The 60,948-nt window shown below is 37.5% G+C and overlaps 1 protein-coding gene across 9 annotated transcripts; it reads right to left on the bottom strand.

Annotated features, from left to right (window-relative positions):
- Positions 1 to 5,675: 5,675 nt before the first annotated feature.
- Positions 5,676 to 49,674, bottom strand: RBBP8 (RB binding protein 8, endonuclease). Of its 9 annotated transcripts, none has more exons than XM_068932336.1 (20): positions 49,500 to 49,674; positions 42,387 to 42,522; positions 40,971 to 41,200; positions 35,632 to 35,674; positions 30,866 to 30,961; positions 28,957 to 29,069; positions 27,497 to 27,572; positions 24,176 to 24,345; positions 22,552 to 22,653; positions 21,360 to 21,457; positions 20,582 to 20,709; positions 18,709 to 19,594; positions 18,493 to 18,619; positions 17,231 to 17,331; positions 16,294 to 16,408; positions 15,178 to 15,348; positions 14,502 to 14,571; positions 13,438 to 13,534; positions 8,850 to 8,991; positions 5,676 to 6,279 (listed from the first exon to the last, which is right to left on the bottom strand). In XM_068932336.1, exons 3-20 carry the CDS (start codon positions 41,080 to 41,082, stop codon positions 6,182 to 6,184), a joined length of 2,745 nt encoding a protein of 914 aa, XP_068788437.1. In that variant the 5' UTR covers positions 41,083 to 41,200; positions 42,387 to 42,522; positions 49,500 to 49,674; the 3' UTR covers positions 5,676 to 6,181. The 9 variants fall into 9 exon arrangements, with proteins under 9 accessions (XP_068788437.1, XP_068788441.1, XP_068788443.1 ...); XM_068932340.1 differs by having other exon boundaries at positions 42,387 to 42,506; XM_068932342.1 differs by lacking the exon at positions 49,500 to 49,674 and adding an exon at positions 44,001 to 44,302 and having other exon boundaries at positions 5,676 to 6,300.
- Positions 49,675 to 60,948: the final 11,274 nt, after the last annotated feature.

Here is a 60,948-nt window from a genome sequence, read left to right as displayed (position 1 = left end):
CTGTGATGCTGCTGTGATGATGTTTGTGCCTAAAGCAGGTGCTCTGGATGCCAAATATCTAGCCATAAGTGTATGCTAGAGGTATTCTAAAGAGGAGAGGCAGACCTCTTCTCTATTAAATTACCTCTTAAATAGACCTCTCCTCTCTGTTAAAAAGGGTGAGAGAAGGAAGACATAGTTGCAACCTGGGAAAAAATCTTATATTTATATGACCATCAAGGGGAGAAGAGATTTCTCTCTCTTTGCAGCAGCTGTAATTTCAAACTTCACAGTCAAAAAGCCTTGTGTACTTTTATATTACATCCTTGTTCTAAGACGCTGTACTCATACAACCGTGAAGTTCAACCCAAGCTGTGCTGACGCACCACTTTGTAATCTGTAAAACAATTCACAGAAGACAACACTGTTTATACTGTCTACAGCACATCATTTTTCCATGTGCTGGAAACACAGAGGAAGACAAATTGTCCTCCAAGACTGCACGCAAAGTGCAGACTAGAGGAATTCTGGTGCTTTGCATTTCTTTTTATCCCATGAAACTATTATAAATGTGATCAAGCAGACCCAGTCCATCTTCCCTTGAGTTGAACTCTGGGCTTATTTCTGCGCTGTCTTGTTGCCTGCCTCCCTTGGGTAGTCAGCTGTTCATATGTGTACACAGAGACTGCTTTTGTTAATTTTATACTCATTCTGTGCAGGAGGAAGGCAAAGAGTGAATCTGTTCAGACTGAGCAGTCAGTCTGTACTAGTACCTGCAAGAGAAAGGCATCATGGTTCCTTCTTCCAAACTTCCCATAATTGATTTGTTTGAATACAATAAACCCTTTCTTTGAGGGCTGGGGCTGAGGAGGCCGGGCTGATTTTATTGCTGATTATTTCTAAGAAGAAGAGTTCACTGGTACCCCATGATGTATCAACAACTAGCACCTCATCACCACCTCCCTTTCCCTCCTCTTCTCTCTCTGCTCTTCTCATTTTCCAAAAAAAAAAATGATTTAGTACCCCGGTTTTTGACAGGAGTTTCCATTAATCAGCAGACAGACATTCTCCTGCTTCATCCATGCATCCTTCCTGCTTGAGAAAGGCAAAGCTCAACAGTACAACTAATGAAAAGCAACTAATAATCAAGATGGTCTTGCGGGCACTAAAGGAAAGGTGGCCTTCCTGTGGAGATTCTAACATCAATCTGTCTGACTTGTACTCCAAGCAGCCGAAGAAACACAGCTTATGATCAAGGGCTTGCTTTTGGGGCTGAGACCTGTTCATGGATAGGACAGATAGTGCCATGCACGTGCTTAAGTCATCATTGCCATCTTCATGTTCTTGGGAACTACCAACATCCGAGTTGTACCATCTTCGGGCCCATGCTAGGACCTTAACATCAAAAACTTGAATATTTGCTAAGAATCACTAATAACACATGGACAACACTCTCTGTACTCCCGTGTTACAGAAGAAGCTTTGGTGAAACTGCAGAGTGTTACTTTGGACCCAAGTTAAGAAAAAAATGACTTCCAGAAACGTCTTCAACCCATTCCAATGGGTGTAGTTTTTCATGACGTCAAACAGATCGGTTTTTAGATATTACTGTCTCTGTGGGGATCGTTACTATGACAGATTCTTGTAAACAGAGGTGGGATGAGGCTACTCTGTGAAGGTCAAGTCTTTACATCCCAGTCATCGCTAATGTGGTAGCATTATATACCTATATATTCATTTAATTGGGTTCAAAAAAGATGTGCAAATCCTAGCATTAATTACCCAAAGTTTTTCCTTAATTCATAAAGGCAACAGGCAAACACATCTGAATCCCAATTCATTGTCATAGGCAGTAACAGGCAACTAAAGGATAGTTGCAGCTGTGTCCTGGTTGGAGACCCAGAAAGACAAACATGTGGCAGGTATGACCCAACAGGCACTGCTATTCAAAGACTGCCATTCGGATGCTTCTGCCATCCTACAACACTTGAAGAAATTTTCCCTCCTCTCTCAACTTATGAGTACTGGCTTCATGGAAGAGAGTATTTAAACAGTCATCTCATAAACATTGTTTTCAGTCAGCTGTCCCAATCTGCTCCAAACATAGGCTAACCCACGTTAGCTTGCAGTTTATACCTGCAGTTCCCTTTTTTGTTCACTACTTACAGCTTGCCATGAGGAACGTAGTCCACTCCTCCAACTTTGGAGCTAGTGGGATGACAAAGCTCTGCCACGGAATAAAGAGTGCCAGGATGGCCAGTACTACTTCTGAGCGTAATAGTCTTTAAGTTACTCTTTAGTGGACTTTCTTTGCTTGGGTTTGTTTGGCTCTCTTTTTTCTTCCGTTTCCTCTGGGCAAAAAATAGATTTTATTGCAAGGATATGATAAAAATATAGGCGAGTTGTAATTAGAATTATTGTGATTAGAAATTTGTGAATGAATTTCTAAAATTAATTAATTTCAATCTTCTTTGGGTATATAAAAAGTTTCTCAGACTTCCAATATTTCTTTAGGCACTTCTCTTTGAAAGGGAAATCATAGCCTTTCTCATCTATTCTAACCTTTTCTGTTCTTGTTTTTGTATGATTTTTTAAATTATCTGATCTTTTACTTGTAAAGATGAAGTCTGGTGAAATATTTTTTGTGGTAGTAGAAAAAGATCTTAGAAAAAGATCTAAATTTTTAAAGGTCACTGAAGTCTTAAAAAATTGGCTAGCTTAAGTGGAAATGGTACTGACGCTGTATTGTAAAATCAGTTACTTACTGCCCTCTAATGGAGTAGTACTATCCCCACTCATGCTGACTGCCTTTCAAAAATATGCATATTGATAAAATATTCAATTGATGATAGGTTGTTCACTTTTATGTACTGAGAACCTCTGCAAATTCTCTTTTGCATTTTTCATTTGAAACAGCAGCGAACTGGGAGGTAAGTAGAAGTTACTATCAAACGGCAGAGCCTAGATAACGGTACATTTCAACATCTGGTGTTACAGCAATAGATCTGGGGGGACTGGGTATTTGCTGCACACTTCGGGACAGAACTCTTGACCTATTTGTAGGTTGACAGATGCAGACCAAAAGCTGGGGTATATCACATGTCGAAAGGGAAATGGTATCTCAAATAGCAAGAGTCTCCAGCAAATGTATTGTGGAATTTTGGCAATATCAAGAACGTAACGAAGCTAAGTATGGCCACACTGAGAGAGGCGTACTGAAACATGGACACTTCCTCCATGATACTCTCCCGGCTTCCTGTAAACTAAACTTTAGGCTCCTGATTCAGAGGTAGTATTCTTAACATATGCTTGATGACTTCTTTCTGCCATATATTTATACATTTTTTAATCTGCCTAAACTTTTGGTATCCATAATATCCTGCAGCATCATATACCATGGCTGGATTATGCAGGAAAAAGCTCTGTTTCGCTTCTAACCAAATCTGCTACCTGAGGTCCCTTAGTGAGCAATCCTTCCATTCACTGTTTCCACACTTCATGAGTATCATCTATCATCCTTCTCTCCTGTGTCTCCTTTTCAGACTGATTCTTACTTTCTGCTTTGCAAAACCTCCCCTCTGGTCCTCTTTTCTATATTCCAGTTCTACTGATGTCTCTTTTACAGTGAATAACTTAGCCAACTTTCCTACTTCGCCCTCCAAACCTTCTAAAAACATTTATAAATAGGCTGAATACAACAGCTCCTAGCAGCACTCCACTATAATTTCTTCCCACTGATTTGACTGTACCTATTCCCCCGCAAAGCATCAGATAAACCACCCTTTGACACCTTTAAAGACTCCAAAAGACTGGAGGGATGACTTGCCTTCAAAAAGTCACGTTGACTCTTCCCCTTGTATTTATCCGTATGTCTGCTAATCTTGTTTAATATACTCTTTATCAGCTAGCTCACTGTTTCCAGTGCTCCATAAAACTAATCAGGCTGCAGCCCCACCAAGCTGCTTGGAGTTCTTTTTGAAAGCTGATGGAAGAATTGCTACTTTCTACTCCTCAAACATCAAAGCTGTTTTCTGACTTTCAAATCCTGGGGAATACCTTCCAGTCTTGGCAGCTTTGCTGATGCTCATCTCATTGACCTTTTCTGCCCCTTCAGTTTGCAACAGCTCCCTTGACCCTCCCTGCAAAGAAAGGTTTTTAAACTGATGTTCATTACAGAAGTGCTTAAAAATTCCGACTCTTCTTGTCACCCTGTCTTTAAATGTCCCATTACATTGTGATCATTTTAATCTTCCAGCTCAATGTAAGGTTTGTTCTGATACTTTTTTTTAAAAAGACAATTTATAATTAATTCTAATTCTTTAAGAAAATTTTCCTCTCCCATGTGTATGTATACATATAAAACCTATTTTATAATGAATTCTACATAAACATTTGGTGTCAGCATGCCTCAGTATACACAGAAGCAACTGAGTATTTCCACTGTTATTTGGAATGCCTTTGCTGTTCCCCAGGGTACTCCCGTGAAATGCTAAAGGAAATCAATTGACTAAGCAGAGAGGATGGTGACAGTGACTACTGATATATCTTCTTCTGTTTTTCTGCAAGGCCTATGATCCTATAAGAGGATTCTGTATTACTCAGTGGTACACTCAAACCAATCTAATTTTTTTTTTTTTTTTTAAAGTATATGCAATAATCTCTCCTCTAGCACAGCCTACTGTCATTCCTATGTAACTGCACCTGGAATCCTATCCCCCAAGTGCTGAAGTATACATATATTTTTAATATGTCTGTATATGTGCACAATTATGAAAATATATGTATAATTTATATTATTTTGGCTCAAGTCATGTAAATAGTTGCCTGTTTTATGATCTTTGTTTAAACAGACTTCTCACTGGTTGAGACTATCCCTGGCTATACACTGCTTGAACATATTATTCTATTCCTACATACGAGGATAGAGTTTCATTATGCTAATACTTTGGAGGATACAGCATCGTAAAATGTATGCTTTTGCACCAGGATCAGAATGCCAGAATTAAACTGGGGGACTAAAGAAAAATCATGTCCCCAGGCACATTGGCAGAAAGAGAGGTGGAAAAAAAACGGGGGGAAAAATGATACTGACATGGAAAAGTTTCCTCCAAACACTACATATTAAAAAGGCATATTTTATTATTACAAAATAACTCTGTGAGGGTATAATGCAAGTTCCTGAAAATGGTCTCGCTTTTCATTGCCTTTTCACATTGCCAAAAAGCATAGAGTGGACTTGCTGTGAAGGAGAATAGTTTGAACTGTCAAGAAAGTTTGGCCTTACCCAGAATTACTTCTTTCAAGCATCTTCTAACAATCCTTGGCCTGCCTGTGTAAAAGCATTACCGTGCCCGGTCGTGCTGTATGCTCTTACTATCCAAATGTCAGTAGGAAACTACCTATACTCCTTGCTACCAAGAACTCATTAAAAAGGCCTCTAGAGAATACCTTGTAATCTAGTGGACAGCAGTGGTCATCACCTAGTAAAACACCAAGCATAGCTGTCATCCAAATTTAAAATTAACAATGTGTCTCCATATCAATAAATCGCACATAGTAACTGAATAAAGTAGAAAATAATGGATATTCCGATTTAAATATATAGCACATTTTCGTCAATTTAACACTGAAAGTTTAAGAAAGGCGCTTAGACTGAATGATTTTTATACCTCCAAACTATTAACAGTCAATACCTCTCACATTTAATACATTTTTATTACAAGTAGGTATAACAATTATTGCCAAAAGAAGAAGGCTACATATATAAAATCCAGTGCAAAATGGAAGCACCTTACAAAATCTGCATTTCTGTTCCCATTGACACGCAACATTTGGACCTTGCATGAGCAACTGTGATCTCGGGGACTTCAAAGCAGTTACTCACTGACACAGAGTTTAGATAGGAATGGCTAGAATTTTAGCTGTTGACGTCAAAGAAAGAAAAACGGGAGACTCGCTGTCTGACAGGTGCCAAAATTAATACAAAATGTATTAACACAATATGAACCAAACATACATTAAATAGTTTTGCTTCCTGGTACATACTTCAGATTTGCAAAAGAATTTTATAAAATTTACATACTTAATGAAATGATTTATCGTTGTAGAAACTGCAGTTCTTGAATTCAAGTTTATATTAACTATAAATATCTAAGGACAGGAAAGATATCCCTCAGGTTGGCGTGCTGTATTTCTCCACCATTTATGTCTTCTGTTCTTTGCCTTTTGGAGAAAACATTACAGCATAAGGCTGCCGTCTCTTTGGACGCTGACAGGGAGCAAGGTCCTCTTTAATGTAGCCTTAAAAGAATAAGAACAAATCTGAGGTAAAAAAATACAAAATAGAAACATACATAACTTCAGTTTCATCTTTTTGTTTACTCTCAAAAAATAATTTACTTTTTTTTTTCTTTTGGCAAACAGTTCTCACTTCACAAAAAGTTAAGAGTTACCAGGGTGCATTAGACAGAATTCATCATCAATGGAAACATTTAGCTGCTTCCCAGTAAATCACTGCATAGTAATGCAGTACAGACAAATAATATTGAAGCTACAGAGGAGAAAAAAAGACCATGAATTGTTCATCTATTCAAAGCAAAATTGCATGTTTCATTATCTTTTCTATGGAAGATTTTCTAAGAGTAACAAAAGATAAAACAAAATATGAAATTATGCACACTGAGTTGGTTAATAAAAATCACTTCTTAATATATTGTCTAGTCTTTCACAGGAAGCTTTAGACACTTGTGCCTTATGGGTTAAATAGTACAGCCCTCATGTTTTAAGAGCATTCTTTATTTATTTATTACAGACTCTGTCCATCTGGAAAAAGCCACACAGTAACCGATGGATCAAACACACCTTGAACTGCTCTCTGATAAGAAAAATGTGTAGAAAATTTCCATAACACACTCAAGTTAGCTAACACTGATAATAAGCAGAAATTTTATGCAAATCAGTTACAGCATCTGGCTTTTGTCAAACCCTTACTGCTTATCTTCATTAAAGTCCATTGAAGTGAGAATAGTAGACTCCTACCTCATAGTTGGAAGAGTGCTTTCTGTTCAACTCTCAATTATTTAAAATGCAATTGCTTCAAGATACCATTAAGAGACAGAAAATACATCCCCTGCATCCCACTACTACTGAGTGACAACCGCAATTGCTCGTCATGCTGTATGTATATATTCCCTTTCTGTTTTCTTGTACTCTTGTATAACATGGCCTTTGCCAAGAAAGGGAAGATCTGAAGTCTGCCTCTGATACCCTGTTGAGGGCCACACGCAAAGAGCTGTTGCTCTAGTAGAACAATGAAGCAGCTACAAGCTAGTTTTAACAAGGTTGCAAGTAGATTCTAGACAGGTGTAACAATCTCCCTAACAGGTTATCTTGATCCGCCGAAGTTATAAGTGGACACGGCTAGTTCAGACCAGCTTTCTTATCGGCTGGAACAGTAAAAGGCAACCAGGTTGGAAAAGGAAGAACTATGATTTGGTCATCTTGGAAGGGATAACGATCAAGAGCCAGAGTAGGCTCTAGGGTGTCGAGATTTCTATCTTGCCTAAGGTGAAGGAGTAATAGATTAGAAATCCTTAACCAAGCCCCACCTAATTGCACGCACAAGAGAAAACAAATAACTCGCTGAGGAAGTGGCAATTCAACAGCCCTCTCGAGGTGCTGACGAGCTGGACAGAGGGATTTCTTTCCTATACATGGTACCAGGTAGAGTTTATGGCAAAGAAAGAACCATTTTCTGAAGCATAAACAAGCCTAAGGGTGCCTAACAGCCTATGACTTCAGTAACTAGCATAAACCCTTGCAGTGGATATTTAAGGAAGGAGAACTTAACTAGGGCTTCAAAGGGAAATCTGACCCCCCCCTAAATGGGGAAAGGCTGAAAATTCTGAACCCCATGTTTGAAATGCTCATATTCCTTGGAACCACAGGTTCAAATTTAAATGAATTCAACTCAGTACATCTTGATTAAACACCATAAGTTGTATTATGAATTTTATATAAGACTCTTTAAAAAAAAAAAAAAAGCTCTCTGTTCTGAAAGATTATTAAGGATGATATTATAGCACTACCACACAAGAACACACACATGCCACAGCGAAGTTTTCCTATGCCTGACCTGAAACTGTTCAAGAATAGAGAAAAATAAGCAAAGATTAATGTATATATGAATTACATATCTATGTAACTCAAAGAGTTCACATAGGACTCCTTATATCTGAATTTCACTTCTTCAAAAGAAATATACATACAGTACATAACAAACTCAGTATGTTTTGAAGTCATTAGTAAAAACTAAGTTTTATTCCAAGCTCCAGAGACTTCAGAAAAATTATTTACGGAAAGAACAATCTTCTCTGTGAAGAGGAGTCAAAAAAACAGCTTCTGAGTTTCACTAATAGCAAGGGTATACGTATTAAGAACTACTTAATCACACCCTGTTCTCAGCCTTTCCATTATTGTGTCATACTAGGGAGCTCTAAAGATACAGACAAAGATCAGCAGTGCTACCTGCCTGTCTTCAGGAAGCACAGTCTCTCAGCCTTTGCCTCTTAAAACGCAGATCTTGCTTTGGTTCAAAGACAAGTAGGGTTTTAATTAAATTCTCTGAAAACCCTGATTACTTCCACCTTCGCTATCTAGGCTCTGAAAAAAGTCTCCTTACAATCCTTTTTATTCTAGGAGCTGCTGAAAAAGGCAGTACTTGTTCAAAGTAATGATTGCTGATAGGTAAATTGAGCTCAACAGAACAGTGTGAGAAAGGCTGCTTTATGAAATAGAGATAATTTCAGACGTCCATTTTAGAAAGAATCAGCTGTAAGAAAAGTGCTTTATAAGCCATTTTATGCACAAACCTCTTTCCACACAGGTTTGGGTGGAAGGAAATCCAACCTCCCAGAAATTTTCAGGTGTACTTGGAAGAATGTAGCGAAATCTGTGTCTTGAACAGGAAGCTAGTTTCTTTTCTCTCTCTTCTGCTGGAATGTCTGCATAATACTAAGTGTTAGAAAATAAAAATTCTAAGTTAAATTCATACATAACAAGTAACTGCATTACACAATGGAGCTATCAATCACTGTTTTTAACAGTTATCTAAACATATGTTGGTGAGGCTAGCCAAGAGTAAAGATGTGTTATCTGACCGTTATCCTAAAAGTTTACTGAACTGACAGATTAAGTGTAGCCCTACAGTGTCTTGTTTGTTAGATTTGCATCTTTCAACATAACATCGGTTCTAAGCTTATGCATGTGTATAGTTACTCACATCAACAGTTTTAGGGACTGATTTTATAAAGCTAAATAGCACAAGGGTTGAAATTTTCTAATGAAGAGTCTAAACTTTAGTATTTGCAAATAAAATAGAAAAAAAATGAAAAAATCACGCTACAAAAATCTTCACAGTGTCTGAATTTACAGTACTTAACAGCAGACAAGTCGAAATGCTTCCTGGTTCATTACCCTCAAATTAGGGGTGTAAAAGAGCTAGTCAAACATATGCTGACTGACACTGGGATTCCAGGAACTATCTGCCAGCTGAGGATTCTCCAGAGTATGTAGTAAATTGGCTACCCACTCTCTTATCTGTCAGCTGTGTTGGAGGCTGCACTGAAAAAAGTGTGAGTATACTCTGCAGGCTTCTTTGCAGGGTGGTTCTCACTTGCAGCATCACAAAGAGACAGTTTTTTAGTGCAGCTTTCTAGTGCTTTAGACTGTGATTCTAGTTAGCATCTCCCCAAAATAGCCATCTGGAACCTAGATACTATAAAGTACTGAAGTGTTTTCAAAGCTGAAAGCACTGTTTGATTCAAGTGGCAAGTCAAAAAGTCCCAGTCTGCATTGCACATGACACCTGGCCCTCATAAAAGTGTTAAAACAATTCTAACACAGTAATACAGTAATGTGATCCAGAGAGGCAAACTGCAGTTTCAAACCTCGTTCAGTCAGCTAGAAAGGGATCTGGAGTGGGGATTAGGAAAGGAACAGAACGTTTGTGTCAACAGAGTTCACTTTACTTCCTGTCTCCATCTACTGGTAGAAGGATCACAGAAAACCTACTGATTTGGAATATTAAAGTGCACCAATAGATTCCTTTTTTCTTCATAGGTGGCAGGTGAAGTATAGAAGAGGCATAAAAATCCCGTTCCCCAAGACAGTGATATATATACATAAAGACAGATACATAGTGGATAGGTGGATGGAGATGTACACACACACAAATGATTGTTTAGATAAGAGAGTAATTATGAATCTGGGAAAAAAAAATAGTGACAAAGCTGCATGAACTGGGAAGAAAAGTGGAAGGTTTTTTTATTTTAATGTTTCTGTGGCCTAAAGAAAGTGTAGCTCTGCCTGAAACTGAGGTTCATATTCTTCCCCCAAAATAGCAATACAAATTTCTTGTCTCGTTACAAAGTTTGACACCAGAACATATTTTCCTCTAAAAGCCCTCATTAGCACAGGAATTTTATCCAACATGTAGGTTTCCTGGTCAAAAACAGAGATTCAGTTTGTTAGCAGGTTGTATCCAAGATACAAGATTACCGGTCTGTCTTCTACAGAGTCCTGGTATGTAGGGTAGAAGGAACAGCCAGTTCCGTAGAAAACGGTCAGGAACGGTTATGAGCCCCTAGGAAAAGGTTCTACAAAATATTTGGGCACTGAGCCCAGTACAGCCCCAAGAGTTTGAAAATGTTTGTCACCGTCTAATACAATGTTCCCTCAAATGGGAAAAAGCTCAGCGCCAACAGCAGAACTTTTAAAGTGGACATCAGCAGTTCATGGATTGAGTCAGATAAAGGAGAGGCACTGTTACTGAGCTCCACTTCAGAGACCCAGCCAGAAAAACATCTGTGTCACTGAGTTGTAGATCTAGAGATTGATGAGAAAATTGGAAAGGTAATTACCATTTAGGTACACATCAGTATCCACTGATGAAGTTGAGAAATGACAGGGTGTTAGGTCAACAGAATTAACTATAAAAATTCTGCAGTACGCATTTAAACTAGTCAGACTAACATCAGAGTTCTATTTAAGGAGAATTAGCAGTAGGCCTTACATTTGTCCTTTAGACAGCTTGAAATTCTACAGATTTTTAACAGGCTATTTTCTAGTGTGCTGCATTCTTTCTTTAGACTTAAAACAGTCATGAAGAGTGGAGAATTTTATGGATCAAACAATGAAAAAATACAGTAAAGTTTTACAGGAACAGAAGATATAAAGATAAATCAATTACCAAAGTAATTATTCAATAGAAATCAAAAAAAAAAATCACTGTTTTTTATTTTGGCTTCTTTAGAAATGTATTGGAGTTGACAGAGAATGAAGGAGTTATATATGTCTGCTATATAGAAAAGAAAACTGTCAGACACTTTCTAGCCTTTTAAATGATGATCAGATTAAGATCAGAGAAGTATTAACATTGATCTCACTATCCACAACACTTTCAATCCTCTAAACATCCAAGGCAGGTTTCTTTTTCATATCTGAAAAGAGAGATGCAAAATCGCATCCTGCAGTATGTTCTTCATAAAGAACTGTATACAGAGCTCTACATTTATGTGGAACCTCAAGAAGATAACATCCTTAAAGTGTTGTTCTCATTAATTCAGTGCAAAGTCACTTAGACAGTCATTTCTGTAATCTAATTGTACATAAAGACATCTGATTCTCCTACTTAAAGTCCAGGAAGATTGAATATCCACACTAACAAACGTTAGTTTTACAAGCTACCAGCAACTCCTGCATATGATCTGTCTCTGATCTCGTCACAAAGTCATCATACAAAACATAACGAGACATCTTATCAGAGGTTCTGTGCAGTAGAGTGAATGAGATGCTTCCACAAAGGTTTAAGATGAAGATACAAAGGACTTCAGGATCATTTTGCTGAGCAGGTACAAAAGTCAAATCTCTCGCTCTTCTCAATGAAAAGTAACTCCCCCTACATCCAAAATATACTGCTTGCAGCACCTGGCCAGAAACAATTTACTGATTTCTATCCACTCCCTGAATATTTCCTCAGACTTTGGAGACTTTTCAAAACCATATGGCTAATAAGTAAGCCAAGATGTTTTAAACATCATTTATGCTTTGTCTAATACTCCCCTTTTCCATAAGCACTTCATTCAAAGCTAGTTTTCTCATGGTGCAATGATACAGCCAACCATTCCATACATTCCGAGACGTTTGTCTTGAACGGTCTATCTTTTCTAAAGCTTAATGCGGAAATCTAGTACTGTAAAACAGAGGCTATAAATGTTTCCAAATACCATGGTTACAACTCTAATTAACTTGCCAGAAAGTGACAAGAACTGGATTTGCTGAGAGAAGATCTATAGCTACCAGAGACAGGAAATTAAAATAGTTCACAGATAGCACTTGACCCAAGAAATAGACTGAAGTATGTTTTTAATCCCGTTTTCTTTCAAACTCTCTAAATTAAACATATTTTTGAAAATGGTATTTATAGTTGACTGTAAAACTTAATTATTTGCATTTAATGAGTTTTATCAAGGCCATTTTCAGGAACATGTTTTTGTTCAAAACACATTCTAATAAATGTCTTCAGCTAACTAAATGTGACTTAACTATAAAACAAATAGCAGGAGACTAAGAAAAATGTTCATTCTAAATAGGTATGGAAATTAAGTGAAAAGACTCCAGAGAGAATCCATTATTCAGTCATTAATCCACACTTCTGGAATGTCATAATATATTAGATCATAGCCTAATTAACTCCAGGCTGAAAGTCTATTAATAACCAAATTAAACATGTTCTTATTACATATGTAATCGTCTCAATATTTTATATCTGTACAAAGGATCTGAAAGCAGTTTAGTAATTTGAAAAAAGAGGAAAGACTTGCTGAGGTAATAAAAGGGAAAATTGTAATTCAAAACCTAAAATCCCATACTTTTTTTTAAAAACCTGTAAATATTTTTGTATGCATTGGCAAATATATACTCATTGGCCTCTATGCCAGCACAGCTATCTGAAACTACAGACACCCCAGAAAACAAGAAAAAAAAAAAAATCAAGACATACAGGACCAATACTTGTACTGCTTAGGATGGCTGGAGAAGACAAAAGAAAAAAAACCTTTCCTAATTCAGCAGCTGTAAATTTCAGTAAAGCATTTAAACTAATGTTTAGAGGCTTGTAAATCATTCTTTTGACTAGCTAATATCTATTTTTAATAATAAAAATCTTATTGGATCCATGATGTCAGAAGTTTCTATCTTCAAACAGACGTAAAAAAAAAAAATTCAGGACATTCTAAGTTAGTTACTACAGTTAAAAAACTTAGTAAACAGCACTCACTTCTCTGCTACTGTACATACTGATGATGATGCAGCCATATTCCTAATTTCAACAGCATTTTAGAACTTTGATAGCAGCAGAGTTAAAATGCAAGACCGACCAAAATTTAGAGCACTACTCACTATTTCACATTCCTTACAAGTATGGCCCAGCAATTTTCTTCTTTCTTCTTTCTTTCGAATGACCTCAATATGAGGAAAATCTAACACAGTATTCTTTCTGAAAAGCAAAAATATTTTCACTTGATAGTAGATCTATTTTCTTTACAAGTCTAGACATTTTTTAGAATACAATAAAGGAGGGTCTTAAGAAAAGGAAAAAGAAAACAAAAACCAAAATGCTTGCAATATTCAGCCATTCTCCATTTCACATCCGAACGAGACTATTTTTATAAGCAAAACTTCCAGGATTTTTTTTAATATAATGTGACATTGTATACAGATGTTTGTCTCAGATTCTGATGGCTTTTCATAGGGCTAAAGTAATTATTGCATCTAATTTACTCAAAAATATATCTTTTTTAATTTATAAATTTATTTTGCTTGGAACACAAGTTCTTGCAATGATTTCTGAAAGAGGAATGTTATGTTGGGGGTCCAACAGACTGTTTTCAACTGTTTTCTTTTTCAAAACTGCACTAGAAAAATCCTTTTTCCTCTACAAAGAGAACACCGGCTGAGGTTAAAAAAAAAAAAAAAAAGGAGGGTTTAATATCATTATGAAATGAAGATTCACATTACTAATGATGACTATACAGAAAGGCAACAGACACAGCACTAAGAGGTACAGTTATTAAATATTCCTGATTTATTGCCTAGAAGCAGGGGCAAAAAAGAAAGAGGTGAAGAAACGTTTTCATTTGGACAAGTACCCCATAGCATCTTTGATTTTAAACTTGTGCATGACCACATGACTATAAGAAACAGCATGGATTACAAAATACTGCATTAACTGAAGTTAGAAAAAGCTAAAGTAGCGATCTCTCTTTTTTAGCTAATGTGATGGACATGCGTCTCAAACTGTTTATAGGGTTTTTTCCTACCCGAGCTTTTATCTAACTAACTAGGTTTGCTACCTGTACACCTACAGCTTCGAATAAGGTACCTATAAATAGGCTTATTTTATGGAAGAAAAAATTCTCTACGGGGAGAAGAAAAAAAAAAAAAAAAGAGCCTTACTAAATTACCTTTCATCGCTTTTGAAGTAGGGTTCCACAAAAGCTTTCTGTTTGGTCTTATCTTGTTTATCCTCATGTTCTGTAAATGTATATGCAGAAAAAAAATACAAGTCACATAAGGTTAACAAACTGCCTGGAGATGTGTCTATAAAATGATTAGCCAGCTATTAAGAAATACAAAGATGACATGTACAGTCTGCTCTGAGGCAGAAAATTCAAACAGATACTAAAAATAATATAGAATTGGATGAACCAGAGACCAAAAAGCATAACTGGAGAAGCAGGAAGACAGCAATAAGACAAGTAAAGAAGAAAGATGAGCAGAATAGCAAAGGAAAGGTTGCTTAAAATACGTAACATTAAGAAATCAAAGAGAGGAAGTAAACAACGCACAGCCATAATCTCCAACCAAAAACTGGTGTCTCCTTTAAGAGTCATCCTGCTGTACAGCCCTTATATTAACACCATCACACCTCCCATATTTGTGTGGTGGCTATATAAATGAATTCCTAAAATACGTTTTAAATTGGTTTACATTATTTCCTTGCAACAAATGAATTCCCCCATGAACTTTTGAAAAACGAGCTCATGGTTCATGTGGCGTATTTGATCCTAGAGAACCAAGCTTGATTTCAAATCGACTCTTGTAGTTTGACCTAACTAATAAAGACAAAAAATATCCCACTCTTTAGTTTCTTGCTTGCTGCTGCTATTTCTTTATCTTGCTCGTCATCATGAAGAATTTCTTTTTCATCAGATGCAGACGGACTATCTTCTGCTAGGCAGGATTCATATTCTTCATGGCTTGTCCGATCAAACATTTCGGTTAAGGTATCGTTCATTTTTTTTTCTGCTCCTATTAAAAAAAAAAAAAACAGCCAAACAAACGAATCCGTAATAAATATCCCAATTAACGTCCCAAGAATTTAGGTCAAGAAAATAATGCTTTTATATATTTTGATTGAATGTCTATCTAAAGAACGAATGCCTACTTCCAGCTCCAGTACTGGTTAACTTAACTTTGTCAATACGTTTATGTTTTTGTGTGCTTTCATCAGTATTTTAAACGTGCATAATGCTTACTTATTTTTCACAAAGATACCTTGATTCCATTGGTAAACTTTCATTAATTGCTAAATCACTTTGCTGTATCTTTAACCTTAATACTACAAAATTTTGTTATTGTAACTATGGAGATATCCAAGCACAAGGAAATACTTTCTTTGGGTAGAACATAAACTATGGTAATGTTTTTTCAGTAGTAGCAACTTGATCACAAAACAAACAAAAAAACCCCCCAACCCCCCACCCCCACCACCCCTTAAAAGTCACTGCCCTGCAGCCATACATCACCACATACCATACATTCAATGTGCTATAAACACATCTGGATTCATCTTAAATGTACTAGTTTATTTATCTCTCATTAAAAATGAAATTAGTCTTTGCACAGGAAGTCTGATATGATTACACAGCAAATTTCCAGATTTGTTTGCCCTGTAAGCATGTTTGTTGCAGATGAGAACAGAAGTAAAATATGGGAAATATTTAACAACTTAAGTAACGTAAAAGGAAAGGTACTAGGATGTCTCAGAACAAATCCTATCTCAGATGAAAAAAAAAAAGCCACTGATTCTACTAGGAAACAGACTGGGTAATCGTTGTAATCTGCAAAAACACATCAGTGCTTTATAACGCAAAAATTTTCTACTATCTATATACACAGAGGAAAACACTACATATTATTCTTTCCTCTTCCAAAAAAGCAAATGGAAGAGGGAAAAAAACAAAAAATTCTTACCTGGACTGCTTTCCTGATTTTGCTCTTGGTTTTTTGTTTTTACTAGCACACTTTCACTAACATATGTATAATCCATATCAACACCTTCCCCTCCAGTCCTTGACTGAGAACCATCCTGAATAAACAAAGCAAACATGATAATTGCACTCAGATGTAACCGAGGTACTCAGTGTCATGCTGTATATCTGAAAACCCTTTCATGACAGTTATTGCAACTTCTTAGACGCTTTCCCTGATATTTTTTCTGCAGTAATATTTGCATGATAAAGATGCACAAACTAGGTAACAGAATAACTTGATTTGAAATTGAAATGTGAAGCACGTATTTGGTAAACTACATTACTTGATAAGCAAGAAATTCCTTGTAGAATTTAACATGAAAACCTTCAAAGAGAAAAAGTATCCATGAAATAAACAGAAATTAAGAAACAGTCATTCTCAAGTCAGTATATTTTAGGATATCCCTTAAACAAGACAAAACAAATACAGCTCAGGAAAATTCTCAGCAACCCTGTTCTTGCTAATAGTCAAGCTGCATGCAAATCAAAGAAAGATAATAGTCAAACTTACATATCCTCCACTGTTTAACATTAAGTGATACCACAGTGAACATTTTTCACAGGAAAAAATATCAGATTTGGAACATTTATTTGTCTTAAAAAAAAAAAAACAAAACAGTTTTATATTTAGTCTCTGCTGGCAAAGTTTATCAAATATGACAAGAAGGTTGGAACACTTTAAGATAACTTACAGCACTATGTACAAACAAATATTTTAGGAGTGAAACCATATATCAAGTGAGCTGAATTCAGATTTTTGTTAGAAAGTGGTCGTTTTGGTCTGCCTAGAATAAAGTTCATAATACTACTTTTTTGGTTTTTTTCCTCTCTCTCAATACTGAGGAGCATGTGGACTTGTTACAGAAAAAGTACTTTACCTTTGTATCAATCACGGTGATATCCATTTTGTATTGTGAAAGGTCAGCTCCTGGATCTATGCTCCACTGAAGGTTTTCTAAAGAAGATTTATCTTTAAGGTCTGGATGTAGAGAATATGACAAAAAAGACAAATAATCAGAATCAAACTCTATCAATAGCATCCAACAGCATCTAAATTATAAGTCTCTCTTTTTTTTTTTTTTTTAAAAATCAATTCAATCTTTGTTTTAAGGATTGATTATTCTCAAATGATAAGCATACTGATCTGGTATAAATCATATTTTATCTCAAGATTCAGAAACAATGAGTAACAATAATAAGTTTTTAAAATCACATTTGGGGAGCACATAGCTCCTATGTGTTTGAAGGAGGTAAATAAATATTCTTGCAGTAAAAATACCTGTGCTATGTAAATGAGCTAACATTAAACCTGGATGGAAGATCAGTAAGAACACAAAAGTTAGTTAAAGTACTAAAGACACTCCTGGTCATTGTTCCAGAGATGACTAGAATTATTTGTGAAGCAGATGTTTAGCTTCCTAGCTACATGACAATATGAATGGCTAACAGATTTTTTTTTAAATTCCAGGCATTTCTAAATGAAGGATACAGCGTAACAGCTGAGCTAAGGAGTACAGAAGCAGTGATTCTGCAATCTCAGTTGGAAAAATTAAAATGTTAGGAATAGGATCACTTACAATAAAGAAGATATAACTCCTGTTAAGGGGATTATTTGGCAGAACCTGTCCATTACCAGTAAGGGCAGAAATTTCTTTAAAAGATCATCAGGAATCATAACAAATATTAACAACATGGCTTAACTTTACACTTAAGTACAGTTTCAACCATTTGATGTAGACAGTATGAACTCAAACTTCCTGAGATTGTTTCAATCTCTACTATTCATATAGAGCAGTAAGCCACTGCGTACAGTAATAGCAATGATAAATAAACCAGAAAGAACAAGTTTCAGCAAGCCTGCTGAATTTACTGTTTGGCTGAAAGCCAACGATATATTTATTGTAAAGTGGAAAAAAAAAATACGAGGAAGACGCTACTGAAGAAAAGCGTAATGAAATACAATAAATTATAATACAAATCAAAAACCTGGAGGTGATTTTGAAAAGTCCTGCATAACATGGGATTAATTTGGAAGGAAAACAGAGAAAGCGATTATTGTGGAAGAAAAGGAGATATGAAAAATTCTATTCAGCCATAGCATAGGCTGGTGGGTGGGGAGTGAACATTCTCATAAAGTTACCTTGTTCATTTTGTAGTGCCTTATTTTTTGATAGTCTACAAGGGTTTGGCTGAAGTACAGATGCTGGTTCAGACTCCCCATGTCCTGTCCTTGTCTTCTTTCTACTTGGTACATGGCCACTGGCAACCTAACAATATATTGCAATTTTACCATTTCTGAACACTTAAAAAGAACATTCCAAAGAGGAAGCGGGGGGCAGGAATCAGAAAAACATACCTTCATATCATCAAAAAGATGCTCTGTCTCTACGGTGTTTAGCAGTGGTGCAATTTTGAAGGGAGGGACTTCTTCTTTCATTTGGATCTGGTTTTTGTTATCTGGGAATGTTTTTCCCAGCATTGCCTCTTGTACATAGGCTTCCTCTTGTAAATCTCTGCCAAACAAACAACCGTCACTGTTGGCATTTTGAATGGATGGTGAACCCTGAGAAATGGGCTTCCCCAGCTGTGCAAAAACATCATGCAGAGTCACCTGTTTCAGTCTATTTTTACAGGTTTCCTCACTTCCTTGTTTTTTCTCTTGGCAACGAACTCCAGAGAAGCGATCAGACAGATCCAAGGGTTTATCAACTGTATGTTCTCCATTAACAAGCTGAATGTCTGCTCGGAAAGGCATAGAGTTCTCTTTGTTGAAGGATGTTTTTTCACTAGTTGTATGCTCATCTTCAGCTTTCTTTCTCTTAGCACACCTGCCTTCTAGCTGCTTATGGTGTATGAGTAAGAAATCATTCCTGATCACCTCACTTTTAGCTGTGCAAGCGTTTCCAACACAGGGTCCAGCCTCATTAGTATTCTTTTTCACAACCACTTGCCTATTGACAGAGGCCTGGCTGATAACTGAGTTGATTTCAGTTCCGAGATTAAGTGGTGCAACAAAAGCAACATCTTCAGATTTTGATCTACTTTTATTAAGAGATCGCGAACTGGAAGGATTGTTGAAGGGGATGGTTTTGAGATTAGGCTTCAATCCTGAATCTAAAATACAAGGGGCATGACTTGTACTTGAGTTGCTCTTCATACTGCTAGAAGCTCCAAAAACGGGAGAAGCTACCTGAGAATCCCAGTCAACACCTGGTGGAGAGTTCTGAGATGGCTCTGAAAGACTGAATACAGAGAGAGACGAAATATTTTTTTGGTATACACAGGGAGTTGGAGGAGGGAGAAAAGGGGTTATGCAAAAAACAGAAATTTCCTAACAGTGATACACGTTAAAGCTGTCAGAGCTGCTAGTGTTAACTTAAAACTGAAGGAAAAAGAAAAGGGAAACTTTTGGTCTAGGAGTACTGTTGCAAGAGCAGCCGTAAGAGGCAGGCAAAGACAAACGTAGTCTTTTATTTTAGTATGGTGTCAAATTCTATTCCACATTCAACTGAGAACCAAGGACAGAATTAAGCCCACCTAGGAATCTCTCCTACCAAAGGGCTTCCCACCTTTCAGTGCAGTCATATGGAAGAAAGCAGGAAAGGTTGATACAGAAACCTCGATAGGCTTCTGTATAGATCTTATCACCACGATAACAGATTCTCTAACCTTCTGCAAATGAAGCAAAAACTTTCAAGTTTCTTTCAGATACTCTGTTTTTGATTAGTGCTCAATGAGAGACAATCCAACACACACTTCAATTAGTCTCATGTCCTTCAAGAGGACAAATGGGTGCTAAACAAATCCAGTTTAGTCCACAGCACCCTGAAGAGGGTAGGAAGAGCAACAGCCCAATGACATGACATCTTGTTAGCAGAAGAAAAGTTTTTCATTCATTTTCTCACCCCAGACCACTTACTCTAAGGTTTAGGGGCCACAGAAAATACCTCTCAATAACAGGAAATCAATGAGGGAGGGAGAATGTTTATCAAAAGCCCATATCAAAAGTTTGAGAGAGAAGAAAACATCCATACTTTTGCAATTTTATAGTTCCTTTTCTTCTAATGCTATTTAGTTATTTATTTGAAAGAAGCTCTTATCATAAGAAAATATTTTTTCCATGTCTTTATCTTTAAAATAAACGGCTTTAAAGCTTTAAATTCTACTAAATACAGAAGTCCATGTAAGCCTGTTTAAAACAATATTAATATAACCAAGCAGAAACACACCCTAAACTGTTGTCATCATTTGTTGATTCAGAAGCTGGCTGTTTTCTTAAATCTTCAGACTGCAAACTCTCTGGATCCTGGTTCATAACAGTATTAGTGGTAGGAGGACTCAGTACACTCTGGGACTCCTTGCAAGCGATGAAGGAAAACAAAGGAGGGAAATGTGAGAAGCTATTAGAATTAAAAATTATGCTAGGCTTGCACATAAGAACTCTAAAGTCCTATTCAAATTGAACCATTCAAAGCTCTGAAAATAACAACATTTAAAGAAGAGATGAAATTTTCACCAGCAACTTTTAAAGATGACTTATGGAAAGTTAAAAGTTTTTTCATTCAAATGCACACATAGACAAAAATTTTCCTCTATTTATAAGAAAAATCTGCGTAGTACGCATACTACCATCTTCACTGTAACAACCAAGCAAAAACATCAAATAATCTAAGTCACTAAACTGTCTCATCACCAGATAATTCTTTTTAGTGTCTTAAACTTGTATTAATGCACAAATAGAGGTTGGCAGATGTAAGATTTAGTTCACTTAGTCAAACTCAAAAGACATTCATAAAGCAGGAATTCCCCTCCCTTTGGGCAGGTCAGCACAGTTGTTCCTTTTTTTGCACGAGCAATTCTGTAATAGGTGAGCAAAAGCAGACCAGAGGGAGATTATTTGTACTCTGAATACTTTTGCAGAATTTTGAAGCAAAAGAGCAAAAAATCGCTTTCCAAAACAACTGGCATAAAAAGCGGTCATGTGAGAAATTTGGGAATATTACTTACAGATTCTTCTTGAATAGCAAGTCCAATTGTTTCTGCCACAACTGCAGCCAAGTTAAAAGATGGTCTTGGAACAGGATAGCCTCCAACCCTCTGCTTATCTTTGTGGGTAGAAAAAAGTTCACTTAATGAGCTATACACACATTTTAATAGTTTACTCCACTCATATAGATAATACAAACTCAGAACTAAAAAGACCCCAAATTAAAATCTGGTAATGATGGAAATGGGTTGACCTGCTCCATATAAAGTCAAATCCGAAAGTGGTGAGGGGAAAAGAGAGACAAAAGAAGGATTTCTGACAATAATGAAGAGCTGTTTCATCAGAGAGGCTTTCTATTTGGATACAGCTCCCCAAAATTAACATACCAAGACAAATCAAAGTAAAAGTTGCTTTTCAAACTCCCAATCCAGGGCACAAGTAGTCTGAGAACAGCATGTGGAAGTGTGACAGCATATATGTACAGTGAATCAATTGCATTGCAGATTTCCTAGATAACACTTAGAATTATTCTTCTAACTTTTTTATTAGGAAAGTGGAGAGAGATGAGTTTCTTCCCTTTTAGAGGTTTAACATCATTCAGTTTATTAAACTGGGGAGAAGTGATATGATGGAGAACTACAAGAACTACAGTCACTACAGCCCTGACCTGCACGAATAATTCCAAAATGCTGTCACTTATAGTCAAAAACTTCACAGAAAAATCAAGAGCATAGGAAGTCTTTGAAATTTTATATAAACTTTCAAAGAACTGTTTCTGAAGAAAGACTTAAGACAGCAGTATCAATTCACAATTGCAAAAGATGGAATAACCAACAGAAGCACTTTTAAATGTTACATACTGACTTCAGACAGTAAACTCTAAGAATATTTTTCTTCTACTTTACAGCGGGAAAATCAGACGTAAGACAATTGGATGAGTAACCCAAGATATAAGAAGTCAGTAGTAAAAGCTGCACTGGGCTTCTTTATATTTCTTGGCTTTAAGTCCTGATGCTAGGCCACTAGATTATATAATTTTACAGGATATACATTTCAGCAGAAATTCTGCTATTAAAGATAATTTCCTTTTCTAGCTTCTTAGTTCAAATAGACAGATGATGAATTGAATCTCAACAGATGACGACTCCTCATTTTACTGTATCTTGTCTTTATTTTGAAAATAAAGAAAACTAAAGGTAATAATACACTTACTTGGCACAGGGGACAGCTGAGGATCACAGGTGTCTGCCACTAGTACCTCCTCTCCATGGTGACTGTTCGCTTGAGTGGAACACGCTGGAATTTTTCCAAACTCTAGAAGAGGATGCATAAACATTTTCACAGGGTGAAATGAGATAGCCTTCTGTTATAATTATGCTCAGACATCGACCCTGATCCTGATCTTAAAAACACTTGAACATGAATTTTAGTATGTCAATAGACCCAGCAGTAACCTAAGCACATCTAGCTGTTTTTGTTTTGAGGTATCACTATGACAAGTTGTTCACAAATCTTTCACGTCAATCCTTTCTCTTGCAGGTATATTCCCAGCCAGTCATTTTCAGCCACAAAATAATACTGGCATGCAATTACATTATTTTCTATACTAACTGCACATACGGTAAATATTCAGTCTACAATTTACCTCTTGATATGGCAGCAAGACTACAGATTAAAGAGTAAACTACCTAAGAGGATAATTTTCTGCCTCAGTTAAAATAATAAACAAGTGAAAAGCCTGATATCTGAAACAACCAATCTTCTTTATGCTGTGTAGTCCTTTCCAGGTGGACACCAACAGCTTCGCATAACCATTATATATTGTGTGATAGGTACTTATAGCCTCTTTCTTAGGTATTTTACTTTGGTTTGTTTTAGTAGCTCAAGTGTTTTTTTTTTTATTCAGAGAATGGAAATAGATATATTTAGGAAGCAAAGAAAATTATTTACAGAACCAAAATTAAATGTGTAAAATAAAGGGTTTAAATAATCTACCCTCTTCACCCCACAATTGTGCTTTTTCATTTTTGGAAAGAAACTTTTAGTCAAGTCTTGCATTTTCATTTAATCAAATGTACTTTTAAAAGATATTTTTTATTCCACAAGAAATAAACTAACATGGTAAGAGCACCTGGATTATTTATCCTATTTCCGGTATTTCATTAAATACAACCAAAAAGTCCCTTATTTCATAAAAATATTTCTTATGGTTAAAGTGCATTACAGCTATTTCTATGACATACAGAACTAAGTTTGGATTACATTAAACGTGCACAGTACTAAAGGACACAAAATGAATGCAAACACCGTATCAGAACTAGAGAAAGAAACATGCAGGTGCTAGAATTAAGATACCTATCAGTTTCAGTAGTACCACTTTGATTGCAAGATAAAGGCTGAATGTGTCAAGATATATTTCAGTCTCCACTAGGTGGTGATAAAGGTGTGCACACAAGTCAAACCTGAGCATATTTTTTGTCTGTAGTTGCAGAAGAGATGGGGGTTGGAAAACTCTCATATTTGCATGTATACGTGAGTGATGAATAGAGGAGGGAATGGTTAAGTAGGAGGTTAAGACAAGCTTTAAACATATCGCTGGCATAACAGTTACTGTTAAAGCCATTTTTCCACTGGCTCATATATTATAGCATAAATGCAAAGAAGCCAAAAAGAAATAAAAAAAAAAAAAAACAAACCACACACACAAAACACAATTAGCAAGGCTTTTTTTTTTAGTTTTCCTTCTTGCAATCACATTTATATGTCATTTTTTCCTATAGCCCTTTCTTAAAAAAAGATCTTTAAAATTAAAAAAAAAAAACCAAAAAACAATTACCACTGTTACTTTCAAGAAGTTCAAAATCTGGATGTGTATGTTCTGTGTATCGGATATGCCTATGCTCTCTTTTCCTTCTCATCCGATTAACCACTGAAAATGAAGAAGTCAGAACTGGAGAATCGGGAATGACACCTTCTTCTAATTCAACTGCTTGTTGCTTTTGCTCCCTGGAGACAAAATTAAGAGGTCAAATAAAACCTCAAGTCAGCAAGATGAAGAGCTTTAGTTGTAGCAAGTAGGACAATCAATCTTATGTTTTAAGAAAGCAACAATTTGGAAAATACAGCCATCTCAATAACATCACAATATTAAAAAGTAATACCAAGCTTTCAGATACATCTAACAAATAATTCACAATTGCTTCATCAAGCCTGAGAACGGTATAAAACCCTTGTTCTTCACAGATGAAGTCAACATCTAACTACTGCGTTATGGAAGACTTTCTCCTAGAAACAAGGAACTGTGAAGTTTCCAGCTTCTTCTCTGAAGCATGTGCCACTTCAACGAAAAAAAAAAATTGGAGCTGATGGACTACTAGGTCTTTTCCAGGATGGAAGCCCCTGTGTTCTTCCAGAATAATAACTGCCAAATACAAAACAAAAGCTTTTAGACACTTTTAAACAGTAATGAATAGAACTATATTAAAAGCAATCCCTCTCCAGATCATTTGATGTTACCTCTTATTTACCTCACAGGCTTTCTACAGAAGAGCGTAAAAAACACTGAAAAGTGAAAACATGACATGAATCATGAACTATATTTTCCTGTGTGTCATATTTAACAGTATACTGAAGAGTCAGTAAATAGAAATTAGTGTAACAAATGACTATGTCTTTTCTCGTCAAAACCTAGATTTACAGAGAGAGCAAGGATGTAAAAAGAAAAGTATTTATTTCATTAAGTTACACGCAGTTTGTTTAGGAAGAATGTTGCTCCTGTCATACGGTGGTGATAACGAGGAATGGAACAGGCAGTAAAAAGAAAAACATAAGGAAATCTAACTTGGCCTGCTTTGCCATCTTTCTTTAGTAGCATTTTTCCTTACAACTCTCAAGAGAAAACATGGGCCAAAAGATAATTTCCTAACTATAAAGAGAAGGATGTAAGGTTTTGCATTTAAGATAAGAGAAGGAAATATGAATAGAATATACTTCTTGCATTAAAGCAAGCCACAGTATCTTATACAGAATAAGTTAATAACGTGATAGAAAAATGTGGAATACTGTCTGGCTTCAGTTAAAAGAACGTGTGTGAAGTTAGGCTTTTTACTATGACTAGCTTTGAATATTTAATGAAAAACACAGATGCGTTTATTTGCTTCTCTGAAATCTTGATGAACCCTAACACGTGTTTTTATAGTTCCTCTTTTCCAGAGTGTTTATACAGAAACTACAATTGTAAAGCTGAACCATCTACTGAAAATATTTTAAAAAACAAAGCAAAATAAACAGTAGAACAAGTATTTATTCAGGTATCTTGCAAATGCAAGTTAGTCACTAGGGTTCTAGTTTAAAGTACTAGCACATATGGCCTTGCATGAAAAATTTGCCTGCTAGAAATATATTTTTCTGCATCTTTCTTCTATGCTAACCATTTATTCTATGCTATATGGGTATTTCCTAAATACCACTACAAACAACAAACAACCAAAGGAAGAAGCTGTCATATATGCTACAGATTATAAGTACTCATTAAATCATTTCTAAATTACCGAAACATTTATCTGGGATCCTGTAACAGATTTTTGAAGAAACTTCCATGCTGTTTTCAACCACGGAAGACAAAATTCTAATCTGATAAAGGGTTGGATAGTATAATTCTTCTAAAATTTGGTTTATTTCTCATTTATAAGGGACACTCGGATTTTTTTTCTAAAATAGTAAACCTTCATAATGAAAGAAGCTAGATGTTTGCAGTCTTACTTGATGACACGTACTGGAGAAAATCTGTTACCTTACTCCTATGTGATGATGTTACATTGATCAGAATTGTTCATTCTAAATAAAGCAACATCACTGTAAATCAACTGAAACAACTAAATGCAGTGGATATGTTAAGAGCAGCAGGACTGTCCTTGTTAATCATTGGTAACCTGCACAACTCTGCACTCATTTAAATAAATATTTGGCATACTGAGCAAATAACTTAGTGTTACGTTCATAATTCTCAACTTTCCTACAGTGGCCAACGTAGGAAACCAAACCACAAGATGGTTACTGGACGTTAAATTGCAACACTGGGGCTCAAGGTAATAAACTTGCATGACTTTGTCCAGTGTCAATTAAGTTTGCTAACATAACTTCCTAACTGCTGTCAGGCTACATAAGAGACCCATTATAGAACAGCAATTACACAGTGGAAGGCATATAGAAATTTATTACTAACTGGTATTGAAAAGGAGTAATCCTAGTGGTATGAAATATGTGATTTCGACAGGACAAAATGCATACAGAAAAAAAAGGATGATTAAGGTGCAAAAGATGGGAGAGCAAATGAGAAATACTCAGGAAGAGAACTGTAAGCATCTTGAACTGAATGTGCTTACTCCCGTATCAAGCATGCTTTCGGATGAAGACAAGAAAAAATTATATGCAGAAAAAGCCTCACAGATCAAACTGCCATCTCCCCCATCTCAGAGTATGCGACTGCTTCCAGATATCCAAAATTAAGATAGATTTCAGGTGATGTCAGACCATAGCTATACAAGAAACAAATCCTACCTCCGCCTTACATCGTGGAACATATTTGTACAATAACCACCCTACTACGTGGCAAATTCTTGTTATCAGATTAGATTAGAATTTGACAGTTAATTTGTTGCTCATTATTTTTATGGGTTTCTTTCAAAATTTACTGTGGTTTCTTTTCTAATTGTAAAATTACTGTAAGTTTATTTCAAAAACGTATTGAAAAATCCTAGGAATGCTTGATTACTGGATAAATTAGTTTTCTAAAGTCTCACCCTAGGAAGAAAGAAGTGGCAAAGCACCTACAGAGCAATAAAAGAATGAGAAGCAAGGCTTTACACTATGCACGAAGACCAGAATCATTTAAAACAATCATCAAAACAGAATTTGTGACAAATTTATCTGTTACCCTTCCCAAAAAAACCTATGCAACAGTAAAAAGAGTAAAAACAGTAAAAATTCTGCACAATAGCAAGATGCTAGTTTTCTGTTTTTAATTCAAAGTGGCAGTAGACCATCACTGGACAATCTATGAAGAGCAAACTCAGGTTTTAAGGAATTAAAAACTGACATTTATATTCCCAGAAGTTGTTATTGAGGAATGGAAAAACAAAAACACCTCCCAACTTACTCCAACTGCTTCTGCAATTGCTGGAATTGTTCAGTTATCTTTTTATTTTCATCCTGTAAGTTGTTTTTTTCATTCACTGCAATTTATATTAAAAAAAGAAAAAAAAATCAGTGCACACATGGTAAGAGCATGTTATATTTGATTTTGCCAGGTCCTTTAAGAAAGCAGAATCAATTCTAAAACCACAAACCCCCTGCATCCTGCGGTTTACTCAAATTAATTTTCAAGTTAGTCATTAAAAAAGTTATAAATTGTTTGTTAAAAAAGTCAAAGGTATCACAACTATTGGAATACAATATTAATTCTATTCAATCATTAATCACTTCTGTCCATGTGCTTTTAGGTGAGACTGGGCTGTAAAGATGCGTGAATTGCTCAGAGCTCTAGGCTTCATTAGGGAGAAGGTAGAATATGAAGAATAAAATAATTAGCATCTATTTTTAGCCACAGAAACAACTAGCTAGTTGGAGAGGGAGAAAAAACTATTATTACAAAATCACTTAAATATTTTGGAATTTAATAGTAACGAGAGGTTAGTCAGAAAACTATGATTTTATTTTTCTTAATCTCCAACTTATTCTGTGTTCAATTCAGACACTTACTCTGTCACCTTCAGCCTTTTTCCCATAATGTCTCAAATTAGTGGAATGACAGCTCCCACCTTTTCTGTTCATTTTAATGTTCACTTTCTTGTTCTGAGTTTTTTGTTGTATATTTCACCTCTGGATTATTCTTTACTGATTTTTTTGTTTGGCTGAAGCAACGCGTGTAAAAGGTCACAGACCTTGATCCAATGTCCACAGAAGTCTTACATTCTGTCAGACAGTGGTCAGGAGGATTTGTACCCCACAGAGGTCTCATCCCGATTTTTAAGGCCCAGAGCTTAATTCAAAGGCTGGCTGTACTCTGTCTGTTGTTGTCATCATTAAACACAAGAATTCTGAATATTCTTGATATAAATATCCAAAATTAAAAGTCCTGACAAACTGATATAGTCTATATTAACACAGAATTTAGTATTTCTGTATTTTAATCAAAACTGAAACGCCAATTTGTGCCTGTCACCTCCCACATTTTAAGTCTCACTGCATTCCATGCTCGTTTTTGAACGGTGAGGCAACTTGACTCAGCACTACAAAATAATTAATTACTAATAAAGAGATTATTAACATACTTTAAATCCTGTCCTGCACTATTTACCACTTTATACAAGGAATACTTTCCAAATTCTCTTCATGAAAAGATTTGATGTGTCCTGCCTTCTTGTCATCTAGAACCTTACACAGATGTTTACTACAACAAACAGTTTACTTTTTCCTCTCCCATATGCATGAGCTCCTTATTTCAAAATGAACTGGCTACCAGCTGCATGGTGTGATGGGATTCTCTCGTGGCTTCACAGAAATTCATGAAGCATTAGTTTACAAAATTTTGTCTTCAGACGCATGGATAAAACTCACTAAGCTCAGTGATAAGTTTAAGATTCTGCTGCCGGATATTTTCAAACTCTTGCTGTTTCTTTCTCATATGTTCTTCAGTTACAGCACAGCGATCACATAATCCTGCCCTTAATCTACAAGAGAATTAAGAGAAAGTCCGTCTGTTATGAAAATATTGACATACGTGAAGCAGATCATCAACAGTTAACTGGCTTGTTGAACAATGAAAATCAGAAAGTTTCTGAAAACTATGCAGAACATCACTAACATACACTGACACAGCAATACCTTGAGATTTCTGAATGACCTGATACTACATGTACAATACCTTGCACAAATGACTGCCAGTACCAGATACTTCTTAAACAACCTGTATATCTTACTTAGGTGGAGCATGTTACACGCTGCCACTGAAAGCCTTTGTAAGGGGTTTTAATAAGCATTCTGTCAAATACAAATGATCTTTCCTACTTCACTTATAAGAGTAGTTCATTCAAACAAATACAAATAAGCAAATAAATTCCTTGTTGAACTTGCAACAGACATTTCAACGATACTCCAGCATATATACAATTTAAAAAACTATAATTATTGCTTTATCTAAGATTTACGCCTTAGAAAGATATGTATTTGCCAGAAAGCAAAGAAGTCAAATTAAAAAGACAAGTTCAGTCTGCAACGAATAACAAGTGAATGTAAAATCCTTTATCTAGGTAGCGAATAACTAGACACAAATATTGAGTGGCTCATCCAATCAGCACGTGAGCCATTGCCTCCACTGCCTCTCATGGTTTAGACCTGGTGCTTAAAGCATGCCAATGGGCAGAAAAGGACTTTAATTAGTCCATTTTACCTGATACATTTATTTATGCTAGGAAATGTGTGTTCATTTCACAGAAAACTGAAAGTATATTTCTTTCTTTTACACAATGATGAACTAACAGTATTACAAAAGCGAAAAACAGAATGCCTTTTGCCTGCCAGATATTAAACAATCGGTATCTTAGCTCCACTGTTCAGTGTTCCATTGCGTATCCACTGATAGCCCACGAAGTACAAATAAAGTAGCTAAAGTTTCCAGTTCTGCAACTGAAGAGGTAAACAGCATCTCGGTTGAAGAGTAATTTAATACTGTGGAATTATCGGAAGAGTAAAATACGGAACACCTCTCCACGCTCGATTTTCTGACTGTCTGTGTAATAAACAATATTCTCTCCTTGAATTAAGCCATTTTATACATTCAAGCTTCTGAAAGTCTATTAATAGCAAATTTAACACACAAATTCTGAAACAGCTACAAGTTTTTAAAAGATGAAAAATGCACTGTCATTATCTATTGGTCTTCGGATCTTTTTTGGAGAATATCAGATTAAACTGGGCCAAATAAGGGAAAAGCATAACAGGGTCAAAAGGCAATCAGGATGGCTGAGTCTGAGAGAAGACAAGAGACAGAACGGGTGCTTAAAGTTACATAAAAAAAGACAGATGAAAAAAGGCCCCCAAATCTGAAAGATTTCCTAGTTATCTATTTCATGAGTTTTGAAGTGTATTGTATAGTTTGCCTTTACTTTTTGTATTTTTTCTGAGGGATCTTGTCCTATCCAGCAGTTTTCAATTTAGATGTTTGATTTTTTCAATTTAGATGTTTGATTGACCTTATACTTACTTTCACATCCCTTTTTGTAAAAGTAGATGCTTTAAAATGGCTACCTTCTACCTCCCAAGCTGACCTATTTAACTTCTATTATCTTTACTGCACACTAAGCATGCTAGCACTCAGCAAATAACAAAATAACACAAATATAAATCAGTCAGAAAACTCTGAATTATACACTTTTCTTTAAAACATATTATTTGGATTGTATTAGAAAAGGACTCTAAGAACAAAACGAAACACAACAAACTTGAAAGCCAGAAACCACAAATTCACCTGTCTTCTAAAACTTTGATCGTGTCATGAAGTGCTTTTTGCTGCTCTCTGAGCTGTTGGTTCTTGGTGTAAAACTCTTCAAGCCTCTCTGCGTCCCTAAAATCAAATAGAGAAAAAGTTACTTCTAGCTTTAACTCACAGCTACTATCTTTTCAACAGAGAATTACTGCTCTGGTACATTTCTTTCCTATCCTTGGGAAATGTAATTGATAATCTGCAAAAAATACTAAATTGAGGATAAATGAAACTGATGTTTTTGATGGACAGTAACTTAGCAATGTCAGAGTTAGAAAAGGAGCAGTCAGTTCCTCATTCATAGTACAGTTCAATTTTTGGTGATAAATCTGATTTTTGCTCAAGACAAATACACAGTTGATGACAATCAAGGCACAAAAGCTAATGCTATTCAAGTAACAACTCCAGGGAACATAAGCTCAAGCACTTTTCTTACTTCACTGTCTAGTTGAGCTGTTGGGGAACTAACTGGGAGCTTTCTCAATCAGGTCTCTGTCATTATGCTCTTTCCTAGCAATAACGGTATCTTGTACCACGGCAGGCCACGTTAGGTTTGTAAAGCTCTAGTAAATCTTTAGATCCACCAGAGTTTTAGCTTCTCAGGCAGCAATTCCTTAAGTCTATAGAAGATGGAGTCTTAGAACGTGAATATTGGGAAATGAACTCTCTTCTTAAATGTCTCACAAACAGGACAAGAGCTTAGAGGCAACTTCTTGCCAAAAGCCAGAACTGTTTAATTAATAAAAGAACATCTCCTCCTCAAAAGAGCTAAGGAAAAGCATGAGGAACACCAACATCACAATTGTAGCTTCGTTTTAATTATCAGGTCACAATGCATCTTCAAGATACAAACAAGGTGTAAGCAACAATCACACACACATGTCTCCACAAAAAGAGAAACTTTTAATTAAAAGCTAAGCAGCTGAGTCCACATTACATGAAAACAACTAAATTTTGATAACTCATTCCCAGTTTTCCTTTTTACCTTGGTATCCTTTATATATTCCATGAATGCAGGTGGGTTTTTTTTCAGCCTGCTTGAGATGGATTATTTGAGGAAGCCATGAAATTGGCTGACAACAAGCTGCTAAGCACATACACAACACAAAATGAAACCATACTTACTAGCTTGTTGATATAACTTTTATATAGATACACTGTCAAATAAACACTATCCCTGTAAGAGATGCTATCCAAACACATTTACATCTTGTGGATATTAAGAGTTATATAGGAAATTAATAACCATCATTCACAAAGTGAATGAGATAGAAGTTCCTGCAGTGTACTATCCAGACATTTTATTAATCCTGAAATTTAAAATTAGAAACGTTATTTTCCCTGTACTACCCTCCAGACCTATATTGTGCCCTTCAACTGCATACATAACATATAAAACGGTTAAATGTAAAAAGTATGAGGAATCATTTAGCAGTTGTGCTTTCTCCTTGGGAGGCCAAAGTTTAAAGTTGATTAAGCGAGTATAGGCAGACAATGGTAAAAGGGAAATGCCAGAAAAAAGCAGTCTATATTTTTCTGATGTTTATGGAGAAAAACTCTTGTTTTCCAGTGTATGAAACTTAAAAAGAAGGCCTAACATATCCAATTTTAAAAACTTTTCCCAAACAACCTTTATACCATTATTCTACGGCATTAAGTTTTTTTTATATGAAAAAGACACAACATATACTAATGCTTCATCCCTTCCACCTAAACCAAGCCAAATGCCTTATTAAGATATTAAAATGACAGAAGGAGCAAAACACTTTCTTTTTTGAAGGATTCCAAAGCTGATATACCTGACAGACATTTTTGGCTATGAAGGCACTCTTCATAATGAATGGTCTCTACCCTAGCATTTACAAGTCATTAGCTCCAACACTGAAGCAGGGTAAAACATAAGGAGCTCATTGTCAGCTGATTACCAAGTCTGAAACATTAAACCTCAGGTATTCAGAAGCATCAAGGTGAAAAAGACCTCCAATATAAGAGTATCGTATCTACAACGTGGTGATTGTAGAAAGATTCCAACAAATAACAATTAAACCATTTGGTATGTGTCCAGTCACATAATTGTTACTATTCATCATCTAGAATATGAACTGATCCATATAAGCTTTTCGGAATGTGGAAACAACTCATGACACACAAGGTTACGTTAATAGCAATAGTCCATTTCACCCTTTGAGATTAAAAGGGAAACAACTACATTTTGGGGGAAATTGCACATAAGAAAAAAAAAGGTGTTAAAATGATTTTTTCCCCCCAAACTAGGTAAGTATATCCGGTGACGATAAAACACAGCACCAAATATTTATTAACTGAAAGCCATCTAATAACCCCAGTAATACATCCATGCTCAATAAAGAAGTAGATTGCTTATGGTACTGCATTATCAATATTAATGTTTGGTAAGCATATATTTTAAAATAAAACAAAAGATAAGCTGTTTGGATTTTAATGAAATATCTGACAAGAGTCCATGAAACACCCTCTTCTCAAAAGCTTTATAAAATCCATTTTAATTAATATTTCCAATGGACTAATAGTCTGCTGACAGACTAAACAAGCAATGGGACTCCATTGCCACATCTTTTTTGTATCATTTGTCACCTCTTATGCAAACCTAAAGAGCAACTGTGCCCCAGAAGTGTTTAGACATCAAACAAGAAGCTGTAAAAAAGTGAACAAATCTTGCTCTTGCAGAGCAGGTGCATGTGTAGGGGAACTGAGAATTAGTAACAAAGGTACTGCTGGGATTGCAGACCCTGCTGTTGGTTTAGGGAATTGCTGGGTGAATGCAGTAAATCCTTACGGTTCTGGAGTAAGATGCATGTTGTGAAATTGAATAATCAGTCCTTCCCTTTTTGTCCTGAACTGGTCCTTCAGCTGCCACAGTTATCCTCTAGCAGCTTCACTGCAACAACCTTCAGTCCCCAGGAAGCACAGAGAAAACAGGCAGGCACCCACTCAGCAAGCGTCACAGTGACACCAAGCTGACAAAAGTCAAACCCACAGGCAAAGAGTGCCTTCACAGCTCAGATGTGTAAGAATGCAGCTGAAAAGCGGGAAAACATGACACTTTTCAGGCTCTACTGTGGATTATCAAATGCCAGCAGGAGGGAGGTTATTTAACCGAAATGAACATACCACAGCGAAGTTTAGAGGAGGCTCAAGCACCACAAAGGTTGGATAAAATACAAAAAGATATCTAGGGAAGGCGGCAACACAGGCACAACACAACTGAAGGCAATTCCTACTGAAAAGCTAAATGAAAACAAACAAGAACAAATTTTCTAGAAAGGAGACAGTTATAATCGACTAAGAGCAGTGATAATAAAAAGTAGACAGCAAGTTAAGTATGTACTTCGTACAGTAAAGCACACACAAATAAGCCAATGTATTTTTATGATCCATTTAGATATTTCATGCAACAGGAAGAGAAAAAATTAATTCCACTAAAGGGACTCCAGTTCTACAGAGAGCCACCTTTTTTCCCCTCCCAGCCGTAAATACAAGCACGTTGGGGAGCTCATGAAAGAAAGGCTAGAGCACTTCTTCAGTTACTGCTGTACAAAAAAGGCTACATGATGACATAATTTTTCTAACCCGGGGAGAGTTAATTCTTGTTTATACTGTTTGAAAAATGTAATTACAAAACAGGATAATTATTTATGTAGGTGAAAAAAAAAGCATAACAGGAATTAATAAATAAGAAAAATGGCTAAACTATGACAGACACATTGTTCATTTTGAAAAAGTACAATCCAAACACAGAAAACCATGCTCGAGAGCATTGTGGTTGCACCTTAAAACTAAGATTGCACATCTTTGGTGTATGCTGGGCATATAAGTATGGAGTATCTTTTTGATTATGGTCAGAAGAGTGTAATTTTATTTCTTTACTATATTCAACGTAATTATGTTGCTTTCCAAAATGAAAAAAAGAAAAGTAATTTATTCTTATTTATCTTAAAGCCCTTGAAAGCACAACTCATAATGCAGGCCATATGTAATCTTAACAAATGTGTGGAACTTCCTCCTTTCATTTCCTTGAACCTGAAATCAGTGTCACATTACTATATCACTTAGTTAAATATGACTTTGGTCACCAAGAGAAAAACACAAGCTAATTTAATGCTGTAAAGGTAGACCATGATTCTACCGTACATGACAATCCTGTAATACAGTTCTTTTTTTTTTCCCCCCAAATTGCTTCTTAATACTAGTAAATAACGACTGCAGAAGAATTAAATGGTATTTTTATGTATGATAGGTGACCAAAATTTAGCAAGGTTATCACTAGAACCTTTGTTGAATGTCTAAAAGCTGAGTTAAAGGCCCAGAAGCTGATACCAAAAAGCTAACCTCTAGCAAAAGAAACTTTTAAACGTTGTCTTGTCACTTACAAATTCTTTTTTTTAAACAAATTTAAACTCAATTTTAAAACGTGTCCCTGATTATTTTTCATATTAGAAATGTCAAACAACCTTAACAGGATTCCTAGAAATACCTTAGATAAGAAAATTTTACCGGTCATTTGTTCAAGGAAAGCAAGCCTAGCGTTCAGGTTACGCACCCTATAAATAGGGACGTACATTTTTAGATGACTTCACCTGAATTTCTCAGGTGAATACAGTTTTATACATGTATGAAGCAAGCATCCATAAAGCCTCAATTATCTTACAGGTATTACAGTTTGTTAATTGCAACCTCCTTTAATAGATTAGATCATCAGGATGAGTACTTACAAGCATCTTTCTTTTTTCAGTTTGGATATTTTCAGCTGTAAGCCTGAAGAAAGGAAGAAGAAAATACATATAATAGAATTCTGGTTTAACAAAATTAGCAGAACAATAAAAAAAAAAAACGTTTTCCTTTTGCCACCGATATCTGCAAGAAAGAAAAAAGTCAAATTTGGAGAGAAAATGGTTCATTCTGGACTTCTTGGGTATGTTCTGCTGGATGTTAGAAGCAAAAACAGCCACTAAGATCCCTGAGAAACAGGGACTCTAATAAACAAACACACACATTTCCACTTAAAACATCTTCTTTGTTTTAAAAAAATAACAAAAACAAACAAAAAAACTTTATCAGGAACACCAAGCATTGTTAACGTATTTTCACTGAATGTGTATATACATAATATTTTGTGCTATCTGTGTATACACATAAATGCATAATTCTATATGTGAAATCTAGCATCCAGCCACTGAATTGAAAAATCTATTATAATGGTTATGCATAAAGTAAACTTACTGAAAATAAATAATTTAAGGCTTTAAAGTACACAAACCACCACATATTCTATTTGAGGTATGCTACAAGACCCTCTCAGCCAAAGCTTCTTTGGAACCCTTTTCAGGTGGACTGAAGAATGATACCTTATATGTGGCCCTTCACTAAGGTCTCCATGCTCCAAAAGCTACAGAACGCCTGTCCTGCATAGAAGTAAAAAGGTTTGCAAATACCAATGATGCTCTCGGACTGGAATCACCAGCTGACAGGCAGCAGCCTAATCAATCTGCTTGCACTGTTTTCGGTGTGTGTGCACACATGCAGATAAAGGTACTTTAGGTATGGCAGGGCTTAACAGGTGGGCCACAGTACTAGAGAAATTTACATGCTGCCACCCCAAACAGAACTTGGCCTTTCCTATTCTAAATAAATGGCCGGAAACAATGAGATTCCAGTCGTGTAAAATTTTCTTACACATACATCCAATGGTATTTTTATTAGACATCAGAAAACCATGTAACAGATTTTTTTTTCCTAATATTAGATTTTCTTTAAACTGTGCGAAGCTGTGAACAACTTCAGTCTGAATGTAAGGTATCTTGCAAAAGGATTAGTCTCTTATGAAAAAAAGATAAACTTACGAGACTAGAGCATTTTTCGGAAAAATTATGACAACTCTGAATTTAAACCAAAACACCTAGCCAGTACTATACCTTACCACAGAAAATGCAAGGTAAGAAAGTTAATAATTTCTTTCCTTTCTCCCCCACTGCCCCCCAAACAGAAATAGCCCAATGGGAAAAACCACTTGCTGGGGAAGAGTTCAGTTTTCAGGCCACCTAAAAGTAACAGACAGGCCAGCCAAAGACTCAATGAACCCATGCCACAGGTTGCTACAAGATGCCAGTGAGACAACGAGATAAAAACGTAAAGAGACTACTTCAAAAATTGTTCTTGGGAAATACAGCAAGATTTCTTTTATCTCTAACTGTTCAACACCTGTGAGATGTTATGTTCTGTCATGCAGATCAGCACAGAAAGAGGGTTTATTTTTTTAAGTAGTTGCTATTCATCAAGTCAATTAGGCATTTGCAATTAAAACCCCTATAAAGTGTGCTTTAATGCTGCTCCACACCCATCAGAAGGAATGAAGCTGCACAACAATGCATCTCCTGTATGAACAGGTAGTCAGTTCAGCAAATCTTTAGGATTGTAACATTGGCAACCTGAGCCACAAATTGAAGAGGCAGTGCTCAAAAGGCCCAGTACTGTGCTACAGGTAACACTATCTCCCCTCTCACCTGAATTCAGCAGGAACCAAACTAGTTACTTAAAGGTTGTCTTTTGTTTTTTTCCCCCCTTAATTCAAATGACTGCAGTGAGAAGGCAAGAGAATCCAGTTTGTTACGTGTATCCAAGACCACTGAATTACTGCATCAGCTGTAATCTCTTCCTTTCGCTTTTCCAGAGGATTGAGAGGCTCCATTTGCAGTGATTAAGAGAACTTGGCTTTTTCTTAGTACCTTTAACCAGTACATAAGATTTTTAAGATTTCCTTCTGTGACACTCCAGTGAGCATATGTATGTAGAACTACACTATGTACATTACCAATCAACTTTCCAATTGATTTCCCCTCTCTCACTATATAGTTCTACGAAACAGACAAGCTGCAGACTATAGAAATCTAAATTATCTGAAACTCGTAAGTGCTTTAGTACAAGTGTCTATATTAAAATGATGGAGATTATCTTGAAAATGGCATTAGGCTGATTAATATAAATACACAACATTTATGAAACTTGCAACGTAACTAAATCATGTACATGTAATATTTTGATTAATGGATACGACAGTTTCTGTTCTGATGAATCTTCAGAAGAAGAAGGTTTACTTTCTTAATATTAACAGTGGCTGGAAAGGCACTTCATCACTGAAGGTTTCTAGGAACAGGTTGGACAAGCTTCTGTCAGGAATGACATAGATATAATCCTACCTTAAGGGTATAGAGATGGACTAGATGACCTCCTGAGATCCCTTCCAACCCTGATTTCAATGATTATTTACTTTTCAGTAGTCTCTGGCCATTTCCTTTCCTACAGCAATCTATCAACAGGATTGCTTTCCTTAATTTTTTCTCTACTTCTACAGCTATAGTTCTTTTTCCTTGTTGATATCTCCTGCTTCTCAGAGGTAAAGGAATTACTGAAAATAATTTTCTTTCTCGTTATGTTACACAAAAGTGTCTTACCAGGTTACTACACTGAAGTACAATTACTTTTAGTATAGAGCTTCAGATGTGAATGTATCCGCAGGAACGATGTTAATAAGACACACACACAGTACTGATCCAGAAAGTTATTTCAAGCTAGATGCAAGTATTAACACCTGCAAAAAACAGTAACTTTACAAACAATATTATTAAATTTCTTTCCAATTTGTGTGTCTTATGCAAGCATGCCACACATTCTACGCGTAGGACATAAAAGCAGAAATAGTTTTAATGACCACTATTCTGACTTTCTGAGCACTTCTGAATTCCATAAAACCCAACTCACTTCAGCCATGCTCAACATGTTTGGAAACTGACCTGTAGGAGTCTCACCCACGATCACATAAGGAATTTGAGAGAAAATGCTAGCTATTTTATCTGAAGAGTCAACTTCAGGAATTTCAAAATTTTTTAAAGTGATCTGTTTAAAAGAATAAAAAGCTTTTACTCTCTAATAAGAAAGTTGCAAGACTGCGTTTGTTTGGCTAACATCATGGAAAAAATACACACTTTACAATATAGTAATATGAAAATTCAATAAAACCCTTTTCAAACTTAATGCGTTTTACAGAATATTCATAGAATATTTCAATATATAAACGTTCTAATTTCTGTAACAGACCTAACCATTTCAAGCTCATGTGTTACAAATCCTGCTTTTCACAAATTTGTAATAAGAAGTCCACACTTCTCACTGTGGCCAGTTCATCGTCTACTTTATTTCTGCTGACAGTTAGATTGGAAACTCATGAGTCAATTTTAATTCTTATTTATAGACTTCAGAAATAAGCAAAAGTCCAGGCAAGTCTGTGTTTGATGTTTCTAAAATATCTTCCAGTACCATTTTCTATAAGAGGATCCCCACCTTTTGAAAAAATTAACTATCCTTCAGGCATGTCTTTGATGTTATCACGGAAGACCTAATTTTACCTAACACAGCGCGGGACATACTGACAAAGGGCTAGGCATGAAAAAGTCTGCCTAGTAGCAAAATTATCTGGCCCCACCCAACATGCATTCTAAAGAATATCTTCATATACATAAAGAAACCAAAATGTTAGAAGCACGTGCTGCATATCCCCCAAAAAACTAGAGAAGGGGTCACTTAATCTCACTCTCTGTATTAGAGCTTTTTGTTTTTCAAGTTTTTGCTGTTCAGACATGCCACAGATTGCCAGATCCCATTCTGTCAGTACTTCCGCATTTATCTGTGGTTGACATCACACCCACTCTGAAATGAACCATAATTTAAAAGAATTTAAAAGAAAAAAAAATAAGTTAAAAGTCATAAAAATAAGCAGGAAATTTGTTTTTTTTCTTTTCGGAACACAATACAAAATTATATTTCATATGACACGAACTATTTTTTTTAACAAAGGCCTATTACCTGGTGCATCTTTCCTTTCAGCTGCCAAACTGGTGGAAGTTTTCCAACACTTGCACAAAATGTCAAGGCCCAGTGCTGCAGTGTTGAGTCAAGCCTTCCACGACTTCCAGTGGGAGGTATGAAACATCTATACATTATAAAACAGTCCCCGCCAGGCTTTGAAATTAAGAAACAAGGATATAACTAGACCTGAACGGACAGACCTGGACCTGTCTTGAGGTTGTTGAAAATGACCAAGACCACTGGAATAGTCTAACTATGAAGATGTGTTTGTATGACTAAAGCCCTTAATTCACAAGAGTTCACCTGCTATTCCAGCATAACGTAAATACTATTTCATGCATAAGGATGTGCTTTGTGAAAGTTCAGTCAAATACTGTTCTAACTCCATTCAAAAGCGTGGACCATGTGACTTACACTTGCAAGGCCAAATCTTCATTTCAGACCATGTATTTTTAGCAAAGTACTTTATGAATGTTATTTATGAAACAACGTTTTAAGAAGAATATAAATACATGATGCAATAATTCATCTTTACTTTGAATGTTATTAATCTCCTATGCTAGCATAAAAGGGAAAGTCAGCAACAGTCAAACAATAGTAAAACTGGTATCACACAGGTCACGAAATACAATGTAAAAGAATAAGCACTTCTTGTATAAATCTTGTCGTGAAAACGTAGAACACTGAAAAAACAAAGACTTATTTTGCTCTTTGGTAATCTTAATCTGCAACAGGATGTGATGTGCACCGCCATTTGGCACAAGTTAGGGAAAAAAACACATATGTTTGTCAAGGCCACAATTTTAATACGTCTGAAGTGACTAAACCCCAAGGAAATAAAAAAGAGAAAAAAATTAGGTTGGAAAACTTCACTTTGAACCATAACCCTTTAATAACAATGTTACATTTAAACATTTTCTAAGCAAAAAGAAATGGCATCTAACATTGTGTTACTTCACTTCACTGACCTAGCAAATCATTTATACTTTTTCATAGTTCAAATCCAATCCTGCCAAGCCAAGCTTAGGTTGTAAAACTCTATGGGACCTTTTGAAATCATCCAGTTCCGCTTCCTGCATAACATAAAACATTAAAAATCTATTTAGTTCTATACAGATGGAGTGGTACACTGGTTCAAAGTTTCTCCGTAGTGACAAATACTCTCTTGTGAAGCCAGGCTTTAACAATTTACCTTGCACTTCCTTATCGTGACATTCTTTCAGTTTGGACCACAGCTCTTTGAAGAACTCTCCAGTAGGTTCTGCAGAACTAGGGCTCCCGCAACTTCCTCCAGACGCATTCATCTTGCTTTTTCTGCTCCCAACTTCTTTTCACTTATCTTAGCTGCAAAACAGGCTCACTCTCTCACTTTAAGTTTTAAATTACATAGTTATGAAGCTGTTTCAGAAGACAGGTGTATGCCTGTAATGACAGATCGACAACACTTACGTTTGCATTTATCAGAGTATAACTTGCAGCCATGGATGAAATACAAAGCTCACTGTCTATCCTTGTCAGGTTGTGCTTATTTACTGACAGTCACCCTGAAAGCATGGGAGATGCTAAGTGCTTTGCTACAAGCAATTCTAAACTACTGAATTTTTGGTTTTTTCTACCTTGAACAGCCAGCAACTTGAAATTAAGACTACAATTTTTAGGAATCTTCATTTTCTGCACCACCCCCCGCCATGTAAAGCTATTGTTCAGCAAAATTCCAGTTTGCCAAAAGTGTCCTAGATGCCCCAAATTTTGTTATCAGCAAATACTGTTTGTGTCACAAAACTTTCAAAATGCACTTGTGTCCATGCATTCTTTATATAAACATGGATTCAAGTTACTCCCTTCTGCAAAGAAAAGTCCAAACCTCCCTTGGAAATTGTCTTGATTCTACACTGAAATTATTCATACTCCCTGATGAAAAAGAAATAGGAGATTAATCTCAAAATTTATAAACATGAGTATTTTAGGAGAACTGTCATAGCCAGATAGCTCTGTCTTAAAAGCCAGTCTCTGTCTACACACTCCAATAGAACAATCTCACCCGTAATTCTTCTTTCTTTTGAAGGCTTCCTTAGCACAGATGATACCCTCAGGTAAACTACAGGGGAAGCATGGTGCTCAGATCTCGGTATAAGCCAAAGATAAGATTCAATTCTAATTGGTGTAATGGGTGTCTATTATTAAGACGTTCATGCAGTGCCTCTATCCTCCAGTCCCGTGTGTGAAACTGGAGATTATAATTTTTCCCCTGTTCTTTATGTGATCAATTTTAAATAAACATTTTTGAACATGAGGCGGGTATAATTACCAGGTGCACATTGCAATATGTATTACTTTGTAATATTCTTTTTTCTTATTGTAATTTATAATCTGAAGTACATTGTGTTATTCCTAAAGTAACATTCTGATCATACACACCACAGACTACTTACAGGTAGAGAAATAAAACTAGCAACTGGCTCTCAAATTCTTGAGATAAAACTTATAGTTGTACCTCAGACCAAACAAGGCTTTTAATTAGTCAAGAAGCTGCATTTCAGTACCTAATTTCAAGTTAGCTAGTGTTCTTATACTGAGACAAGTCTTGAATAGAAAAAAATCAAATTACCTTTTCAAATGAGCAATGCTTACAAGTCACGAACTGAAGCTGAATGATAGTCTCCTTGCATCTTCGCAGCTGAAATGCTTCACTTTGTGTAGTCACATTAAGGCATCTTACAGCGCTTCTCTGTGGAACACATTGCCTAGTGACATTAGGAATGTCTTTTAATCATTTGTTTTTCTACCTTCATGCACAGTTACCTAAGAAACCATGTTTTTCTCTGTCAAGTGCTAAGAAAGTGAAAGCAGCAAAATTGCTTTTGCTTATTATCTTAGATTTGAATCTCTCGGATGATTCATACTCAAGGAAAGGGCATCTGAATTGTTTCTATTTCCCATGGTCAAGCTCGTCTGCAGCATTTCTGGTTTTTCCCCAGAGACGGTTAAAAGAAAAAAACAAAACATGCAAAATCTGTTGAGTTACTGCAAGGAATTAGTACATTAACTGAATATAAACAGAAAGAGCAGTGGGTTGTTTCAAACTTCATCTGCTTCAAGATCCCAAACGGTACATTGCTCTCTATAGGTGTTCCACACATCTTCAAATAGACTGCCCCTGAACAAGTGTTCGAAGAGACCGTCTGGTAGGTCACGGCAGCTGCCTAAGTGCAAAAGGCATTCAGTGAGGTCAGAGTCTTAGCGTCCTTTCTACTCCTAGGAAAGGACTTTCCAGTCCTCGGGGAAAAAAAATGCCTGAGCTGCAGGCACGTACTGAAGCAAACTGGGAGCTGCTGGTGCCAGGAAGGGAGCACGCCAGCCCCTCTCCGAAACGGCCCTGCTGCGGGCCCTTAGTGCGGCGGCTCTCCCCAGCGGGGCTGCGTGCCTGGCCTCCTGGCTGCCCCTTTCACGGAACAACTTAACCGTGTCTGTTTTCCTTTCCGTCCAGCCACCGACTGCTTCTGGCACGGCAAGGCTTTGCCCAGCTTCATAAACGACTGCCGCCTTACACACGCCTTCATCAGCAGCGGCAGGCAACGCTGATAAAGCCCTGTGACTGGTTATCTGTATTTACATTCCGCTGACACGAGCACAACCGCCTCTCTGGCTCTCAGGAGCACAAACACTATTTCCCGAAAGCTTCCTGAAGCCCTGACCCCTGACTGAAACGTCTCAACAACAGACCATCGAGACTGCTACTGAGGGGTCCGGCTGCTCCTACCAACTCAACTCTCCAGTACCTCCCCAGCAGCGATTTCTCCTCCCCTTGGCATAAACGTTTTTACAGTAAACTCACTCGTAAAACGCGACCGAGCGCTCTGACAAATCCTGCTGCGGCAAACGCCCGACAGGCTGCCCGCCACAGCGCCGAGGTGCCGGACGCAGCGAGCCCCCATGTCTCAGCCGCCCCCGCTTCAAGCCAGGCTGGTTTATGCTCCGAGGATGCAAGACGTGTGGGGGGGGGGGAGGGGGGGTGTCCCTCCTCGGCGGCCGAAACGGGGGGCGGGGGCAAAAAGCGCGGCTGACCACCGACGCGCCCCGCGGAAGGGGAGGACGCGGGCGGCGGCTGCGCCCGCTCGCGGCGCGACGTGAGGGGGAGAGGGGCGGGGGCGGCACGCGCGCGCGCGCGCGCGGCCGTTACCCGGCGGCGGAGCCGGGGAGGGGAGGGCGCGCGCGCCGTTACCTGGTTGGCTCGTGGCGCCTCCCCGCGAAACGGCGGGAAAAGGTAAAACCGGACAGAGCGCCTTCCCTGGGGGCGGGGGCTCGGCCCGGCCCGGCGGAGCTCTCGCGAGGTTTCCGCCCCTGCTCTCGCGAGAGCTGGCGCTGGGGGGTGAGGTGGGGGGGGGGGGGAGGCTGCCGGCGTGCAGCCCGGCCGTTGAGGCCGCCCTTCCCCCAGGCGTTCGTGCGCCACAGGCCTCACCAATTCAAATATCCGTCAAGCCAGACCCCCTCCAGCTCTGCTCTCTCCTCCTCAGCTGCGCATCTGGCCTGGTGTTTTAGATATCCACAGAGAGAAAGAGAGAGAGCGGCCTGATAAAAGCCGAGGGGATGAGCCAGGCCTTGTCATGTGCTGCAGTGAAGTGTGTCAGGCATGGAGCATTCTGGAAAAGCAAGGGTACGTGTGAGAGCTTGCATTGAGGAAAAAAAAAATGCTGCCCACATAAGAAGAACCTTCCTGAAAGAAAAATCAGTCTTATTGGTTCAGATACAAGGAGGATCTTTGAAATATACCCACTCTGGCACACTTAGCCTTGCTGGTGTTCAGGCTGTGCTGGAAAATCAGCCTTTCCCCCAGGATTTGTGGTCTGCTGAATGGTGGGATTTGCACACTGAAGTTAAGGTGTATTTGGAATGCTTTTTGTGCCCTTCCTGGTCTTACTAGATTCAGTTAAGTTCATCATTTTAGCCTACAGCAGCACTGCCTGGAGCACGCTTGAATGTTTTGGATGAGTGTAAAAACCTGTAGGCTGATATAATTGGTTAGGACACGGTGACATAAATCGGCCAATCTTTGTGATATATCCATTTTTGAGCATTTTACCAACTTTTTTTTTTTTGGCCCAAATTATAGATCACCATTCATTCTTTGAGATCAGTCCTGCCATCTGCCATGAGGTAAACCTCTTCATTTTTTAGTCTGTGGTTTTACTTGATCATGAAACAGAAACAAGACACATTTTTTCACTAATACCATTCTGCCTTCGTACAATTCTACTGTACTGTTTTGGTACATGTAGAAGCATTTTCAGATACAGCTTAGTGGCATGGTTAGAGGTCCCAGTGGCTGATCTGCTTCTAAAGGCTGGTCCTGCTAACATAAGCTTTCTTAACTACTATTAATAGCAATATGAATAAAGTTAGGTATGCAAATATTTATTTTACTTGTTGTTAGTAGCTGTTTCATCTTACTCTTGTTACATTACTGGGATCACAATCTTGAAGTCTAGAAGCTCAAGAAAGTGTCGTAAATATGGAGCTGTAGCGTAACTAAAACTAGATGTAAAATAATATTTTAACATTTCAGAAGTATTCTGAAATAGTCTTAAACTGGAGTCCAAGCTCACTCATGATTAAGCAGACTTAAAATCTGTTGTTCCAACTTTGTTGAAAATAACTTCAGTTTCCAGTTAGTTGTATACCTTGATCTTCAGTGTTTCGACAAATCTTATAGTTAACTTACTTTCTCATTCCTCACTATTGTTTAATCAATTACTTTTCTGCTAAAACAAATCCAGTGTTCAATACCTGAGCAGCAGCTTACTTCCATCATAGACTGGCCCATTTTCACATCAGAACATGTGCAAAAGAACTAAAATTAACTACATCTTATGGAAGAAACTTCCCTAATAGGTTTCGATAGACATGCCAATATTCTTAAATAGTGTCTGCAAGAACTGTCTTGTTCCCTGCTTTTTTTATTCTACTTTTGAATTTTCTATAATCTAAAAGTTAGTAATGTCAGAGAGTGATCATTTCCTCAGACTTAAGATAAACATGTATTTAAATATACACACAGACCAGAAAAGTAGCAGTAAAGTTATCTTCTTGCTGATTGGTCAGTCATTCTGCCATGAACTGGACCCTTCTTTTTATTTCTAAGAAGCACTCTAGAAAATAACTGTGTCTTCTGTCCAAATAATCTGAATGGATGTAGTTCTCCCATGTTGAAATTTACAGCAGTATATCTCCACTGACTTCTGCAGTTTATCCTAATTTACTGTCAATAAGTGAATGCAGAATAAGACCAACAGTTGAACTTTACCCTTATCTCCTTTCCAGATTTACTTGATTTTATGTAGAAAAATGTGTTCCATAATCACATACCTGACCACAAGTTACTGAATGGATCCCTGGCTCACTAAACGTGCTAGCAAACTTCTGAAGAGTCTGATATTCCACATTCAGTATATTGGATGTTTAAGCTGACTAGTCTAACTGGAACTGCATCTCATTCATCTCATAAGAGTAAACACCCACACCTAGACAATAAAACTGTGGGAAAAAAAGACTTTGTCATTTTAGCACTTGAGCAGATACAAAAGTTCCTGTGGAATCATGGCTGGTGTCCAGATTTCAAAGTAACCCTTAATATGGCACATCAAACTGGATAACAGAATACATATCTATGAACAACTCTGAAACAGAAAAGGGAGTATAATGTAATCCCAGCCCATTTTAGACCCTAATGCCTAAAACGTTTAGCCTTACTAGTAGTATATGAAGCTGTTGACTGTCAGTTACAGTTTAATGGTAATACCTTCTTGGCGACTGGACCATTTGCTAGCAAATCAGCTACTGATTGAATTTATTTTGTAAGAGTACTGCAGTGTTGCACAGATAAAATAACCCCCCCCCCTTTTTTTTGGTAGCGCAGAGGCTGCATTAGTGTTTCTAACCAGTCAGATAACGGTAAGTACAAACAAAGTAGCTTTAAAAGAGAATAGTGGATAGCTTGAATTTTTTTGCTGCTACTACCTTAAATTTAGATGCGAAGATTAAAGCCAGCTTTGAATGGCAATTATCATTGTACTTACACAATGATAAATAAATTGCTCTTTTCCTGCATATATATGTAATAGTGAAACCCTTATTTATTCACATAACATATAGCAGATTGCACATATATGTACATGCCAGTGTGTTCACAACCTCCCTGTCATGCAGGATCTGCATTGAGAGATAAATATATTGATTAATCTCTAGGAATGTTCATTTCATGAACTTCATGTTGTAGCTGCCACTAAGGACATCACATGAGCCCAGCTTCATATGTAGTGAGTGAGAGCATGCAACACGTTTCAGCAGCTACCTACGTGGAATTTCAACTAGGAGTGTAGAAAGTGGCAGTCCTCTGAATGGTATCATTTCTTAAAACTGGGAGAGCACACAGCACACAATCTGTCTGGCACTGATAGCATTTGCTTTTTCCGGAAGAATAGGGAGGAGCTACTCCATCACCCCCACGAGTTGAATTTGAGTCTTCTCAAGCAACTTGCATAGCCACTTTTGAACTCAAGCCAAGGGCAAATTCCCTGATGCCAATAACATTGTTCACTGTAAGGAACCCTTTTCTTTGAAGTGCTTACACCGCTCCTCATCTGTAGTCTGAAACAGCTGGGATTTGCTTGGCTGGAACTCTCAGGTCCTTTAGAGAGGCTTGATGGAGGGGAAAAAAGCAACCCGAGGGATGCTGTTTCAGGACTTCAGTGTAGCGTTCCTGGTCCTCCAAGGACGGTAGATTCTAAGGAGCAGCGCCTGTTTATGTTAGCTACAGACTGAAATGGTTTGCTCTTACCAATATTACTTGGGTTTATATGAATAGGCTGAGTAGTTATGCCTATTTATATTAGCCTTGGAAGTCTATTTCAGGCTTGGAAGACTGAAGTAAAAATTTGCACATCTGTATATCATGCCACCTACTTCTTGCTATAGCGAGCGACAAGAATTCAGAACGGGAGAACAAGCAAAACAGAATAGCAGTTGGGAAATGGTATTTTACTTACCTTTACCTTTTGGGGAAAAAAATCCCTAAACAATGGCCTCTGCCCCAAAGAAAAAGCAATCAGGCAAGAACCCAAATAAAATGGAGCACAAAAATTGCTAAGGCAGAGGGTGGCAAGCAGTATTTTAAAAAATGATGTATTTCATTTGAATTTTAAAAATTGTACAGTGTTCCAATTCTATAGCTTTAGCAAAGAGAGCTCTCTCGGAGCATTTTATGGTCTCTACAGAGTGTCCCTGGTCAAACCATACAGTTCAGCCACTTACAGTTTTTCCTTTTGAGAATGGTGTATTCCTTAGTCTAAGTAAATTTTAATCCCATATTTGATAGTAAAATCAACAGAGATGCTAAGAATTAAATGCTTTTTCCTGATGCATATTTTTAGCCTCTGTGAGAGCGCAAGACTTCCCCTGTGTTGTTTTCCATTCTTTTACACTTTGAAGAACGGTTTTAACTAACAGATAAAGTGCAGCCAGCAAGAAGGTCATTTCAGTCTCTCATTCATTTTTTTAAGCTGCTCAGGAGGCCTTTTTATTGGCAATCTACAAAAGAATAATAATGTTCATTTTTGCATCAACCTGGAAATAGCAGGCAGTAAACACCTCCATAATTGAAGCTTCCTGTTGTGTGACTTCCATAAATTCTTACATAATCTTGCATATATCTACACGTATCTAGTGGTTTATGTCCACTAGGGCAGGAATTATTTTTTTACCTCATGAAAGAGAACTGTGATTGTGTCACTTAAAGAGAGACTAAAATAACATTTCCAGGGAGATGGAAGCGGCTATATGAGTTTTCAAGAACGTAGTTACACAGAGGGTGAGAAGATTCAGATTTACTTCAGTTAAAGAGTTATTTTGTCCTAACAGGCATGACAAAACCTGTCTTCATTCCTTTCTATTCAGCTCAGCAAGTACTTCTGTGCTGCAGTAGTTAATCAGTTACCAGATTCCACAGCTTTTGTTTTCACACTGTTTAATTTTTCTTTTTTGACACTGTACCTGTGAATGGTTTCAGTTGCAGATCCAGGTACAACTTTCAGGGCTGCCTGCTCTTTTGGATTAAGACTCTTTTTTATTATAATTGCTACCACCGTTACTTATTACATTCTAAACAGGAAGTTTCTAATAAATATATAGAAAGAAAGCAGTTAAGAATGACAAATACATTTCCTATATTGCTGTTAAGTCAATTTTGAAAATGTAAATCGAGTTTAGTTAACCCACTCCATAAAACTACACAATTAAAAAAAAAAATGTTGGTCCAGCAAGTATTAGTTATCACACATATTACTGTAATGGCACTGTGCTTTTTCACAGCAGTGCTATTATGGGATTATAAAAAACACTATAAAAGAGAAGACCGAGAAGGATAAGCTAACTTAACTGACCAACTCAAAATACTAAGTCATTGGCAGTGGAGTTTCCATCTCACACTCCTGTGCTGAGTTCATTAAACTGTCTCTCCAGTAAATATTCTTGAAGACAGAGCAGATGATGTTGAGCTGCGTGCAGAATGGTCAAAAGCTGCAGTCGCAAAAATGTCAACAAGCGCCACAGAGGCTGGCAGTACCCAGACACATTAAGGAGATAGCCATTCTCCCACTTCAAGCATAGAATAAAATTTTTGCTTTAGTTTATCTTAAGTTAATTTTAAAGAAAGACTTTCAAAACTCACCCTTCTGTTTGAATTGTGAAAAGTTCTGTTCTTGATCGGGGTGATAAATATTTACTATTGACTTCCCCTCCAGCTATAAACCTCAAGTGTAAGTAAGATGAGGAAGCCACTGTGGACCACACTAGAGAGTGCCGAGAGGAGATCTGCTGCACCTAAGATATATACAATGTGCAATGGATAACCTAATATGCCTTTCATTTAACTGGCTGGGCAGGTTTCTGCATTCTGGAGAGCATGGAATCATACCAGAATTTGTTGGCATAACAGGCCTGTCAGACCGGTTCCCCGGGCGCCCGGGAACCTGCCCAACCAGTCTGCATCAAAGGCCAGCCCAACATGCTGCAGCTCAGCTCAGCTCAGCTCAAGGAAGGCTTCATACGCGGTGAATTATTCATGCCTTTGTCAACTCTCAACATACTACTCAGATAGAATGATGTAGCCTCCAGCAAAATAATTTACCAAGGGGTGGGGGAGTGATATATCCTTGTTAAGTATAGCAAGATCTTATTGTTATAAGCTTTCTTTCATTTTATATGCAGATGCACTGGGCTAGAGGTCTTGCTCAGCATAAATGCAGAGGGAAATGGGAACAAAAAATGTCTTTTTTTATATATCACTAATCATGCAGACTTCTTAAAATCAGATAACCCCAAATGTTTAGTGCAATTAGCTAAGAGAAAAATTAAGTGCCAGTCCTCCTATAAGTGTGAGAGAATACCCTGTGTATAGGATATCGCATAGCTTTGTTACATGTGGGGAGACAGCCAGTGTAATCTTGCCCGGCATTACTGCATTACCACACAGGATATTTGAACGTGAAACGGGTCAGAGAATATGGAGTATACGGGACATGCTTCCATAACCATGAACTGCTTGTGAAGCAGTGCTCTCCTCCTGTGAAGGATACAGCAGCTGCCCTAGCACATGGGTTGCAGCAGCAGCTGCGCTGCTTCTTACTCATGTCTGGGGGGCAAGAATACTTGCACATCAGTCCTGCCTATAGCATATTTATTCAAGGTGTAGACAGAGATCAGGATCTCTGCCCCAACAGAATCCTGCATCTGTATAAACTTACTGCTTTCTTTCAAATACAAATATAGACCATAATTTTCAGCTCTCATGCTGTGATTGTTGGGGTTATTGACTAAAATCAGTAGGAGCTGTGGATGTTTAGCACTTTTGGAAAAGTGCATAAAACTAGCCTGCTAAATCTATGCTTAGGTTCCTTTAGCTTTTATTTAGCCACCTAAATTTAAACACTCAGGCTTAGAAAAGATTAGCTCCGTTCAGTATTGTCTAAGACTGACTAACTTTAGAAAGTTGTGTTTGTTCGTTAAGCAATCCCACTGTGGTATCATCTATCCTTCTTTTGATCTTCATGTCTTATTTATCCATTTTAATAATAGCTACTAGATGACTAGTGGTCAGAACAGGAACTTAGCGTCCACTTTAACCAGCCTTGTGCAACATAATGAGTGGTTTTTCATCATTGACCAGAAAAGCTAACAGAAGAAACACTAATATCTGCGTATGCTGTATTCAGACTATTTTACTACAGGAAAGTAACATTTCTTGTAAGATTATATTTTATGTTGGCCTTTAGTGGAAGGCTTAATTCTAAAGAAGGCAACTGGATTACTAACTGAGCTGAAATGACAGATGTATACTGTTTGTGCTTGCACATACACCACCTTAGGCTATGATTTCATACAGCTAAGCAGGGCTGGGCTTGGTCAGTACTTGGATAAGAGATTTACAAGAAAGTCCGTTGCAGGAAGTGGCTTTGGTGATTCAGTGTGCTGTACTAAATAACTGAGCGTCAAAGCCAAATGTGATGGAGACACTGGGTTCTGGACATGTCATAGATTTGGTGTCCTAAAATGGATTTGATTAAAGACTCCAAAACCCTTTCCATAGACAACACATTTTGAACTGTAAATCCTTGTCCAATGTGAATATAGTTTGTCTGGAAACACTGCCTTCAATTTCTTTTTGAGTGTTGCATAATTGGAATTGCCTAGCTCATTGATGTAGGTAAATCACAAACCAAAACAGCTGATAAATGACATACAACGTAGAGAAGGTGCTGCTTGCGTAGCAGACTAAAGAAGGGCTGATGTGCTTGAAAGCTTGTCTACTCCTCCCAGCCATGTCAGCTAGTCTCATAAAAGATACTGTCTTCGAAATTTTGCTCCTGTATGCTGAACTCATGGCAACAACATGAAGACTGAGGAAAGTACATTTTTACTGTTTTTAAATGGACAGAATAAAAGGCAGATTTCTTGATACTCTCTCTCTAGATTAAACCTGGAGCCACACAGTGAGTCTAATAGTTGGCTTTTAAAACACCCTGGGCTTGTTATTTAACTGCTTGCTAGAGTCTGAGGAGTGTGGGGATAAGAGATCTTTACTATCTCTTCCTTTGATTTGGTAGCTTAAAGGAAAATTTGAACACCTTTCCCCCGCTCCAGCCTCTTGCTCCCCCAACCCAAACCATGCTCATTACACATTCCGTATGGACTTCTCATATAAGGTTGCTGGCAGGGTTGAGGTGTAGAGGTCTTAAATTAAGCTTTTACATTCACTTCCACACATTATAGAAATTTAATTTTTCGGAAGTACAAGAGCAAAGGTGTAGGAGAACAAGGCCGTTGTATGTATAAGTGCGCTGCTGGATAAACATCACTTAACTGTTATTCTCAGCCTTGTAATGTTTGGCAGTTCTAAAAATACATATACCACAGTAATGAATGTTACAGTGTCAGACTTGCTCAGAATTCTCTGTGACAGAGATTGTTTTTCCTCCTCAGGAAGGCAGTATAATTATCTGAAGTACAGAAATCCAAACCCTCTCTTATTTCAGGTATAATTTGCAATAAGGTGATACTATAGATAAATGCTCTTTCAAATTAAACCTATTATTCAATGCTTTTCCAATTGAAAATAAAATAAATTATAAATTATCAACTCCAGCTTCAGTCAATAAAAGTTACATAATGCCTCTCTGTAAAGTCTTCTAATTTATACAATGTTCACATAAAATCTTGAAGGGAAGAGGCTCAGAGATGTGCAATTCTGAAAAGTAAGACGATCTAAATGGTGCAGGCTTTGACTTGTCCTTATAGTAAAGGTATGCACAAACATTCATGTCTACAAGTATTCATTACAGAGAGTTTACAGCATACCTCCCTGTAACTATCAAAAGCTGCTCAGTACTTTCAGAAACAAATTCAGATAACACACATGCCCCACACCCCTATCAGAGTTAGGTAATATCTCCCTCCTCTTGACTGGTTGTGTAGCAGCGTTAAGGACAGTGAGACTGTTGGTTCATGAAGAGCAACTTGAAAAATAGGCCAAGTCCTACTTTGAGTAGAGGAGGTAGTACTTCATCTCTGGCCTAGAGGCTACCTAGAGAAAGATGCCTTGAGGTGAGTCAAAGGATGCAAGCTAAAGCATTTTTTGATTCTTTTCTTTGCAAGAACAGGTTTAGAATTTGTTGCTACTAATTTGCTGCTGATGACAATTTCTCAAGTTTTACCTAAGCTGAGACTGAAGGGCTGGGCATTGGCAGAGCATCAAAAAAGGATTACAACAAGAGAACTATCACTAGTCTCACTACAAGAGCAAACTTTATAATATAAAGACTTGGCTATTTTACCCTGAAAGGAAAAAGACTTAAAATGCTTTTTTTTTTTTCTTTCCTGGGTGTCTATCTGGCTCTTTCTCCTCTGTTTTTAACAGTTGGTGCAGTTCAGTCATTCAAGAGAGGAAATCAGTTTTGTGAACTTTTGGGTGTACCGAGGTCTCCCCATGGGCTATTGCGCTACAGGAATGTTGCGAGGGAATTGTTGTGAGAAAAGAATTAATTCCTAGGAAATTCCAGCATTCCTTTCAGCTGTCAGAGAGGAGGAAGAAAAAAAGGAAATACAAAAAGAAAGTAGCAGAAGCTCTTCAAACCATTAGATTGGAATTGTTACTCTGGAATGAGACTGCATAAATAGCTAGAACCTCCAATTTTGTGTAATTCAAAGAAGAGATCCTTAAAAACAATATTTTCCAGCAATCTTTATGTAAGAGTGTTCGGTTAGTGCTTATTGCAAAAAAGTCTGCCACAGCCTGAGGTATCAGCATCTCTTTTAATTGGATTTTCTTCTTGTCTATCATCTGTATTTGACCAGGTCTGAATTACTATTCTGCAGCATTCCAGCTAATCCTCCTGTAGATATTTAGGAGCACTTTGCCTTTTTTTTTCTGGAGATTAATCTCTACAGGAAAATGAGTATTTCTTATCAAAATCATAAATCAGGATCCAGAACATCAGATATCTGTTTTTTTCAACCTGATTAGTAAATACTTTTATACTATTTACCTCCTTTTTCGGATAACACTATATAAAGAAACATGCTGCCTATATATCCCCTATATCAGGGACCTCACAGTTAGCTTTTCCCATGCTGAAATGAGATATTTTATTTCTCCATTTTGTTTTCTACCTCCTCACTTTTTTTAAACATGAGAACTACTTTCCCATCTCATGGTGATTTAGCTTGTACTTAGAGCCTCTTCTGCAGTCCTTTGTCAAAGACTTTAGAAAATCCAAGTAAATTATCAACCTCTTCTCATTTATCTGCTGTTTTGCTAGTATACCAAATAGTTTTAATGAGGAGTTACAGTTTTCCATTGCAGGAACCTCCTAGCATATTAAGTTTCTCTTTGTGCTTTGAATTGCTAAATTTAATTATAGTTTAAATCACGCTGTTACTGAAGAAAGACTAACTAAAATGTCTCAGGATTACGCATTAGGTCTCTTTTTAGAAGAATATATGTTTGTTGCTCTCTTGTTCTTTGAGTATTAGTGAGAAATATTTGATATTAGTGAGAAAATATCTTTTTGGTTTGAAACTTGATATTAGTGAGAAAATATCCTTTTGTTAGCAACTTGAAATGCCACTTGGTTATTAAGCTTCTTCAGAATTCAGAACATCAAGAGAAACCCAACCATCCTTGTGCTCTGTTACTTCAGTTCAGCAGTTTCTTCTAGCATTTTCTCTTCCAATACCTAAAGCCTTGCCAGTCTCTCATTTTTCTAGTACCTAGAAACAGTATGTGTAGGAGAGAATAAGGAAAATGCTAGATGAAAGTAAAGGTAGGTTCAAACTTCAAAAAAGAAAAGCAGACCTTTGCAGTTAATATGTTTCAGATAAAAAGCTGAAGTTAAAAGGAGCTTTGGTAATGACTTTACTGAAGCCAGATTTTTAATCCTCGTACGCTACTTTTCCTGTGTAGTAAAATAATCAAACAAGTTTTGGAAAAATGACCTTTCCAGAGTATGCTCATGGCCTAAACTTTAAAGGAGCTGCTTGCTCTCTGAGGCAGTGGGAAAGATAAACTTCAGGAACTGTTTGCCTGTGGTGCTGGCCAGGAGGCAGGACACAGGGTCATGCTGTGTGGTAACCCCAGAATTCCTCCCAGGCCTTGTGTAACCAAAGCAGCAAAGCAGGACAGAAACGCAGCAAGTCTCCAGCCTTAGCCTTCCGCCTGGGACTTCAGCCACGTGTGCACTTGTTTCGGAGCAGCGCATCATCCAGCAGCTCGCTAACCGACTAACCCAGTGACCATCTAGTGAATTTGAGTCTGTGGGAGAGAGGTGGCAGCATCCTGCCTGTTGCAATATTGCCTGTTAAATAAGCAGGAAAGCGTGATGGTTAGCAAAGTCTTGTGCTCAAATAAGCCCATTTGGGGCAAACTCCCCAGCTGCATCATAGGGTTTTTCCATCATGCCTCTTGCCTGTCAGGGAAACCGTGTTTCACACATGTCCTCTGTCTTCAGGTGGCTGTGTTGTGCGTCAGAAAAGAAGAAGCATGAGAACGTTTCATTAAACACTTCATTGTATTTAATTCTTTTTCTTCCTTAATGAGCGTTCTTCTAAGGCTAAGTGACTACGGTTTTTCAAGGGCTACTAACATACATGTAGAATAAACAGAATAAAAACAGTCTTGCTTTATCAGTCTATCTCCAAAATAGCTAGTCTGCTTTTTAATCCATTTTGCAAGCTACAACATAGTTAAATTACAAGGTGCTATGAGAAGGGATGCTTAATCTGAAGTTAACTGCTGTTGTTTCCAAAGTTTGTCACTCAGAACAAAGCAGTAGCCCATAGAAAACCTGAGGAAACTGGCATTTACGTAGCTCATATATCTGATTGCTTAACAATGTTCTGTATTTCTTAAGAATGTCCCCAGTTAAAAAGAAATAGTGAATATTCTTGTATTTATTTGCTTTGTATGAAAAGACGCTCTGACTTTTTTTCAGCCTTTTTTGGGTCTAATTTGTCATAGTTTCTTACATTAAATTCCGTTTTGTGACCTCTAATGTTACCCACTGTTCCCACTTAAATGTATGAGCAGTTACTTAAGTCTTGGCGTAGTCACACTGAACTAATTTAATTTCTTTTGAAGGTAGTGGAGCTAAATGAGAAATGAAGCGGGCCTACTAGTTCCATCTGATCTTCGCTCCTGCGCTCATTTCTCCAGCTTCTGTCATCCGTGGTCAGTGGTTTATAGCCAGCAACTACAACAGAGTCACATTGTCGTAGCTTAAGCCGTATCCGGCTGTCAGCTCACTCAGGACTTCAAGTGGAAGTAGTTCACACCAGTGTGGCAGTGTTATTGAAAGAGGTTGAAGAGAGGGGCTTCTTTTTACGGTTCATGCAACATTTCTTCTATATCCTGCTTAGGCTGCCACTGTTGGCTGGTAGAGAGAGGGAGAGAGCAACAGGATGCGGGAGATGGAGAGGCCGTGCTTTCCGCTGGCACAGTCTGCAGAGCCTGCCTGCACCCTCCTTCCAGGCACGCAACTGGGGCCCTGCCTTCCACTGGTAACACACTGGCTTATGGCTCTTCTTTACAGCTTCCCTAGAAGCCAGGTCAGTTTGAAAGGCTCCTCAGCACTGTTGTCTCTCAAATTGTGCCAATGAAAGTGTTTGTGGTCTTTCTTGGTAGAGGACATCAGTGAAATAATCTGGTTAAAAAATAGTGTACCTCAGCAAAAGGGACTTTTAAATCTAAATTAATTGTTACAGCCTCCAAACTCTGCATTATGATAGCTGAAGGACTGATAAACTTTGGCAGGACAGGCAAAAATGATTGTTCTTTGGAACAAAATCTGTATCATTGTAAAACAAAGCCCTCAGTAGCGGCATGTCTGTTTGAGGGGGAACATGTTCAGCCCTTTTGAATATCTGAGAAGGACCTAAGTTTTGGAAATCTGGCCCATGCACAATAACTAATACTGTGTTTTCTATGATACTAATGCTGTTCAGGCCTTAGCTTCATGAGGAAACTGTATAATGGACTTAAAGCAAACGTGCAGGTACATCACTGGACTAGTTCTAGAAATGATATAATACATTTTCCTCGTTCCCAACTTGTTTATCACCAAAGAGATGGGATCAAAAAAAAAACCCACAGAAAAGGTAGTTGTTATTTAATAATCTCTTTTGTGTTAGATTACTTTCCTCCCTGAGGACAGTTGCATGGCTAAAACACAAACTCTTCACTTGCGCAGGAAAGAATTAAACTTTGAAGTGATTCTTCATTACATGATGCTGGTCAGGTTTCTTTCTGCACTCTGGTTACTGTGCTGTGCGTAACACACAGTGTTTTCAATGCTCTAGTGATCAAAAAAACCCATCCAGCAGATACAGTGTAAGTATTGTTGTTTCTTTAAGTACTTCTGAAAATTCCCAAGGAAGTCGGAATTTGCCTTAAGGTATATTTTTCTGGTACTTCCATAAGCTCCTGACGTAAGACAATTCTGTCAGAACTGACCATTCAGAGAGCCTTTATCCGAGCCTCCACCTGAGGCAAGATCAGAATTGAGTCATGCTCAATTCTACATTAAAATAGTGTTTACTATTTTAATGTAGAAGGGCTTTTAAACTGACTCAGTGTAGCTAGAGCAATGTCTTCTGCAGCCACTTCTATTGAGTTAGCCGTTCCTAATGGCTAAGCAAAGTCAGGAAGTCTAGCTGGAACGCAGAGTTCAATGACCAGACAACTTTTTGGATGTGCTCAGTGAAATCAGTTTAAAGTCACATCTTCATGGGTTTGTCTAACATAGGAAAATTACAGAGAAGTAAGCTAAAGTGTGAGTTTACAGCTGTCTTCTACTTTATGCTAGTCTCTTCCGGGCTAACACGTGCAATAAGAGTGAGAGTATTTGACTTTCAAAATGGAAAAACTAGTGAATTGTGATGGCATTCTGCTTTGCAGTATTTACCCTATATAGCTGAGACCTAAGTAAATCTATGGAAACGTATTCATATCCCATGTATGAGACTGAGCTGTGCTCATCTGTGGTTAGCACGAAGTAGATGGAAATATCAGGAAGCCTGACTTGGAGTATCTCCTCTAATGTTGATGTTTATGCAGAAAAAGCGCGCAAGTGAATTGGGCTACTGTGAAATTCACTTCCCTAAAGGGGACTTTTCTACCATCCCTTATGCTAGTTCTCCCAGTATTTTCTTCTTAAGGAACTAAATCATATGTTAACACATCATTTTTAGAAAGTAAAATAAGTGGAATTAAATCACGAGTTATGAAACTGGAATTATCTGTAGAGTTTGGAGGCCTTGTGTGTTTCTGCCAATCAGCAGTGTTATTTTCTTCTTACGGTTTTCTTCATCTAGCAATGGCAAAATCTTAACATGGTGATAAAGCCATTCTTTGACCTGACATTGAGAAAAATAATTCTAATGCACCCTCTAGAATTAACATTTCTGAAGACAAAAAGCCTGACAATCTATTTCTAGCCAAAACTGATTGGGTAACCATCCCTCTCCCAAACACAGACTCTCCACCTACCTTCTTATAACCGGGCTGACTCATACATAGTCAGGACTAGACAATATGCTCTATAAAATGGTGGCCAATACGAATCTAAAAGACAGCAAAGAATATTGTCTTAGAAATCCCTTTTGATTAAGTAAATGAAAACATGTAAGCTTGATGAAAATCTGGGAGAACACTTTCCTCCACCCCAGGCATTTAAAAATATTTATGGAATAGTGAACAAACAGGGTATATGTACTTCCAATTATAAGTGTTCCTGCCATTCATGTCTGCAGTACTCCTGGCTCATATTCAAGCAAATACAGAAATATGATTAGCTCTAAGAACAAATATCAGGGACTTGATATTTGAGTTATGCTTTAAACAGCACAGAAGCAAAAAGCACAAGGTGTTAAACCACATCTGAGGTTCTGATCTAAGCCCAGTGACCTTTTAAACAGACTTCTTTATTATATATTAAAGTACAAAGTATTCAACTACTGAAGTACATAAAATTATTTTTCCAGCCTGAAATGAATGATGTCAGTATAGATGAGGGAAGAATTTGTTCCGTCATGCTTTCTCCTTTCATTTATTTATTGCTCTTTTGGCTTCATGCTTTAGGACTCTTCCAAGGATTGTCTCCATTTATTCTATGGCAGCACACAGAACCAAGGGATGAAGCAGATTCCCCTATTTATGAACTGGAATGGCAATGAACCTGCTGCCTAAATTCCTATGCTGGAAGAGACAGAGAGTGCATGTTGCCCAAGCAGACAGTTGCTTAGATAACTAACTGCACCTCAGTAAATGGCCAAGGAAATGGATGATGGCTGTTTTGGGGAGAAAGCAGCAGGGAGCGAGAGGTTATCCCTCTGCAGGAACAATTGCTACTTCCACTTTCTTCAGAGCAGCAGCAGGGGCAAAACACGCAGCTCTTAAGTGTTGTCAGCACAGGTGAGTTACTTAGCCTCTTTTTTAGGGTGCTAAAATCCAATCTTGCCTACGTTGCTGAGAAGCCCCGGGACGGCTCAGTATCAGCAATGCTGATTTCTAAGAGTTCAGCACACTTAAATAGTTAGTGCTCAGATGGTATCTTTGTTGTTTTTCCAATCGTGCCTGCCTCTTATATTTTAAATACAAAGCAGTACAAGGATTAATGTAAGTGGAAAGTGCATACTGGAACTTGGCCTATATGTTACAGGAAACTATTGTCACGCGTTACTGACAGTCTAACATAGACTTGATTGTCTGAATTGCTGTGTAAAATGGGAAACTTACCTTTGAGGAAATATAAACCATTTGTCAATGGCTAATCTCCAAGCTGCTTTCTTAATGTCAATGAGAAACAATCATTCGACGACAGAAAGAAGTTGTTTTTTGGTGTACTCTACCTCGGGCACCAATAATACCCAGTAGATTTTCTTCAGAAAATAACTCTTTTGCATCGGTGGTACTCATTTACAGTGGGAGGCAATAGGAATATCACACAGAGAAGACATTCTGGCCACAGTGAGTTTCGTGGCACAGTGGTGTTGACTTCAGCAGATACTGGAATTCGTTTAAAAAATGAAAAGAACCCTTTCAGTTTCCCCTGCCCCGCTTTTTCTGATGTGCCAAAACCCTGCTTGTCTCATTCATGGGCTGCGGAAGAAAGGAAAAGCTCCCTTATGCACCGTCTCCCCGCCACCTGTGGGCTTAAAAGGTAGACAGGACCTGACCCAGTCTCTGTAGTTCAGATTGAGACGCCCTTTTTAATGTAAAAGGAAGTATATTAGTGGGACACAAGTTACTGCATTGAATTGCCTTTCAAAGTTTCTTTTAAGGGATGTCACTAGAGAAATCTTATCACAAACAGTCTTTAGTAGTCTCTCAACCTTGGAAGGCACATCAAGCTGTCTGTTACGGCCACTGCCGAGAGTTACAGAGAATTTAGATAGTGTGTAGCCTCATTAAAACCATGAGACTTCCCATCTTCCATAGGCATGACATAAATGTTAGGCTGAATCCCAGAAGATGAGGGATGTCAGGAGTAACCAAAGGCAGGAAAGTTGGACAAGGCGCTCCATTTTCTGTTTTGCTCCAGGGCTCATGACAACCCTCTTGTACCGCTGCTTGAAGCTTTGGCATCCCTTCTTTGGTTGGCCTAATAAAATAGTCCACCTCTTCCTCTGGATTTGTCTGTATGTGTTGTGGGAACAGAGAGAGCATAGACAGTGCTGAAAACCACCTTAAGGATCACCGATCACAGTCTGAAGCACCTGGCTGATGAGCTACTGCCCATATGGGCATATGCCCCTGTGCTGTAGCTGTTGACAAGTGTCGCTGGAGCAAGGGTTGGGGAAGGCAGGCACCTGGCGCCAGTAGTAGTTTTCAGGGTGCGAATAGGAAAGAGGTTTTGTGAACAGCAGGGATGACGAGGACACAGAAATAGAGCTATTGGATCAGGGGCACAGGAAGCGGGAAAAGGTTGGCAAGAACAAAGACAATTTGGATTTGTGTTTAAAAGTTTTCTTCTCATGCAAGTAAATGTCTGCTGCTGCTTACTCAAAACATGCTCACTCTTGGGCATTTATTTTATTAGACAAATAGCCTTAAGAAGGAGTTCACAAGT

This window comes from Struthio camelus, chromosome 2, assembly GCF_040807025.1.
Source record: "Struthio camelus isolate bStrCam1 chromosome 2, bStrCam1.hap1, whole genome shotgun sequence".
In the NCBI taxonomy this organism is placed as follows: domain Eukaryota; kingdom Metazoa; phylum Chordata; class Aves; order Struthioniformes; family Struthionidae; genus Struthio; species Struthio camelus.
This window is presented reverse-complemented; position numbering and strand designations above follow the sequence as displayed.

Excerpts from the sequence above, each read along its gene's own strand:
- RBBP8 (XM_068932336.1), bottom strand. The coding sequence starts at position 41,082 with ATGAATGCGTCTGGAGGAAGTTGCGGGAGCCCTAGTTCTGCAGAACCT. Across the intron at positions 30,962-35,631 it reads CTGAAAAAAGAAAGATGCTT|GGACGCAGAGAGGCTTGAAG; the intron begins GTAAGTACTCAT and ends ATTTGATTTTAG. Across the intron at positions 6,280-8,849 it reads CCAAACCTGTGTGGAAAGAG|GCTACATTAAAGAGGACCTT; the intron begins GTTTGTGCATAA and ends TATTCTTTTAAG.